We start from the raw sequence: 72,089 nt of genomic DNA, 5'->3' as shown, positions 1-72,089 counted from the left end.
AATGGTGGTAAGAGTAACAAAGGATGTGATTTTGAGTTAGGCAAACAAACAAATAGGTGGACGACTTCATCTGTGTATATTGTAATCTACACCTTTTGTTTTCCTTGAACATCTCTCTTTAAGTTATTTGATGTTGATGTAAAAGGATGAGGATCTACATAACATAATGCAGAAAACCCATTCTTAACCATGTAACAACACCCACACCCACAGACATGAAACTAAATATTTACAAATGAAATAAGAAACAGAACCTTTAACCTCCAATTAGAGAGTGAAGCACAAAGCATAGAAGCAAATGCATTGGCACTGGGAGGTAAACATTCTGGATTAATTACAACCCCATCATAGTCGTCATCGTAGGCATCAAGCATATCAAATTTCATGCTTGGTGATGAAACGTCTGAGGAGACAACTTGAACTGCTTGTTTCTTGAACACATTCCTGCCAACTTGTAATAGTGAATTTCTACTACCATCAGTAGAGGAGTTGAATTTAAGATTTGGGATTTCTGAATGATGTGCCTTGCATGGAAAACCTGGATAAAGATACAAATTCAGTATTACTTTTGGTGGGACTGCCTGAAGAGGACAATTTGTTTCTTAATCAATAACATATGCATCATAGAAGAAGGGGTAAGGTGGGGTGGGGGCAAACATTTTTTAAAAGTAATAGCAGCAAATAAGTACAATAAGATAGTAAATACCCATTAGATAGGTTCATATATATAATTTGAAGTCTCACTTCTGGGATGAAAATCATAAAAGGGTTGACAACAAGAAGTTACATATGTCCAGGTATAAACCACTAATGAATAGCTACCCTTTGTGGCTTTTAAGAACAGGTTACCTAAATTAAACAAGGTTTTGATAGATGAGTTATTAGCAGGCTTTCTTCCCAACGGGCTGAAGCTGCTTGGGCCTGAAATGAAACCATTTTTGGCTTGTGAGAGAGCTTCCAGTCATAAATATAGACCCAGCCCTTTGGTCCTAACCCTCCAATCAATAGCATCATACAGAAAGGAATCAGTAATGGCTCTAAGTCAATGCAGCCAAGATGCAAAGTAGCCCAATGAAAAGCCTTCAAGAGGGTGGGCCTTGGTGCAATGGTAAAGATTGCTCCATTGTGACCAAGTGGTCATGGGTTCGAGTCTGGAAACAGCCTCTTTGTGAAAACAGGGGTAAGGTTGTGTACATTATGATTCTTCCCAGACCCTGCAGTGGTGGGAGCCTCGTGCACTGGGTACACCCTTTTTATTTGAGTACTAAAATCAGCTCCACTAAAGAGCTAGAAATCCAACTTAAGTGAGACTAAACTGAGAATGGTTTTGTTTAGTCAGAGTTATGAATGACAAAATAATACATACCTTCAATAGCCAAAGGATAAAGAGATAAATCTTAGCCATAGAGAACAAACTACCCCAGCACCCCTTGTTTCTTTCTTTTTTGGTGGGTAAGATGGGATTGACTTCTATAAATCCCTTAACACTAACAAATCATTAACACCTAAAAAAATTTCAATGGGTCATATTCTCTGAGCAGCAATAGGACTGTGGAAGCTAAACCAGTCATTGCTATTATAAAAAAAAACCAACAAAAAATTCAAAATTCAATATGATTTTCATAAAACAGACATGAGATAAACAGGGCAATATAGCCATAAGAGTACCAGTAGATACTATAGTCCTCAAACTTACTCCATGCTGACCCATGAGAATTGAAATTTGTTGTCCATGGTAACCTTGGCTCTGTTGATTGATAGTGGCAGTACAACCCTGACAGTCTGCACCCTTGAGCTAGCATCATTTCTGTTACAATTAACAATGAACCCAGATGGCAAGGACTAGAATAGATATACACCCTCCATATAGGGCAGGATCTGCAACTGGTAAAAAGCATAGAATACAGCATCCAGTAGGACAAGTAGGAGCCACAGAGAAGGAGCTTTCAACTTTTTTTTTTTTTTTTTTCTTTCAGCTTATAGGTCATTGTAAGCTATAATTAGTCCCCTTCTTATTTGCATTATCCAAATTAAATGTTAGAACTAAAAAACAGAATCAATTTCTTGTAGATATTGACAAGAGTGGCAACAACAATTACAACTACAATCCATATTCCTAAAAATAGGTGATGGGAATGTTCTCTAGCTCCATTTTCAGAACACAGGTTTAGATTTAAGGGAATATTCCTGAGTTTCAGTCTATTTTGGTGTCTTCTTATCTTGTATTCTATCTTAAAAACATTCACTCAAAACTTTTAAGATTCTAAAAGAAGGTTCATTTTGTGTGCTTTGATCTTAAGCATAGTGATTTATAATCTCATAACACCAATTTTTTTTTATTTTTCTTTAGGAAGCTGAAGGAATCTGACTTCTCTTTCCAACTGATTCCCCCAGCTTGTTCTGTTATTCGTCTACTCTCCAAGCTGATGCTTCTGCAAGGATTTAATGACTTTGTTTTAGTTTGTAAATTGTAATATGAAATATCCAGTTTCTAAGCAGGATTATGGATGGTCTGCTCTGCATAAATACTTTCTTAATTAAAAGAAACAATGGAGAAGCTTCAGGTTGAAGTTTTTGAAGAATAAAAAATCCTTATCTTATTATGTATTGCTCTGTATCATTCCATCAAGGGAAGCATCTCCAAATATGCTTGACTAACAGTGGACCGTATCATTCATTAAATATGTGCAACTTCCTCGGAACTTTTTGCCAGGTATGTATACTTAGCCAAAAATGGTTCTGTTCCTTATGGGGGCAAGAATAATGCAAAACTTAGAATTTGGAAGGAAGAAGAATAGTAGATATGATTTCAGCAATGTGCAAGTGGTGTTGATATGAGAAATGGAAATTGGACTATCAAACTAGGTGCCTCTTATCCATTTCTCTTTCGATCATGGCCGGAGAGCAATTCCAAATTTGAAAAACTTTCGTTTGGTTTAAGAGTTATGGATTCCATGACGTCAAGGTGACACTCTACTACTGAGTTATACCTTTTCTCTGTCCTCGACAATAACGTAAAGAGCCGAGAAACTCAACGTCACTATTCTTGAACAACTTGGAGTGGATACGAAAATAATAGGAAAAATTAGATTTAATTATGACCTATAAGACACAATTAGTGAAATTATTTAATAAATGGTTCAGTTATAGTCTCAAAATTGAGACTGTTTAATTAAACAATTTAACTAAAACTGGACTGTTTAACACCCTTAAAGAGACAGGCCTTGATCTTGTTAAATAGAAAGCACTAGAGAAGCCCATTGGAAGTTCACATTTAGTGGTAGGTAACAGGGCCGGTTAATGGGCTGGAAGGCGGCCCAAGCTTGACCAAAGGTCTATGAAGAGAAGCACAACTTGAGGCCAACCCAGCTTTACCAAGCCCAAGCCCAACCCAATCAATATATTATTGTCCATGTGTATTGCAGGCAGCAATCTAAGCCCAGTCCAAAACAACCTCAGTTCTCTCTATATCCTTTTTAATTCTTATTTTGGCTTTCTTTTCGCTGGGCCTTGGAGTGGCCCTATGGGTCTAACCTGACTTGCCCTATATAGCCTCTAGGCTTGAGAGGGTTTGGTTTCCTGTATCATTCTGAAACCATAAATTGATTTCTGGGAAAGGGGTTTCTCAACTCTCAAGAGATACTGGTGGACTAATCAGTATTGAAAGGATATCTTTGTTTCACTTTTTGGCAACCTATAGGTGCTTAAAGTCTCTCCATTTTCTCTGTTGATTTTAATTGTAAAAAATGTAACAATTATATGAGAGATAGAATTATCTTGATCAAATGACTACCGAATAAATATACTGCAATTTTGTGGTGCTGTATTTTACCAGAAAAAAAAAAATTTGATATGGTGTTGTGCCATTGGTCACTCTCCTTAAGACATTAGATGTCCCTACAGTGTAATCAGGGTAATGTAAATCAATCTCTAAAATGAAACAGTCTTAAAAGGCCCTCCTTAGTAGTTGTTGAACCCATTTATTGGGTCAGTAGAGTGAATGGGAGATGAGAGAAGGGTGTCCATGGGTGTTTGGGTTTGGGTATCAAATCGCAAGAGTTATACTTAGGGGTGAAAGTTTGGCCCTGACAGCTCGAGCCCAGCCTAAGCCCAAACAGGGCCTGGGTTGAGATACCTTGGCCCTGAGGGAGGGTTAGTGTTGGGAATTTCCGGCCCGGAGTTAAGGCTGGGCCGGGACAAGGTTGAGCCCTGGGGTTGAGTCCGGCTCAGCCCAATCTAACCCTGTCTTCTTCTTCTTCTTCTATTTTTATTGTTTATTTATTTACTTTTTTGTTTTTCTTCTTCTTCCCAGCCTGACCAGCCCATGCATCTCCCTTTTTCAGCTTGGCCAGCCCATGCATCTCCCTTCCCCCCCCCCCATAGTCAGGGCCAATCAAAATCAGTCTTGCCCGACCCTAAGGGCGGGTCAGGGTTGGATTTTTCTGGCATTAAGTCAGGGTCAAGTTGAGCCTGGGCCCAGCTAAGGGACTTAGGCTTGGGCTGGGGTTTTAAAAGGCCCGACCCAATCCGACCCTGTTGCAACCCTAGTTTCACTATTTTCTATTCTCTTGATTCATAGTGGAAGTTGGTCTCACTCTATGGATGAACCACGTAAATCTCTTGCCTCTTCTTTGTGTGTGTGTGTGTATTTGTTTTTTTATTTATGTTTTGTTGATCTTACACTTACCATTTTTGTGCGTTGCTCACATCGCAAAGAGAAAATTGAAAAATAATTTTTCCAACCCCAACAAGTGATTTTGTCGATCTTCTATTTTGTTGGAGCAGATTGGGAGTAGAATTCCATTTGGTAACCTGATTCGCTCTTAAGCTTCCGTAGATTAAATCAGGTGTAAAACTGTCCTGGGAGCAAATCATAAATATTGACCCCAAACCCAACATCATGCACTCGACCCTCACATCTTTCCCCCTTTCGCACAGCCTCCATCTCCATTTCCATCTTTCTCCCTCTCTTCTCACCAGGTACCCATCAGACGATCACATGTCAGGCCGGTTTTCTTGCTTTAACATAGGGGTGTCAAATTCCAGCCCAAACCAGTCAGGCCGACCGATAAATGATTGAAATACCAAACTAAATCAAATGCCTAACGGTTCGGCTTCAATTGGTGTGTTTAAAAACCAGTAGAAATTGAAACCGATCATCGAAATTGCAACTTAACCGAATAGAAAAAAAAACCCGAAAAAAAACCGGATAAAAAAGTCTTTTTGTACATTAAACAGAAGTAAGGATTTTCATTTATAAAGTCGAAATTGAACCGGTAGCAATGCGATGACAGAAATAAGAGCCCATTAAACCAATCCAACAAAAAAAAAAAACCAAAATCGAAACAGTGACTGAAACCGAATCTCACCTTAATAGTTTGGCTTCGATTTGAATCAATGTATATAAAAATTCGATTTGGACCGATCAAAACCAGATGAACCGACCGTTTGACATCTCAAGTGGGTAATGAAATGGAGATGGATGGCCACAACAATAACATATAGAGTTTTGGTTGCGGTGACACAGCCAGTGGTGGTGGAGTATGGGAGAAGCAAAATCAGACCTAAAAATTTAATTTTATAAAAGTCAGACCTAGAATTAGATGAACCTAACCTTATCTAATTTTGGGCCAATTAGGCCCACTGCATTTGTGGTCAAGGGGTCTCAAGAAAAAGAAATCCCAAAGTTTTTTAGTGTGACTAACAAATGTGCATGTGATCAGTTGCCATAGAGAAACTCCATGGCCCCATAAATTCATTCTTATTTCTTAGGTTTTCTTTCTCATCACCATGTCTACTGAAATATAACATTTCACTATTTGCCACATGGAGTACATGGGTTATTCTAGAAGGTGGGCCTTGGTGAAACGGTAAATGTTGCTCCGTTGTGATTAAGTGGTCATGGGCTCAAGTCTGGAAACAGTCTCTTTGCGAAAGGAGGGGTAAGGTTGCATACATTATGACCCTCCCAAGACCCGGCAAAGGTAGAAGACTCATGCAATGAGTATGCCCTTTTTAGTACATGGGGTAGCCATGCGATAGAAGATCGTACACGTAATTCATTTTTGTACAATTTCAGCTTAAAATGAGTAAAGGAAGTAGGTAAAATTGCAAAAGATGTTATTTGACATTTTATATTTATCTCCATTTGATGGCATTTTGGTAATTTTAGTAAACCTTTGAATAGAAGTTTGAGCAACTTTCTCTACTTACTTCCGAATGAAATTTGGCCATTGCGATGTATGTGTGGTCTTTTATCACATGAATTAATCTATGTACTGTAAAGTGGCAAATAGTGAAGCATTATACTTCACTAGGCATAGTGACACCTAAAAGGACCTTGTTTATATACATTTTGTTCTTCCCCTGCTCTCAAGTCCTCAATTTAAGTTTATAGATATTGGTATCGGTATTTGTATTGCCCTCAACTAATATTGATATCGATCAAGCCATATCGGATCAGTATCAGATGTATATTAAAAATTGCAATATATTTTTTTTTTTCTGATACAACAAATCTATATCAATATCAATCTCCATCAATACTGATATGTATTAACCGATACACCCATACGTACTGCTACTTAGAACCAGGATCCTCACAAGGTTTTTGTGATCAGCATTAGTATCTGTCTCTACCAATATCGATCTGATACCGATCCAGATTGATACGGATCCAGATTAGTCTGTATCAATCTAGATCGGTTAAACCTTTTTTTTCTTCAAAATTTTAGATTTTTTTTTTTTAACATTTTTACCCTTATCTGTACCGATCCACTGATACGGATATCAATTCCTCAAACCATGGATCCTCATAGGCCAGGGAACAATTCTGATTTTGGAAAAATCCTCTTGAAAGGAAGGCCTTGTTTTGTATACACACTTTCATGGTTTCAGTTATTTTGTTCTTTAAAACATGTTACTTTAGACTGAGACCTTCATTCTTGGACCACCTTGCAATGAAAACCAATGGGCAATCATCAAGAGGCCTTAAAAGTTGATGTAGGTAGGGATTGCCCTGATTCATAGACAGGTTAGGCAAGGCAAGGGACAATCAAGAGATGTAAGAGCGGTCCCTAGCTAGAATTTCTTTTTTATTTTTTAAAATTTTAATTTTTACGGGAGTGTGACCTGTTAGTATGACATTTCTCCTTCTTTGTTTAAAAACAATTAATGTGTTAATGGATTGTCAAAATCTCATTGAGATGATCTTCAATAATATTGTTTAGGCCATTATGGACAAAATTTAATCAATAAATTCATTTTGGATACTTTTGTGAACATGGTTTCATCAAAACTAGAAGGTCCTGTTTGGTTAAAATCCATAAATCAAATGAAATATAGGGATTCTATTTTCAGAATCACTAACCAAGCCAAACAACATATAGATGGGATATTGTTCTAATTTTAAAATCAACAAATTTTTTTTTTTTTATTTTCCTGAACCCCAACGGCTAGATTATTACTCGTTTCCTTGGGAGGTTGACACATCGGAGAAAGAAACAAAACAAAGCAAAGAGAAGGAAGGAAAGAAAAAGAGAAAGGAAGGAAAGAGAAAGGTGGAAAGGATTGGATGGTATTGCGAAAAATCCGATTGAGTCCGATGGTTTGTATCCTCTTCCCTCCCTCCTCACCAGCCTCAAAATGGTGGGCTTTGTCAAAGCTCACCTACCATTTCAATTTCTTTCATTCTTGTGTTGTTTTCAAAAGGAACCTGATCCTATACTCCTCATCTCATGATAGTCTGCCCTTGATGATGATGATGATGATGTAATGTTCTATTTCTTTTTGTTTTTTTAAGGGTGGCATGGTGGGGTTTCCTGTTTATGATCTAATCCACAGGTTTATTAGACTATCCATCAAATTTTGTGGTCCATGTTAAGTAGAGGTATCAAAGCTTTTCTTGTGTTTTTGAGCCATAAAAGTGGTGAAATTGAATGATCTTTTCATGTGCTCCTATGTCTGGGTGGAGGAACACCGCGTGATCGATTATCATTCTTTTTCCTTAGTATTATTTGGGAGAAAGAACCTGCCACATTGCGTTACTGTGCATTGGTGCAGCCCTATGCCATTCTCTCTCCTTCCTCCTATGAAATGACATTTATACCTTCTATTGTCAAAGGAGAGAGATAGATACAGAAGGTGCTAGAATACACTACATAGTCAAATAAGGAACTGAATCCTTATTATGATAATTATAATTAGGGTCCCTTATAATTATAATCTGGACAAGAAATCGTTGTTTGATCATGTAGCGTCTACACTAATGTGGGAGCCAATGAGAATGCATGTAGAGACGTCAAAATAGATGTGATTTTTTATCTCATGGGATGTAATGTTAATAGATAGAAATTTACTAGTGTGGCAATAGATGTGATGCTTGCAGCATTTTCATAAAATTTTGAGTTCTCATTGAAATGTCATGTGGATAAAGGAAGCTTTGTTGTAGAAATTATATATTCGCCAATTTCATGTGGTACATATGGAAAGGTAAAAGTGGGACGTACCATGTGATAGAAGATTTCTAGAGCGCCCCATGTTCATCTCACTGATCAAATTTCAACTTAAATTGAGCATGTGTATAAGTCAAAAGTTGAAAGTTTTAGAAAGTGTAACGAAAATAACTAATCTTTATTAATTAGTTAATATAATTAAATATTGAAAATTATAATATTTTTATAATTTTGAACCATACATTGTGATGCAGATCAGAAGAGGAGAATTCGAAATAAACTCGAAAAAAAAAAAAAAAATTAAGCTAACAAGGGTTAGAGAGAATCCCGCTTAACTCAAGAGTAGAGAATACCACTTGACTTTGGGATTTTTGGAGACTCACTCACCCACTAGAGGACCTCAAACTCATAATGAGACTCATAACACACCCACAAGTTCCTAAAATACAAGTTTTCAAATTTAACTTTTACAAGCCAAAAGATACACCTATATAGGGAGGATGAAAAAAAAAACGTTAAAAACATCTTGGAAATAATAATCTCATCAGTTATATAATATACTCATATTGAGCTGAAACTACTAGGTTTCCACGCGGAAGGTGGAAATAATAATCTCATATCGGATGTGAGTAGTCCGATGTCAAGACTTATAAGGACTTGGACACCCTTTCCTTCATGGCTAACTTTTAAGGAAGAGTTCTACCCAAGTCCCTAACAAATCGTATTAAAACCAAGCTTGCGGTAGGGCTAGGGTATGGTAGGGCCAAGATTGGAACCTGATGGGCCTCCGAGGATGAAGTTGGAGAAGATCTTGGATGCTCTCGCGTGGAGGGTGGGGATAGGAAAAATCTTGGTAGCTCCAGCGTGGATGTAGAGATTTTTGGGATTCCACGCTGAAAGCGAAAGTATTAATCCCACGTTGGATGTGAGTAGCCCTATGTGGAGACTTATATTTACTTGATCACCCTCTTCTCAATGGCTAGTTTTAAATTTAAACCCAAGTCACAACAAGTGGTATTAGAGCTAAGATTGTGGCAAGGCCAAGGCGCAACCATGATAAAGAATCCAAACAAACAATCACGCGCAACACAAGGATTTTACTGTGGTTCAACAAGATTGCCTACATCCACCTGAAAGAACTATAGATTTTCTACTATTTCCTAAAAACTCTCTACATATACACTACTCTCCACCTCACAAAGTGACCTTCCTTTTGCCTGTGACTAAGGTTTTTCACACAGAGAAAATATACAGGGAACCCAAAACCCAAATATGTTCACACAATTATAATTCTACCCCTATAAATGTAATAGACCCAAAACCTATTCCAATTATAAATACAGACTCAATTACAATTATATGAACTGTTACAAATTACAAGATAGACCCAACCCCAACAGAAACTTCACAAAGAAGGTGAAAGGGATATTTATTAATGGCAGTTAAAATGGCTCTATAGTAGCCACATCACTTCCTGTCTAATGCTTTGTTCGCAAAAGAGAAACTTCAAAAAATCCATGGAAGAAGAAGAGTGTAGCAGAGAAACTCTCTCTCTCTCTCTCTCTCTCTCCATGATAGGTATTTGGGCATCATCTCTTTAATGCCTAGTTTTTAAGGATGAGTCATACCCAAGTCCCAACAAGTGGTATCGGAGTTAAGATTGTAGCAGGGCCAGGGCGCAACCATGATGAAGAACCTAAACAAACAATCACACATACCACAAAAAATTTACTGTGGTTCAGCAAGATTGTCTACATTCACCCGAAAGAACTAAAGATTTTCCACTATTTCCTAAAAACTCTTTATATACACTACTCTCCACCTCACAAAATGATCTTCCTTTTGCTTGTGACTAAGGTTTTTAACAAAGAGACAATATATAGGGAATCCAAAACTCTAATATGTTCACTGAATTATACTTCTACTCCCATACATGTAATGGACTCAAAAACCTATTTCAATTATAATTACAGACTCAATTACAATTATATGGATCGTTACAAATTACAAGACATACCCAACTCCAACAAAAACTTAACAAAGAAGGTGAAAGTGTCCACATTAGATGCAAGAGCTGATGAACCTGCAACACACATTGGATGGCTTGCAATGACAACTAAGGTTAGTCGTGATGGTGATAGTTATTAATGGCAGTTAAAATGGCTCTACAGTAGCCACATCATTCCCTGTCTAATGCTTTGCTTGCGAAAAGGAAACTTCAAAAAATCCATGGAAGAAGAGTGTAGCAGAGAAACTCTTTCTCTCTCTCTCTCTCTCTCTGACCGTTACTCTCATCCAACCCAATTACATTTGATTCTCAGGTGTGGGACCAAAAAATGATGGTCCTACATCTCCTATGTACCCTGTTTGATGAAACACAAAGAGACCATACAAATCAACAAAAATCCCAAATGATTAACACTTTTAGCAAATTAAAGAATTTGAGCTTTTCTTCTATAGTGTTTTTCCTGTTAGTTTTGGAAACTGGTGCTTCTAGCTGAAGTTTTGTCAATATTTATCTCTAATTTTAAGTAGAATTAATTAAAGGGAGTGGTGGGGGGTCCATCAAGTGTACTATCTATTTGCCTTGCATATGAAGCAACATCCACTTCACTTCTCTCTCTCTCTCTCTCTCTCTCTCTCTCTCTGCAACTCTCATGGCTAAAGAATCATGATTTCAACACTGTTGCTCAAAACCCGTGTGAGTTTTTATTTCCCTAGTTTCCTCTCTCTCTCTCTCTCTCTTTCTTCCTCCTTGGGTTAAAAAAAACAAAACTTCCTATTCATAATATGTTCTTCACAAGAGGAAAGAATTAAATTTTCTGATTTTGTCTCTCCATTATTTCAGTGATTTGCTAACTTAAAATCATAAAGTGGAATCTATTTTAAGACTTTATATGAGTATTGTTTCCTCTTATATATATATGAACTGTTTTCTACTATCAATAAAAATTGATTATCTTTATTTATTTCACAAAACTATTTAATTAAAAATAGATACACAGATGGGTGTGCTGTGCTTTTGAATGTATCTCTCTCAGAGTAACACCTGGGTTGGCAGTTTCTTGCTTTTGCTTTACTAGTCAAGAGGCTAAAAACAAAGGTGTGTGTGGAAGGATTGAGCTTTACAAAACAGAATAGGTTTTTTCTTTCTTTCTCTCTCTCTCTCTCTCTCTCAACCGCTTTCAAGGCTAGTAAAATTAGCAAAGAATTAAAGGTGGTATATTGAGATACCTTTTCCTTTTTCTCATTTGCTTCAGTTAAAGTAGAGTGAATTCTGGTGTTTTTTCATGGTTAAAGCCAGTTTATAGCTCAATCCCACAGTCACAGTTTTTTCTTCTCTCTCATTTCCTTCTCTTCTCCTTCTCTCTTTGCTTCCTTAGATTACTTGTCCTTAAAAGATTTTTTTTTTTCTTCCCTCTTTGATGTTGTAGGTTATTTTGCCTGGATTCATCTTTGGAGATCAGGAGAAAGGAAAATTTCAGTTTCTTGCATATGGGTTTTTCAGTTTTCTGATTCTGATTCAAATTGGTTTTTTTTTGGTATTTTTGGAAAATTCTGGTTGTAGAGAGGTGAATCAGGAGGACATGAGTGGACTGTCAGATAGAAGGAGAATTTTGTAACAGAATCTCTATTTTAGTTGGAAAGGAGAAGAGAAGAGGAGATAAAGATAAAGAGCCATGAATAAGAGTCAGATAGGTTCTATCACTAGTTCTGATCTTATTGATGCAAAGCTTGAAGAGCATCAGATGTGTGGATCAAAGCAGTGTCCTGGTTGTGGACAGAAACTCGAACGAAAACCGGTATGTACCGCGAATATAATGAACTAATAATATTCTTATTGGCTTCAATTGAAAGATTGTTGTAAAGAATTCAGGCATGATAAGAATTATGCTTAATTGGTGGTAGATTTTTGGCTATTTTTCTTGATTTTGTTTCTTTGAGTTATAATATATATATATATATATACCACCTTTTTTTCTCAACAATAAAATGAGTGAAAAAGAAGAAGAAATGAAAGATTTTTATTTTTTTTTTTTTTCTATTATTATGATTTGCAGGACTGGTTGGGTCTTCCAGCAGGAGTGAAATTTGATCCAACAGACCAAGAACTGATAGAACACCTTGATGCTAAAGTTGAAGGCAAAGATTCTAAATCCCACCCATTGATTGATGAGTTCATCCCAACCATTGATGGAGAAGATGGAATTTGTTATACCCATCCAGAAAAGCTTCCAGGTTAGAACCCTTAGAAGACTCTCTCTCTCTCTCTCTCTCTCTCTCTTATAAAAGACATTCATATTCAATTGGATACTTAATATAAACAATCAATACTATTGGATCGGGGAAGAATTTTAAGGGAGATTCGATTGGAAGCATTGCAAAGTGGGCGTTTTATGCTACAATTTCCAACATTTGGAAAGAGAGAAATTTCCGAATCTTAAGAAATAAAACGAAAACTTTGCTTTTTATTCTAAGTGACATCAAAGGGGACTTTGAAGACAAGTGCAGAGCTGATATTCCTAAGGGGCTGAAATCCCCTAGAAACATCTTGATTCTTTGTTCAAAAATGGAGTGTTCACCTTTTGTGGGTTGAGAGGAACAATGCCATGTTGAGCTGATTCGTGAGGTGGCTTGAATTCTTCTTTGTTAGTGTTAGTGGTTTGTATGCGTTGTTTCTCCTCTCCTTGAGGTTGATGCCTTTGAGGCTTCGGGTTATGTTCCGAAGTCTTACAAGTTAGCCTTAGTTTGTATCTAATTTTTCTTCCCTTTTGCAATAAATTGATTTACCTATCCAAAAAAAAAAAAAAAAAACAAATCAATACTATTAGCTATTAGCATTATTCAAATGGGTTTGTGATTCTAGTCTCCTCCACTGGTTGTAGCTTGCAAGTATCCATTTTGTTATAGTTTGTTATACCTAATTTAAACCTAACTTTGATTTTGGATTTCAGGAGTTACAAGAGATGGATTGAGTCGACATTTCTTCCACAGACCCTCCAAGGCCTACACAACAGGAACAAGAAAAAGAAGAAAAATACAGACTGATTGTGATCTGCAAGGCGGCGAGACTCGGTGGCATAAGACCGGTAAGACGAGGCCGGTGATGGTGAACGGGAAACAGAAGGGGTGTAAGAAGATTCTAGTCCTCTATACCAACTTTGGGAAACATAGGAAACCTGAGAAAACCAATTGGGTCATGCACCAATACCACTTGGGTCAGCTTGAAGAAGAGAAAGAAGGAGAGCTTGTGGTATCAAAGATATTCTATCAAACACAACCTAGACAATGTAATTGGTTGGACCGGGGTGCAACCACCGGCGAAGGGAGCGGCGGCGAGCCTAATAGAAGCAGTGGGAGCTGTTCTTCTAAAGAAATTAGTGCACAGAGAGATGAACTGTCTGGTTCCGGGACTGCAATATCAAGCTACACTGCTATGGATATTCACCAAATGAAATCTGATCACCATTTTAGCTTTGCTCCCCTCAGAAAAAGTTTCGATGAGGTACAAACTAACTAGTATTATTAATTTCATTTTTCCTCCTTATAGTATTAGATTGATTCAAACCTACTTCAAGCAACCTCACCAACTCCAACGAAAAACTTTTGATATTAATTAGCATAGTAGGAATATCAGGTTTTCTGACTCAACTCGTCTTTTAGAAAAATCTGGTGACTCGGTCTTGTCAAACCCGATCAAGACGAATCACATTTATTAATTTTTAATATAATAAATATATATAAATTATTAAAAAATCAGAAAAATATGGATCAGAAAATAAAATCAAGGAATCACAAATCACTGCATTTTGAGTTCATACCATTGAACTAGATCGAGAAGGGAGTCGAGGAGTTGAGGGTTTCTTATTGTTTTAGAATATGGATTTACTATTAAACCCAAATCAATTTATAAGTGAATCGACTTTGTGGTTTTTTAAAAAATAACTTTGTCATGACTCGGGTAAAAATATCGAGTTTTATTTGACTCAGACGATTTATGACCCAATCTCACCATTTTTTTACCTTGACCTAGTTTATACGATTCTTGACTAGATTTTCCAAAATTTTGACTCAATTCGGATGACTCGTCCCAATCAAAACCCAGTTTTCTAACTATTAGAATGAACTGCTCTTCTTAAAAGAAAAAGAATAAAATAATATAACATAACCTACAATCTAAGTGATCAGCTAAGATAACAGATAAAGCTCCTTCATTACATTAAAAATTAACAAAACTAGAGGGTGGGAAGAGAGGGAATTTTTGTACATTATATTTGTGTTTCTTGGCTCCATTTGCTTGCATATACAGCATCCAGCAAGCTCCATCAGAATAGCTCCATTATCACTATCATCTAAATTAAACTACTTGGCTTTTTACTCATTCAGTGACCAAATGAAACCAATTAAAACTAACCAAAGAGAACCAAAGAGAGAAAGGAAAATGAGGTCAGGATATAGACAAAGAAATTGACTTGCTATCAACTAACATAAAATTGTCATTGTTTGTTACAGGTAGGGATGGGAGAAGCTTTAAAGGCAAGAGAAGAATCCACATCTCAGAGGTGCGACGAGCACGAAGAAGCCGATCACCTGAGGTCACATGATCATGTGGCCCATGAACAACAGCAGCAACAACATCATCATCATCATCATCCTGATCATCTTCATCACCACCACCATCATCATCATCATCATCAATTGGCGACGGCGGCCTACCACATCAGCAGGCCTACACATCCAATCTCCACAATCATTACTTCTCCTCCTCTCCATCACACCTCTATGGTTCTTGATGAAGACCCTTACCATGTTTCAAGAATAATTCTCCAAACTGAAAAATTTCAGGTATTCAATCAAAACCCAGTTGCAGAAACAACCATGTCAGTTGTTTATTGTTGTCAAAAATGATATTTTTAGTTCCAAAATTCTTCTTTCTAAAGGAATGATGAATGAATGTAGCAGCAGCAGCAGCAGCAGCAACATCATCAAAAACTGGGAGGAAGGTCTCCTTCTGGTTTGGAGGAACTGTTGATAGGTTGCACTTCAGCTGACATAAAAGAGGTACGTAAGTTGTAGCTTTTTGACCCTGAAATCAATGACCCCTATGTGTCAGCTCAGCTGTCATTATCAACTTAAAAAACCATAAAATAGACATCTTTTAATATTTTAGTTAAAAGAGAGAACTTGGAAAAGCTTTTCTTCTTAGTGTTGGTATATCAAAACCTAAAGCGAACCTGTAAAACTGGTCCGGTCCGTTTGAGTTCGATTCGAATCGAACTGAGGTCTTATCGGTTTGGTTTCGGTTTATGAGTTAGAGCACAATTCGGTTTGGGCTAAACCAATGGGCCACCGATAGGACCAAATTCGAACCGAATACTAAAACCAACCCCCAAACCCTAAAACTCTACTTAATTCCTATCCAAAACCAGCTTATACCCGGGTTTCAAATCGAAGCAAGCCAATATTACAAATCAAACCAAACCAAGTCCAACTCAAACCAAAACCGAAAAGTCCTTATTGGTTCCGATTCGATTTCCCTAAAACCCACACCAAAACAGAAAAAAATCAAACCAAACCAAACCGCCAAATTGAATGACTTAACTAAAACACAACCCTGAAAAAGAAGAGGAAATAAGGAAGCATGTGAAGCAACTGCACAATGTTGACCAAATATTGAGTTACCATGTTTACATGGGAACTCAATATTTGGTTACCAGATATATTAGGACTCAACAGTGCAAGTTTAGATTATTATTTTTTTCTACTTTCCTTGTATTACTCAATTAGGGTTTACAATGTATCTTTATATATTCTCTACCATTGTAGAGCAAAGTAATGAAATCAAATTATTAACACAAAAGAAAATCAAAAGATATGTTTTCATAATAAATTCAAGAATTTTTATGAAAAAATTCTAATATGAAATGGTAAATCAACAATAAGAATAAGTTGCCTACTTTCTTCTTGAAGACAGAGTCAGTCAATTTTGGATGAAGATAGAAACAGAACCTTTCTTTATTTTTATTCTCTCAAAGAACCAAAAAGTGAAAACTGTAGCTTTTAGACTCCCTATTGTTGAGTTTTCTTTTTTTAGACTCAGCAAATCATCAAAGATCAAAACTGAATCAAACTAATTTTTTGAACGAAAAAAAAAGAAAAGAGAAAAGAGAGGAGAGGAAGAAACTTTTCTTATTAACAAAGAATAACCCTAATAAAAGAAAAAAAACCATATAAAATTTTAAAGAAAAGGAAAAATAAAAACTTCTATCAAGTGTGGACTCTGGACTTATAAGTTGTAATAGAAACTAAAGACTAAAAGCAAAAGGGAAGAGGGTAACATGCTTCAAAAAAAAAAAAAAAAAGAAAGAAAGAAAACCCTAACTACAGCTTTATGATATGTGGTAAATGCAATAATATTTGTCCAAATATAAACCCTAACCCTAATCTTTTCATTTTTTTTGAAAATATTGTCCTTGCAGGAGTCATCCATCCCAAACCCTCAAGAGGCAGAATGGCTAAAGTATTCCTTCTGGCCTGACCCCTGACAACCCAGATCAACATGGGTAGGAGGAGCAAGAAATAATCAAGAAAAAACCTAATAGATTGATCTTCATCATCAGTGCTCCAATCCCTACCTAACAGTCATTTCTTTTCAAGAGAAGAAGCCAAGAACACTTCCAGGGTTTACTCTCTTCCTTTCTTTTCAAGGGGTTTGGATAAGTTTCAGATGGTTGATTCATACTAAGTTACTAATTAACTGTACAATAACCCATGTTGGAAAGAAGTAAAGACAAGAAGAAAAGGGAACCTCCTCAGAGAAAGAGACAAAAAAAAAAAAGGGCAAAAAAGGAAGGCTGGTCTTGCTGAAAATAGAAGGAGAACCCAATTCCCAAAGAAAACAAATCATGCATGAAAATCGTCACCATCATGATTACAAGAAGATCTTTAACACCATTCTTATTATTATTATTGTTATTATTTTTTTAATCTTTTATATATTTCTTCTCTTTGTATCCAAACTCAACAATGAAATGGGTCTATAGAAGGTGGAGTTTTTATGGACAATTGGGTTCTTGATTTTATTTCTTGTTTTGGTAAGTGAAACTTGTTTTGAAGTTTTATTCATTTATTATTTATCTTTATTGGGTTAGGCTGTTTTGCAGTTTTTAATCTTCTTGGTTCATCACTTTCTACACATCTTTTCATATTTAAGAATAGAATATATCGAATTCTGAACAGCTTTTGCCACTATTTTGCACATTATAAATGGTGGTTCACTGGTTCTATCTTGGCTTAGATCAACGGTTCAGATTCTTAGCAATGAGCTTTATCAACAGTATTTGACCGACATTATCGATCAAACGACACCTTTATCACTGTTCATGTCTCTCTCTCTCTCTCTCCTTCTCCCCTCTCTTACTTTTATTTTAATCTTGGAAATTATAATAATAGTAGCAGCAACAGAGTTCACATTTTAAGTCACTCTTGCTTTCTGTTAGCACGGAAAGAGAGGCTCTTTGTTGCTTTATTCCTTGATAGATAAGAGCTTTTTAGGCAGTAAGAAGAGGCTAAACCCATTTCATTTCATTTCATTTCCAAGATGAGAGAGAGAGAGAGAGAACGTCCATGTGAACTTTCCTAATAGGGGACGTGCGTGAAAAAAGAAGATCAATATGGGGTGGGAGAGGGAGAGATAAGAGAGGGAGACAACTTCACCGTAGTTTCTTAAAGGAAATAAAGGAGACAAAGAAACAGAGGACAGGAATAACTTTAAGTTTGGAAAGAACCCACTTCTCACACTGTTATGCATGTCTTATACCTTTTTATTTATTTATTTATTTTTTCTTATAGTTAGGTCCCAAGTAGAGTTGAGCTCATCACCTCTTATTTTTGAGGTGTTGGTTGGTAAGCCATTCCAATGATTGACATGTTCTGACATTTTTTGTGGTGATCCGAATGAGATTTTTTCTGAGGTCTATGATGGTGGCTAGCACAGGAATATTTCTATGTTTTATCATCCTTTTTTGTAAGTAACTGAAAGAAGTGAGATTTGGGGGGTTTTTTGAGTTAGGGTTTCTAGGGAGAATTTTTGCGAATCCGTTTAGGTGACCTAAAAAGATTTTCATTGTACTTTTCTTCTAATACATAGACGAAGCACATCATATTAGTGTGTGACCCACGTTAAATCTCTATATCATCTTTGCTGTGTTTTGTTTCTTCATGTTTCTTGGTGTTTGTTTCAACACACACTAAATTGAAATTTATTATATCGTAATTAACACCAGTTATCCATGGTTATGTTGGAATTATGGGAGAAGAATTTCCAATAGATTGCTAGGTCTCTATGTCAACTAACACTCTTCACATTCTGGAGTGAAGAGTGGAAGGGCCTTGGGCAGTGCAGCATCTAAAAAGTGCTATTTGGCGTACAGGATGCCTTAGAGTTATTTTCAACATGTTTGGTGCGAGACAAATCAAATTGTTGACTCGGGTGTGTGTTGTGTATATCCGCCATTCCACGGTTCTAAAAGTCAGTTAACCTTTTGGAATTGATGTTTGGTTTGTGTGATTACACTTTCATCAAAAATAAAATAAAATAAAATTGTTGATTACTTAGTTCCATTGGTCTCAGTATTGTTTGAAACTTTTTTTTTTTTTTTGATAAAGATTGTTTAAAACTTATTTATCCATGGGAGTTTCCTGTTGAACTTTGTAACCTTGTTGAATGATTTTGACCAATGTAATTATTACAGAGTACAAATCTTTATTTTCTTAATAAAAATTTACAATACTTTGTATAAAAATGAGAAGCTAAATTACAAAGAAAAACCATGAAAGGGCATATCCAGTACATAAGGCTCCAACCACTGCTGGGTTTGGGGATGGTCATAATGTACGCAGTTTTATCTCTGCTTTCGCAGAGAGGCTGTTTCCAGATTTGAACCCGTGACCGCTTGATCACGATGGAGCAATCTTTACCGTTGCACCAAGGCCCGCCCTCTTGCTACAAATATTTAGTGAAACCCTACATAGGTACATTTTATGGAAATAAACATATAGCCCAACAAAAAAGTTCCTTCTACAACCTCTTAACTGACCTTTGGAATCAGTCCACTTATGCAAACAACAAAATACAAGATATCATACCAAAACAACTAATTTGTTTTTTAAAAAAAAAAACACCATCTAAGGTCGGCTCTTCAATAAACAAGAATAATAATTGAGGAATATAGATGGTGCTGCTAAAATAGGTTCATTGTTTAAAAGCTGGGGTAGATTCTTGGCTGTTGGCAACCACCCCTTGACAGTTGATTTTGAAATTAAGAGGTAGAAAAGGCCTTACAAAGGCACGGGTAGGTGCTGAACTGCTGTGTCTCTGTCTGTGTGTTACAATCCATGCATAGAATCATTATCAGCTATTTCTCACTTGAGATGATGGAGATTTTGGTCATTTCACAATATGCGGGTATTAGATGCTTTGGATTTTTTATTTGATCATATTCAATAATCAATTTTTTTTTAATGTGTCAACTTAGCTAGAATATAAACTTATACTAAAATGAAGAAACTCAAAAAGGGAATTTTGGGTTTGGTTCAATAGAAATATGGAATGGAATGGAATGGAATGTGAGGGTTGGGAGGGTTAGGGTCTCTTTCAACATCTAATGAGCTAAAAAGAGATCTGTAAGTGTGTTTCTTGTAAACCTAAAAAGTTGATATTAACAACTTTGGCTTTATGGAAGATTTCGAATGAGCCTTTTTAAATTGGATTGTTTTTCTTTTGGATTTGTTGGGAAGAGGAGTTTGCAGAGGCTCTGATTTGGTCTCTTAAAGAAGTTGCAGGAGGGAATGTTTTATTGTATAGTGGAAGTGGGAATATAGCAACATGGGTTTGTGGGCTTCAAATTCCTTTCTTTTTTTTTTCCTTCTTGGATTCGACAACCAACAACCCAAGTGCTACCTAGTTGCTGTTGCTTGCTCCTTCTGATTAGCCTTCCAAAACCCTAAAGTTATTCTGGTGAATCAGAACTCACCCAGTCTAAGAGTGATGACTGGGTACTAATAATAGAAAGGTTGGTACTTGGTCTGTCCCTGTATACTGGATAATACTGTACTGTGACCAGTTTGGAATTTTCTTTATTGCCCCCTCAAATTAGAGGTATCTTCTAGTAACTATACTAGAAAATCCCTCATAAAAGACCTTTGACTATACAGATATTAACATTATATACCAAATTATCATTATGATTTTTATTTATTTATTTATTGCTAAAATTCAGCAAGAGATATATTACTATAGAAAAAAAGGAGAGAAAGAAATTACAAAAAAAAAAAAAAGAGAGACAAAAAATCACTAAGAGAAAACAAAGTCAGATTCTCACCCCACCTTGGGTAAGGCCATCAACAGGGAGGAACTAACCAAGCGAACAAGAAGCTAAAAAAGCTTGACAAAATCCAAATCTTGGGTGATCTTCCAAATCTCATCTGTAGTCTTCAACGATAAAAGGAGGAAGAGACCAACAAGCAAAAGCATGAGAAATAGCTGCTTTCTTTGCCAAAGAATCTGCAATATAGTTCATTTATCGATAGCAGTGAGTGATACTTCAGATCAAAGCATTATCTATATACTTTTATGGGAAAAAGATCTCTAATTGGTGGTATTTCCTATGCTCTCCAATGGGTGAGCATGCCTGGGTATCTACCCACATCTCACGACATGCCTGGGTGTCTACCCAAAGGACAAAGGCGTCATCTCACGGTGCTCAGTGAGAGGGCGTAGGAAACACCACCAAGTAGAGATCTCTTGCCCTACTTTTATATTCAACATGTTATTAGTATAATCATACATCAACCCTTATTTTTTTCTTAATAATTACCATATAATACTTAAAAGTTAGTTTTTTCAGTGAATGAAAATATATTCAACAAAGCCCAAAATTTCTTCCCCCATCCCAAAAACATAAGGGAAAGAATAAGAAAAAAAAAAAGAGAACAATTAATAAATCAATGGCTTTTGTCCTCTGTTTGACAAAAAAAAAAAATGAAAGATGGAAAAGAATAGGAAATTAGAGGTTGAAGAAGATAAATGATTTTTGAGGTCTAGGATAGATCCTATGGGTATGGGCCTAAATCTTTATAGTTTTCCATTATGGGCCCAATTTAAAACACTGTTGAACCTATACTTTATTGACTTAAACTTTGTTTTAAGCTCACACTTTGTTCCTTAGGTAATAAATTTCTACTGTTTGCACCCAAAAAAAGTCATTCTGATAGATTAAGTTATATTGAAATTTTCTACTAGCTTTCAATTCTATATAAAATATTTCTATGATGCAAGCCATTTTTATGTTTTAAATGTTGCTGATTTGGGCTTCTAAATGGGCTCTAAACTGATAAGATGGACCTAACATTGAATAGGTGTTTGATACACGGAGAAGAAGACGAAGAGGGTGGTGAGTCTCTACGCGAAGTTGGGGCTAAAATTATCCATAGATTTAGCTTGATTTGGAAGGATAACTTTAAACTCTATGATTCCTCCTCCATTAAAAAAATTCTCCAAGAACAGGAGACGCTCTAAATGTATGAGCCTCAAGGTCAAGTATCCTCTTGAACCTCAACTTCCATTTCTCCTTCTCTTCTGGTTTATGGTTGTGGCTATTTCCTGCTTTTTAATGCGGATTTATTCGTTTGTTTCGTGGTTCAAAACAGAGATTTTCATCTTAGTTTGATCTAACCTTCAACTCATCTTCCCTTTTTTCAAACCCTAAACGATTTGAAGAAGATGAATTGTAGGTTTTTCTCTTTCTGCAAGGGCATTTTTGTCAGTTCACCCCTTGTTTTTAACGGTGTTAATCCTACACTAATGGAATTAGGGCATGTGTTAACTTTTAAGAACCTCCAGGGACACACAGAATTTTCCAAAACTGAGAAGTATTTTTGTAATTACAGGATACCTCAGGGGAGGTATGGGAAAACTTTCCTATATTATATGAAATGCCACAATCAGTATTTTCCGCATATTGTAGGCATTTGCATATGCCATTGTGACAATATCATTATAAACCATCAAGTGTGTGCTCCTTTGTAGTAGGTGATTATAAATTGGGGATTGGTGCTCCTTTGTGTTGGGTGTCACATAAATTGGGGCCGGGTTGCTACTCCTTACAATGAGTGCCGCTAAACGTTGTATTGTGCATTGTATCAGGGCTGGATTTGGTTGTAACCCAAACAACCATTTGCATCGTAGACATAACCACATTGTCGAACCACATATATTCTTGTTGTGCCTGGTGTTTTGGTTTGCCCTGTGTCTAGTTTTTGTTGTGGTCTATGCTATGGATGTTATGGATGGTTGTGATTGTGTAGGAAAATTTTGTGAGATTCTCTGTAGTCACTGATCCACTCCCCTCTCAGACCGTCTTTGGATCTAGTTAATGCATGTCATAAACGTTGATAAATTCGCTCACATGTTATCTCTAATTTTATTTTATTCTTAAGAAATTTTTATTCAATGAGACCCAATCAAATTTTTTGATCCTCTAGATGGGTGACTCTTATGTTCCCAAGACGTACATTTCCATTAAGATAATGGACACCTTTAGAAACAAACACTGTTGTAATTTTGATGCTTTTTCCCTTTGGCTTTGTTTGTTTCGATATAAAATTTTACAAGATAAATTTTATTCTGTAAATGTAAAATTTTAGATGTTGAAAAGTTTTTCAATGTTTGTTTTCATAAAATAAAAAATAAACATTGAAAAACTTTTATACATGTAAAACTTTATAAGTCAAATTTTTTGAAGTGAAAATTTTTTTAAGTAAAATTTTATGTGAACAAATAGATCGATAAAGTGGAATAGTGAGACTCTTTTGTGAGAGGCAACAGTTTGCTATCTCGTCATGTTTGGCGTGCAACTCTTATGTCTAGACATAGGATGGCACAAAATGACTGACATGTTTTTTAGGTATTTTTTCCTTTCCATGGGGTATAGTGGTCATTTTGCATGACAAGGAACCACACACTGCACGCGACAAGATAGCGCTCATTTCTCCAAAAGTTAAAACTCAATTATTAAAGCTTGGGATAATCATCAGAACTTCAGTCTGATCAAAGCCCATAACTGGCAAAATAGGTCCAAATTGACCTATGATCACTCTCTTATTCCCCGTTTCATTTGCAATAGGGGTAAAGGTTGGTAGTTGGAAATACATGTGCCACATTGATCAACTAATAATAAAGTTAGCACTCCAAGGTCATAGTTTTAGGGAATGGAATCTCAGGCCATTTGCAAAGAGCTTCCATGCATCAATGGCATGGAATCTCAAGCCAAAACTAACAACAATAGGAGTGGAAATAGCCCCCCCCCCCCCCTAGTTTTGTGTTGGGCCTTAGCTTCACATTGGTCGAAATTGATAGTGCCAAACTGCACATCAAGAAATTAGCCACCAAAAAGATAATTAATCATAGTGAATGATCATTAAATTATCATAATTATTTGATGATTGTAGAAACTGAAATCTATAACGATGCAGGAAACGAATGGAAATCGTAAACAATCACACAACGATTTACGTGGTTTGACAAGATTTTCACATGTTTCACGGATTTAACTCCTCTCAGGTTTCCTGCCAGGTCAGGTTCGTATGTTCCTCTAATAGGGGACCGGAAATGATGACCTCACCCCCTGCCCGAACACACTACCCGGGTGGGGTGAGGTCGTCATTTCCGCCCTCCCTATGAGAGGAACCTACGAACCTGATCAGGTAGGGAACCTGAGAGGAGAAAAATTCATGTTTCACTATCAATGGAGAATAGGGTTACAGCCACTCGTCCTCACGTCTCTCTCAAATTATAGAAAATTATACTCACCACAAAATCATAGGAAACATTACCGAAATACCCATATAACCTATTTCCTTCCGGGCCCATAAGACCTCTTAACAGCCCTTCGTCATCAGCTCACAAACGCAAGCGACAGAATACAAGACACCATACCCCCAACAACAATAACAAATGTAAATGGCTTATATGTGGCAGCTGAGTTGGCAGCCCAAAAAGAATTTTCATGCCACCTCTATTGGATCTCATACAAGCACTTAAAATTAGGGATGTAAACGGATCAAATTTGAATCGAATATAACACTATTTGTATTTGTATTTGATTAGCTTCCGAACGAATTCGAATAGTTTTTGAAATTCGATTTTTCTAATATAGATTCTCCAAAACGGATTTGAAGACATATCGAATACATATTTTGACTATTCATTTACATCTCTAATGGAATTGTGGGTCTAAAAAGAGTGGCGTTGTGGTCTCATTGTCTACATTGAACAACAAATAATTGGAGAAGACAAAAGTCCAAGAAGGTGACGAAGGGCTGAATCCACAACCTCACTAGGGTTGATGTTGAAGTGTCATATTTGAAATTATGCAGATGTCCTTGTGAATATTTTTTTTTCATTTAATCTCTTGTAATTTATGATAAGGGATGTTTAGTATTATAAGATATTATTTATAGAACTATTACTTAATCATATTTTTAGACTTAAAAGCCTATTTTTTAAATATGGATTCCTCTAAACCGATACAAACACGAATTGAATACGAATTTTCAACTATTCATTTATTATTTGAAATGAGGGCCGAGGTGTCTGAACTCTTAATTAAATCTCAAGATAAGAAATGTAGGCTTTAGAGACAGGAGAAAAAGGCTTGATTGGAAATCATTGAAGACCAATGATTCGAAATGTAAAATATATTTCAAAGATTAAGAGCTCTCTAGATCTCTTGCAGCAGATGCTTTTTAATTAAGTAATTGATAAAGCATGCATGCATGCATGGTCAATAAGGACACCATTGTTTTTGCTTCCTTCTTTGGTTTCGAACTTACACTACATATACATGCAGTAAAATGATCAGGCGAGGGAGTAGATGTTACTCATGACAATATATTGTTCCATGAGAGGAGATCCTCTACTGTCGAGCTGTCCGGTAGAATCCTACTGCCAAGACACAGCAAGGCGGTAAATGACCACGTTACCCCGACTCGGATAAAGTGCTCGAGCAGGGGTAAGGCGGTCATTTATCGCCTTACTGTGTCTTGGCAGTAAGATCCTGCCGGGCAGCTCGATAGTAGAGGATCCAAATTGGGAGTAAAGGTGGGGAACATCAGGCAGGTGAGTGCGTGCTACTCATGATAATATATTGTTCGACGGGGAGGACTAAAAGTGGGGAACACAATTTATGATTTTTCTCCATGTATCAAATAGCATTGATGATTGATGCCCACCGGCCACCACAATGCAACATGGATGAGTATGCATGGGTCGGTGTTCTTTGTGGGGGTAGTGTGGTCCTTGCTTGTGTGGGGCACAATGCAACATGGATGAGTATGCATGGGTCGGTGTTCTTTGTGGGGGTAGTGTGGTCCTTGCCTATGTGGGGCCCAATAAACGTACTCATTTAAATCATGGGTATAGGATTTTCACCTTTCATGGAGGAAGGAGCGGTCAATTCGATCCCCCTGTGTCTGGGCGTGGACGATACACTTTCGCACAGAAATTTTCTCCTACATAATATGTAAGAAAAAAAATTCCTCACGAATAGGGTGTCAACGGATTCAGTATCAGATTATATGGTACGGTTTCAATTCAGTTCAAGCTAGAGAATGCATAAATCAAAATAGTACCATACTATGAGTAGAAACCTACTATCAAAACCGTATTGGTTCGATACGGTTTGGTTTCGAGTTCTATGTAGTTTCGACCCGTTTATGTTGTTACACGTGAATCAACTGAAGCGTAACAAAGAAAAAATCAATCGGAAGATTGAGGATTATTAAAAACATAAAAAGGTGAGGGATGAAGTGAAAGGAAGGATTTAAAAAGCAAGTGCATTGCAGGTTATTTTATTGGGTTGATGTTCTCTATGCCATAGCGTAAGCTACGTCCAGACACATGGGGTGGATAGGTTTGCCATTTAGGGGGGCAAGGCAGCCATTTCACTGACCCCCCCCCCCCCCCAAATATGTCTGGGCACAACCTGCGCCCTGGCATAGAGAATATTTGGCCTATATTATTATAGAGAAACAGATTTCTATGCGGAAATGTGGTCTACGCCAACACTCCCATGTGCCTATCTCTCTTCTTCTTAAAACAAGGGGTTAGAAGTGTCTTTTCACACGGGGAGGAGAGAGATAGACCCATGGGAGTGTTGGCATAGGCAACACTCCCAGACAGAGATATTTTTCCCATTATTATACATGTACATGTGTATTTACGATTTGGTTTGGTTCAAGAATAAACAATCTGGTATGATTCAATATGTACTAGATACTTTTACCACCAAAAAAAAAAAAAAAAGATATTGATTCTTCTTTGGTTTGGTTCGATACAGTTTTAAATGGACATTTTTTATTTCAATATTCAGTTTTGATTCCAAATCGACACCCCAACCCACGATGTCAATGTGCTATCTTCCTTTCACATGGGATTTTTTTATTATTTTCTCCCTCCTTCATTAGACATATAATGGATCTAGTTCACAAATATTGCTGTTGGTATTGGTCATTGTTGATATTGATACCAACATAGGTCAGATAAATTTATCCCCCAAGATTCTAATTCTGTTTATTTTTTTACTATTTTTTGTTCTCTCTGGTTTTTTCTCTACCAATCTGGTATTGACAAGGTATCGGTATCAACCATGGCCTATCCGATGCCAATTCTTAAATTCATGCAAATGAATGATATTATTCTCCGCATGACCATTGGTGTGGTATGAGAGATTATCCCCCTATACGAGCGTTGTGGAGAACCTTCTCCAAAAATATAATGCAACTCAATACAGCTCAATAGAGAGGGACCACAAGAACCCTAATTCATATGGCTTTGTAATGCATACTTTGTTCCAACATGTACCAAACTCACATTGTTTAAGCTTAAGCTCTTAAAGACAAATCTTGTGGTATTAGGAAAAAGAAAGACACATCTTGGTGGGAGAGAGTTGTTATCAAGGTTTAAGTAATTGAATTGAATTGAAAATGAGATCAATCCCCATCAATCCCGATGAGAATTAGATCGAAATCCGTTGGAACCTTAGAAATTGGAACTAGAAAGAAGAAATAAAGATTTTTTAAAATTTTTATTTAATAAATCTGAGAATCTTAATTCAAAAAAAAGACTGCAGACCAACTCAAGTACTCAACTCAGGATTAGGATCCTCTGGTGTCACCAGCCGTACAGGCTGGTGTGCAGCCTCACACAAACAGGGTTGAAATGATTGTCCTACCCACTGTCCGAGCATCCTATTCGATGGGATGTAACCGTAAGATTCACACCCTGCCGGTATGAGGTTGCACACCGACCCCAGCAGAGGATCCAAATTGACTCAACTCAACTAACACAATGGAGATAGAGATATTGAGAATTGAAGATGGAAAATAGCTGCAACCCAATACAAGCAGGGTCAGAGGTTGCACGCCTCTCTTTACATTCATCATTATAGGAATTGTTTTCACATTGGCTTTCTTTCTTTCTTTCTTTCTTTCTTTCATTCATTCATTCAGGAATACATATATAGGGAGTGACAGACCACCCGTCTTTGTCTGTGAGTGAGTGTGATTAGGTTCCCACATGTCCTAATAGTGACAGGGAGCTAAGGACTGCTTTGACCTCTTTACAAGTAAACTAATCATGTGTATTAATAATATCCTCAAAACTTCAACAATCAAAGATTCACTCAATAGCTCATGGGTTTTCAAAGGAGTCTGGTCCGTCTGGATCAGTTACCCACATGGGATGCCACCCCACATGGTCAGAACCAATCAAATAGAATCTCCACCTCGTCTGACACAGGGTCAGAGGTACAATTGTGTTTGGTTAATTCTCACCATGTGGGGTGGCACCCCAAATGAATAGAGGATTGGAACTCATCCCAAACAGCTACAAAGTGAAAGCCCGCCCTGCCCCATCCTAAGCCCGAACAGAGCCTAGGCTAAGATATCTAACCCTGAGGTTAGGTCAGAGCTGAAAATTTCTAATCCTGAGTTAGGACCGGGTTGGGCCAGCGTCGAGGCCTCGGGTTGAGCCCAATCCAATCCGACCCGACCCTATTTTAAGTTATACAACAAAAAATATATATTGATATACTATATATATATTATAAACTTTAAATGTTACACATATTTTGTTATATTATATACTATATTTGAAGATAATAAGTGATAATATAGTTTAGTATAGTGTTATTTTGTGTAAAATTGATAGTTTTCTATCCAATCCAGCACAACTCAGTCCAATCCATGCATCTCTGCCTTCCCCCACTCCATGATCAGGCCCAATCAGGATCAACCCGGCCCGACCCGACCCTGAGGGTGGGTCAGGATTAGATTTTCAAGGCCTTGAATCAGGGTTAGGCCTGGCCTAGACCCAGCTAAGGGGACTCAGGATTGGACTGAGATTTTAAAAATCCGACCCAACCCGACCCTGTTGCAGCCCTAAGCTTAACATGTCTCAGGCCTATGATAGGCTCAAATGAAACTTTTTTAGAGCAATTTTGAATTTCTTGGTTTCACTTCTCTCTGGTATGATATGATTGGATACTTGGTTTCCTCTTCTACATACTCAATTAAACTTCAAATGCAATGATTTTGATCTTATAGAACCTTCTCATCACATTCGTCAAGGTTGCCCTCAAAGTCGGTACTTGTTTATCATTGCTATAGAGGGGACTAAAATCGAACCAAAGAAAAAGCCTTTCTATCACTTGCCAAACAATTTTTGTTTCTTGACCAAAAATTCTTTCATTGATTGATTTTAATAAATCATCATGAATGTGAAATTGAAATCGAACCCAAGAGAGCCTAAGTTTTCTATGTCGTCCAAAATCATTTCTAGAATTTAGATGCAACTTTCCCAGTGGAAAATTACCATTTTATCACAAGCTGTCTTGTTTCCTTTTTCCATCTAAGGTTTATCATCAGCTTGATTCTATTAATGCTTCTTTCTAGCAAGGGAAACATGTGGCTGATAGAGCTTTCTTTTATCTCTTGTGCAGGGCAGTGTGTAGGCCTAAAGAAAATGAGGGATTGGCTTTTAAAAGTAGTATGGTTCATAAGAGAGCCTTACTTCTAAAACTTTCTTAGAGGCTTCTTACTAATAGGAAAATATGGTGTGTGTTATGGAAGCTCTTGATCCACCCTAATTTCAAATATTTTCTTTAGAAGCTCCTTAATGGTGGAATTAAACTAGGTAGAGGTTGTCTTCTATCTTGCATACTGACCATGGTGTGTGTTATGTAATAAAGGCATCTGTTGCGTCAAGAAATCGTCGAGCGGTCCTGCGAGTGCCGTCACCAGCAAGTGAACCAAGGGGTCAACAGAGAGAACCGGTGTGGTTCTGGCCTAGGGCTCTCCGATGCCAAAGTTAGATCTCCTGAGCAAATAGATGAATAGTGATTATTCAATATGAGTTTTTATGTCCCCTTTGAGGGTGGTGTACCTTTCCTTTTATAGTGGAGTATGATGATATGGAGAGTCCCAGTTTGATGGCGAGTGTGCCGTTGAGTGGATAGAGGCCCTGGGTAGCAGGGCTCTACCCTGATTGGCCATCTCCCCGCGGGAGGGAGTGTCCTGGTGGTATCAAGATCCTTGGCGGATAGATACTCGTGTGTGGTGATAACGTCATTAGTGCTTGAATCCGTCTGGGTGACGTGACTTCTAAGCGGTGGCCCTGAGTCCTGGTGGCGGCATAAGTCTGCAGTGACACGATTGGGTCATAGACGAGCGCCCTCGATGTCCGTGTACATCACGTCTACATCCACGATGCCGCGCCTGGGTGTGAGACCACGCTGGGTGTGAGACCACGCCTGGGTGAGAGGCCGCGCCTGAGTGTGAGACCACGCCTAGGTGAGGTTGCGCTTGGGTGAGGCCGCTCCTAGGTGAGGCCGCACCTGGGTGTAGGCCGCGCCTGGGTGTAAGCCGCGCCTGGGTGTGAGACCACCCCTGGGTGAGAGGCCGCGCCAGGGTGAGGCCACGCCTGGGTGTGAGACCACGCCTGGGTGAGGCTGCGCCTAGGTGCAGGCCGTGCTTGGGTGAGGCCGCACCTGGGTGCAGGTCGTGCCTGGGTGAGTCCGCGCCAGGGTGGAACCCTTGGTTGGTTCTCCTTGGTTCTGGAGCGGGTCACTTTGTGACACGTGGCAGCTGCTGACTGGTTCGGTGAATCTTGGATGTATCATTTGCCCCCCACTCTCTTGAGATAGGATGTCCAAGAGAGTAGATGCCTTTATAAAATGAGAGGTCCGCGCCTGCGGGTGTGGCCTTGCCTATGGGTGTGAGGTCGCGCCCGTTGGTGCGATGGACCCTCATGCTTCTCCACTCTCCTTCTTCATGTCTGTGATGGATCTGTTGTTTATACTTTGCAGGTGGTCTTCATTTCATTTTTCTTGCTAGCTTTTTGCCTTTAAGGGAGATCGCTTTCTCGAGTAAATAGTCTATTCTTCTCTTATCATTCATGTCGTCTCCTAATGACCCTGGCCCTGCTTCGGTCGGGGTTGGATCTTCAGAGGATCGTTTCCCAGGATCGCCTTCTTCTGTGTGTACTCCATCCTTTGTACCTTCCCCCAGTGCTAGTGATGGGGGTGTGGGATCTTCTAGTGTCTCTGGTCCTGGTAGGGATCGTAGGCCTTCTGGGGCGGCGTCCTCAGTCGCCGATCCTGCTGATATGTTGGGTCATGTTGCTAGTACCTTGTCCCCTTCCGACTTGGTCTCCCTTCGTGAGGAGTTTCACATTCCCGCTGAGGTCATGTTACGTATTCCCAAACCTGGTGAGTATGCCTTCTCTCACTGTGCAGACGAGATCTGTCTCTACCATATCTTTTTCCTCCAGGGCCTTCGCCTTCCTACCCCTCGCTTTGTCGAGTTGGTGCTAGAGCGTTGGCACTTCACCCCTGTGCAGGTGTTGTCCAATTCTTGGAGGGTGATCCTGGGTTTCTATATATTTTTCGCCCGCATGGGGCGTGCCGCCACTACTCCCCTGTTCTCCCACTTTTATCTGCTGAAGAAGGAGAATCATGGATGTTACCACTTTGCTCGCCGCGTGCTCAAGGGGTCCTATGCCTCTTTGGATCTTCTCATAGGGATCACTAGCAACGTGAAGTATTGGAGGGATCGTTTCTTTTTTGCCATGGTCCCCTGATGCCCACTACGGACTGTTAGGGAAGTCATTGACCTCAAGAGGGTCAACCAGGGGCTTGAGCTGAGTGATTTTGAGGGTGACTCCCTCAAGCAGTGCCTGGGTCGCGATCCATTCCACGTCCAGGAGTTTGACTCGAAGGCCTTCCTGTCCCTTTGGAAGCTGAGTCCTGGTAAGAGCACTGTCTTTTGTACTTGATTGGCATGCTTGTATTTTAATATGTATGTCCTCTGACTGGTTGGGCGATCTTGGCTTGATATTGTCATGCAATGGATACGCGTCCGGATTTTAGTTTGCTCCGTGGTAATCTACGGAAGAAGGCCGCTTGTGTCCTGGAGGAGACCCCCGGTTATGACTTCTCCATCCTGAGGTTCTCTGAGTTTGCTACGGCGCTTCCTGGTGTTGCGGTGGTGGTGAGCATTCTAGTGCCAGAGGTAGAGACTGCCCTGCCTGAGGGGTGCTGCTGCGTGCCTTCTCGAGATGGACCTGATGTCTCATACCGAGTCGGAGGTGACCCACCCCTCTGTGGTCCCTTGACCCTATGGCCGTATCGAACTTATAGACGTCTTGAACCTTTTCTTTTTGAACTTGAGTTGTAACTATTATGACTTCTCTATGTGATCGTTGTTGCTTTTCTTTGATTGCACTGTCTCTTGGTGGTTAATTGCCATTGGTGCCCTATGAACCTTGACAGTTATGGGACTTTGGTAGTAGCGTTGCGCCCTAGGGATCATCGGACCTTGGTGGCCTTACGCCTGGGTAGTCATCGGACCTTAGTGGCATTGCGCCTTGGTGTTCATCGGACCTTGGTGGCATTGCGTCTTGGTGGTCATCGGACCCTGTTGGCATTGTGACTTGATGGTCATCAGACCTTGGTGGCATTGCACCTTAAGCATGAAGCCTCAGAGGTGGCATAAAGCCTTAGGCATGATGAAGCCTCAAAGGTGGCATAAATCCTTAGGCATGAAGCCTCGGAAGTGGCATAACGCCTTAAACGTGAAGCTTCGGGGGTGGCATAACATCTTAGGCATAGAGCCTCAGTGGTGGCATAAAGCCTTAGGCATAGAGCCTCGGGGATGGCATAACGCCTTAGGCATAGAACCTCAGTGGTGGCATAAAGCCTTAGGCATAGAGCCTCGGGGGTGGCATAACGCCTTAGGCATAAAGCCTCAGTGGTGGCATAAAGCTTTAGGCATGAAGCCTCAGAGGTGGCATAAATTTTTAGGCATAAAGCCTCGGGGGTGACATAACGCCTTAGGCATAGAGCCTCAGTGGTGACATAAAGCCTTAGGCATGAAGCCTCGGGGGTGGCATAACGCCTTAGGCATAGAACCTCAATGGTGGCATAAAGCCTTAGGCATGAAGCCTCAGAGGTGGCATAAAGCCTTAGGCATAGAACCTCAGAGGTGGCATAAAGCCTTAGGCATAGAGCCTCGGTTGAATAGTAGAAGAAGTCGAGTATTCCCAAAAAATTTTCAATTTATCCTTGAAACTGTAATTCCATCTACTGCTACTATTGTTGGTGCTGCTACTCTGCTGTTGTTACTTCTACTGATAGTACTTCTTTAGGTGTAGTGAGTTCCAGGTGCGGTCTACCTTCTTGCCCCCCGGAGTTTTTAAGTGGTATGTCCCTGGACGTATCTGCTTGAAAACTATCTAGGGTCCTTCCCAATTTGCTGATAGCTTCCCTTCTTTTCTTGGTTGTGATGCACTTGCTCTTCTTAGGACTAGATCTCCCTGATGGAATAGCCGTTCACGTACCCTGGCATTGTAGTACTTGACTGTTCGATATTAGTAGGCCACGTTCCTCAGCAGTGCCTTCTCTTGTACCTCATCCAGGAAGTCTAGGTTCGCTCGAAGTCCATCTGTGTAAGTTCTTTTATTGAAGTGTAGTACTCTGTGAGACATTGCGAGGACCTCTACTGGTGCCAGTGCTTCTGTGCCATATGCCAGGCGGAATAGGCTTTCTTCTGTGGGTGTCCTTACTGTGGTACGGTATGCCCATAGAATGCTTACCAATTCTTCGACCCATTTCCCTTTGGCTCCTTCCAATCTTTTCGTTATTCCTTCCAGTAGTGTTCTGTTGGTGACCTCCACCTAACCATTGACCTGTGGGTATGCTACCAATACAGGCCGATAGTCGATGTTGTAGCTTTGATAGAATGCTTGGAATTTGGGGTTATTGAATTATTTGTCATTGTCTGAGACTAGGATCTGTAGTACCCCAAACTTGTAGATGACGTCATCGCGGACGAACTTCTCCATCTCTGGCTCTGTTATCTTAGCCAAGGGTTTAGCTTCGACCCACTTGGTGAAGTAATCAATCGCGACGATCAGGTACTTTCTATTTCCCGGTGTTGCGATGAAGTTTCCTAAGATGTCCATCGCCCACATGGCAAAGGGTATGGGGTTAAGGATTGATGTCAGCTTGGTGGCGGTTAGATGGGGTACTGAGGAGAACAACTGACATTGCTCGCACTTCTTGGCATATTGTATGGTCTCCTCTTGCATTCGTGGCAAGTACAGTCCCTGGCGGAGGATTTTGTAGGCTAGGGCTCGTCATCCCATGTGGCTTCCACATATCCCCTCATGGACTTCTGCTAGGGCATAGTCTGCCCCCTTGGGTTTTAGGCACCAGAGTAGTGGTGATGTTGCCCCCCTTCTTGAATAGTACTCCGTCAAAGACGGTGTATTGTGCAGCTCTCATTCTCATCTTCCTTGCTTCAACCTTGTCTTCTGGTAGGATATCATTCTGTAGGTAGTTGAGTATAGGGTCCACCTAGCTAGGCCCCTCCTCAATCTCATTAACTTGCTTCTCTTGGTATGTTAGCTCATGTAATATTTCCACGTACACTGTATTGGCCACGTTTCTGAGTTCATCATTGGCTAGCCTAGACAATGCATCTGCAATTGCATTCTTATTCCTTGGAACTCGAACCTCAGACCTCGAACCTCGAACTTCGACCTCAAACCTTGCCCTCGAACCTCGACCGTGGTTTGTCGCCTATGGTCCTTGGCTTTAGCATTTTTATTTTTTTAAATTGGTCTTCGGCCACAGGCATGTCTTCGCTCGAACCTCGAACCTCGTCCATGCCCATGGCCTGTCGATCGTGGTCCTTGGCCATGGCCAAAGACCCCCTTTTTATTTTTCTTTCTTCTCTCTTTTCTTCTTTGCTTTTGGGTGGCGGCCCTTGACGGATGGCACCCATTCATGAATTTATTTTTTTTTTCTTTCTTTTCTCTCTCTTGATAGGTGACGTCCATTGATGACGACAATGGCCCTTTGGCTGTGGCCTCTTGGTCGTGGTCTTTTGGCCATGGCCTCTCTCTTTTTTTTTCTAGCTCTGTCTCTGGTAAGGTGCATTCAACGATGAAGTCTGCCAAGGCTTGGCCTTTGATGGCAGTCCTGGGTTGGAACTTGATGCCATGCGCACTCAATTCGACAGCCCAAGTGATCAATCACCTAGAGATGTCTGGTTTGTACAGTACCTTCTTCAATGGGAGGTCGGTGAGGACTATGATGGTATGGGCTTGGAAGTATGGTCGTAGCTTCCTAGCTGCGATCACAATGCATAAGCTACTTTCTCAATCCTGGTGTACCTGGTCTCCGCATCGATCAGAACATGACTGACATAGTAGATGGGCCTCTAGACTTTGTCCTCTTCCTTCAGCAGTATTGCATTGATCGCGACAGGGGTGGCGGCTAAGTAGAGCTGCAATTCTTCGTTAGGTTCTGGTTGCACAAGCAGCGGTGGGCTCTCTAGGTACTCCTTCAATTCTTTGAACGCCTTCTGGCACTCTTCTGTCCATGTGAAGTCTTTAGGGCTTCAGAGGTTCTTCAATGTTTTAAAGAATGGTAGGCACTTGTCACCTGCCCGTGACACGAATCTGGAAAGGGTGGCGACCCTTCCATTCAACCTCTGCACTTCCCTAACCGTTTGAGGAGGTGCCATCTCTTGGATGGCCTTGATCTTGGATGGGCTGGCTTCTATTCCGCGTACTGAGACCATAAACCCCAAAGATTTTCCTGACGTTACACCGAAGGCGCACTTTGCAGGGTTTAGCTTCATCTGGTTCCTCCTCAGTACTGTGAATGCTTCCTCTAGGTCGGTCAGGTGTTGGTTGGCGTAGATGCTTTTCACGAGCATGTCATCCACATATACCTCCATGTTACGCCTGATCTGTTCCTCGAACATCTTGTTGACCATCCTCTGATAGGTGGCCCCTACATTCTTCAACCCGAACGGTATGACGTGGTAGCAGTGGTTCTCCTTGTCTGTCCGAAATGCGGTGTAGGACTCATCACCCTCATGCATGAGGATCTGGTTGTACCCGAAGTAGGCATCCATGAAACTCAGCATCTCATGGCCGATGGTGGCGTCGATCAGTAGGTCGAACCTGGGCAATGGGTACTCATCTTTTGGGCATGCCTGGTTCAGGTCGGTGTAGTCGACACACATCCTCCACTTCCCACTTGGCTTTAGTACCATGACCACGTTGGCGAGCCAGGTTGGGAACTTCTCCTTTCTGATGAACCCTGACTGGCTCCACTTCTAAACCTCTTCCTTGATTGTTGCTTGTCGATCGAGGGCCAAGTTACACCGCTTCTGTTGGATGGGCTTCCTGGTTGGGTCGACATATAGTCGGTGCTCTTCTATGGAACGTGGTATTCCAGGCATGTCAGAGGTTGACTATGCAAAGACATCCATGTTTGCTTAGAGGAGGTGTCCAAGTCCTTCTTTCTGTTCCTTGCTTAGTAGTGAGCCAACCTGTACGAACTTGGAGGGGTCGTCCCTGCTGAGGGGCCATGGGATGAGGTCTTCCACTGGTCTTCCTCTTCTCTTTGTCAGTTCATCTCTTTGGTCACTGACCATGTTCTCTAGGCAGAGTGCCATTCCACGGGTGTTACCATTATTCTTCTTCATGAAGGTGGCATAGCACTCTCTTGCCTTCTTCTGATCTCCTCAGACTTTGCCTACCCCATTCTCGGTGGGGAACTTCATCTTCAGGTGGAGTGGCGATATGACTCCCCTAAGGGCTATCAGAGACGATCGCCCTAGGAGGCCGTTGAAGGACACCACGGACCTGATAACCATGAAGTTCACCATGATAGTCACTTGTCGAGGGTGTACCCCGAAGGTGACAGGTAGTTCTATGGTACCTCTGATGGAGGCGGTGGCACCTGAGAATCCATGGAGGTAAGTGGGCTCTGGTTTGAGCTGATCGTCCCCGAACCTGAACTGTCGATAGGCATCCAAGGAGAGTACGTCTACAGATGCCCCTGTGTCTATCAGTAACCTGTGTACAGGTCGGTTGGCTACCTCCACCTGTACTACCAGGGCATCCTCATGTGGGAAGCTTTGTCCTTCCAGGTCTTCATCCGAGAAGGAGATCACTGTCTCGGTCTTGACTATCTTGCTTGGCTTCTCTGCCACTCCCACGAACCTGGTATGGGCTTTAGCCTTTCTAGTGGACTCTTGCCTCGATCCTCCAAGTATGGTGAGGATAGGAGGTCCCTTGGTGCCACTAGGTTCTGTTGCATCTCTCCGCTCTTCTGGGCAGTCTCTCTCTCGATCTGTTCTTTTTTCTTCCCATCTCGGTTCTACTCTGTCTCCATCACGACCTCTGTCTCCTTGCCTTGAGCGGTTGTCACGTCTCCCCTTCACATACTTGTTCAAGCTTCCTGCTCTTACAAGTTGTTCTATCTCTTTCTTCAATTGATAGCACTCCTCTGTGTCATGCCCATTCTCTTTGTGGAAGAGACAGTACTTGTTAGGGTTTCGCTTCTCTGGTCCTGCTAGCATAGGTCGTGGCCAATGGAGTAGGTTACGATCTTAGATCTGCATGAGTATCTGGGACCTGGTGGTATTCAGTGGTGTGAACTCAGGGCTGCTTGCCCTCTCACTTCTCTCTGGGCAACGATCAGTCCTCCCAGATGGGCGGTCGCCCTTCTCTTATCAACGCTCTATCCTCGACCTCTTACTTTCTTTACGGTCATCAGGTGCTGACCTCTTGTTATCCTGCGGCTTGGCCTCAATTATCTTCATTCTAGCTTGTAGTACATCGGCCATATTTACAAACTCATTGCACCGCTCCAGGAGCTCTTTCATAGTCCTGGTCTCATGACGTGCCAGGTCCTTGATCAGGTCCAGGTCCCTGATACCTCCTGCTAGGGTTGCATGCTGTGTCTGGTCGTCCAAGTCTCGAACCTCTAGGGACTCCTTGGTGAACCTGCTAACATACTCCCTGAGAGATTCCCCATGGTTCTATACCACGTTCAGTAGGTTGACGGTGGTCTTCTTCTGCTTGACACTGCTCTGGAAGCGAGTGACGAACTATTCACATAGCTCCGCGAACTAGCCTATAGATCTCGATCGTAGCCTGGAAAACCATGATGTGGCTACTCCCATGAGGGATGCAGGGAATGCCCGACAGGAGACCACATCTGATCCACCGTATAGCGTCATCATGCCATTAAAGTAGTTGATGTGGTCATTAGGGTCCGTGGTACCACTATAAAGTCCAAAGGTGGGTAGTCAAAACCTGGAAGGTAGCGTGGCTGACATGATCTCTGTCGAGAATGGGTGTTGTCCAGGTATGGAATGTGTCTCGCCTTTTGTCTGCTTCTTCAGCCCTTCCAGCATCTCATCTAGGTCGCGGAGTCTTCGATCGAGCTCCTCATCCCGTGTCTGTCCCTCACACCTGGCAGGACGTTCACTGCGACCTAGTTCACGCTCTCTCCTGGATGTCCCCTCTTGCCTTAAGTGTTGGTAGGATGGTGAATGGTCACGCCGCAATGAACCCTGTCACAAAGGTGAGTGGCTTTCCTCTCTGTAGGTCCGGCTTCGTCGTGGTATGTGACCTTCCTCAAGTCATCTGTCGAACACAGACCTCCGGACCGATCTCTCCGGGCTAGGCACCCTCGCCCTGGGTGTTGGTGTCCTCCCACGCTCTGACCGTGGCAGGAGGTCTCTTGTTCTCCTGGGATGTTGGGAAGGCTCCCCCCGCTACAAAGTGGGGGTTCCCGTCGCGCAAGTCTCTCTGATCCCACGCCCCTGGGAGATGACCTCCTAGGGTTTGGCTCTTGTCGAGGTGCGGGCTCTGCCCTTGCTGACGGCGATGTCCTTCGGCGGTGAGACGATGCACGCTATGTCAAGTAGTCTCAAAAGAGTCGTTGTTCATCGAGGATCTGTCACTGCAGGTCGTTGATCTAACCCACAGTTGCTGGTGCATTGGGGTCAGGTATCACCTCCACCACCACGTCATCTGCCTCATCATTGTTGGGCTCGTCGACCATGAACTGGTCATTAAGGGGGATCTCTTCCTCTAGAGGGACATGGTCCTGGTCATTGGCTCTACGGCGAGAGCACTATGGGGGTGGTGATTCATCCCTCGCCACGTTGTTGGTGGTGGTAGTCTTCCTTCGTGCCATTGAATGAATTTGGAAGCGAGCTAATAGATGTAATGGCTAGCGTCGTTCCCACAGATGGCGTCAATCTATTGCGTCAAGAAATCATCAAGCGGTCCTGCGAGTGCCGTCACCTGCAAGTGGACCAAGGGTCAACAGAGAGAACCGATGTGCTTCCGGCCTAGGGCTCTCCGATGCCAAAGTTAGATCTCCTAAGCAAATAGATGAATAGTGATTATTCAATATGAGTTTTTATGTCCCCTCTGAGGGTGGTGTACCTTTCCTTTTATAGTGGAGTATGATGATATGGAGAGTCCCAGTTTGATGGCGAGTGTGTCGTTCAGTGGATAGAGGCCCTGGGTAGCAGGGATCTATCCTGATTGGCCATCTCCCCGCGGGAGGGAGTGTACTGGTGGTATCAAGATCCTTGGCGGATAGATACTCGCGTGTGGTGATAACGTCATTGGTGCTTGAATCCGTCTAGGTGACGTGACTTCTAAGCGGTGGCCCAGAGTCCTAGTGGTGGCATAAGTCTGCAGTGACACGATTGGGTCATAGACGAGCGGCCTCGGTGTCCGTGTACATCACGTCTGCATCCACGATGTCGCGCCTGGGTGTGAGACCACGCCTGGGTGAGAGGCCGCGCCTGGGTGAAGTCGTGCCTAGGTGAGGTCACGCCTGAGTGTGAGACCACGCCTAGGTGAGGCTGCGCTTGGGTGAGGCCGCGCTTGGGTGTAGGTCGCGCTTGGGTGTGAGACCACGCCTGGGTGAGAGGCCGCGCCTGGGTGTGAGACCACGCCTGGGTGAGGCCGCGCCTGGGTGAGGCTGCGCCCAGGTGGGACCCCTGGTTGGTTCTCCTTGGTTCTGGAGCAGGTCGCTTTGTGACACGTGGCAACTGCTGACTGGTTCGATGAATCTTGGATGTATCAGGCATGAAATCTTATTAACACTTGTTTTTGTCTTAACCTATTTCTAAGCAAATTTGGGCTACAAGACCATTGGGTTTACGGATTGAATGTCTTCAATCTCAATCTTTGATAACCCTTCTTCAGACTATGCTCAATACTCCATCCATATCAAAATCCAAAAAAAAAAAAAAAAAAAATTAATAATTTTTCTATTATTGCAGTAACGTGTTAGTTTTTATGGATGTCTTGCAATCACGGTCCTGCCGGGCAGCTCGACAGTAGAGGATCCAAATTCTATATATTGTGCATAATATTAATTGCAAGGTGGGTGTATGGTTTACATTTGCTCTCTTCGATTGATACTGCTATTCCTTCCCAAGAATATGTTCTTCTATCATATGAGGCTTACATTTATTCATGGTGATTCATCCTATCTTGATTTATCATGATAGTTATGATCCTCTAACTAAGGAGGAATTGCACAATTTTTCATAATATTTAATTAAAAAAAAATTATTGCCTTCTATGGATTTTGGAATTGCACGATGTTCTCAAAAAGAAAAATCAATGGGGTGCAGCAAGGATTGAAATGCAATGGAAATGGGATGCTAGAGGATACAGATGTGGATTGATTGCAAAAATCTAGTGCAGTGGATGGATCAATAGTATCCCTCCCCGAACTCCGCAGTGGCGAGTGCCTCGTGTACTGGGTACGCAAAATTGGACCGTAGATGTAGGTTTATTGTCGAACCACGTATATTTATGTGTTGTGGTTTGTTAGTTGTATATTTTAAAGTGTGTGGTGTGTGCAGAGTGAGTGTGTTACTCCAGATAAACCTAACCAATCTTCGTGGTAAGTGAAAATACACACGAACTATAGTTGGCCAATGGGATACCTCAACCAGTGGTGCTCATATTGATTTGTTTCAACTTTTGGCAGCCTGTGAGTGTATGTTTAACTTTGGTGACCGTTAGTGGAACTGTTTTAGAAAGAAATATTTTAAAACTATTGATCCACCCCTTCTCGGTAGTCAAACCTAGTACAAAACTAATTACTACAAGTTTCTTTGTTGCAATATATGAGTTTGTGATCATTCGTAAAGCGTCTCAACAATACAATAATTCAATTGGTAGTCATTTAGGCAAAGATACGTTCATCTTCCATATTGTCATTGAACTATTTAGACAAATGATTTGAGTAAGTTTGGTAATTACCAAAAACCTTGAACTTGATCAACACATGTGCAAACCTTGTGAGTTCCTAAATTTCAACAAAAGGAAAGGAATAGATGGGGGACGCATATGGATAATAATCTATGGACAATAGTTGGAAAATCAGGCTTTTTTATTCAACTCGTTTTTTTGAAAAACCTAATGACTCGGTCTTATCAAACCCGATAAAGGCGAGTCATTTTTTTTTTTTAATGCAATAAATATGTATAAATTAGTAAAAAAAAATTACATATTACCAAAAATATGGGAAAAACATTTAAAAAAAAAAAAAACAAGGAATCACATCTCAATGCATTTTGAGTTTATACCATTGAACAAGAGAAGAGAGTCGAGGAGTCGAGGGTTTCTTACTGTTTTAGAATACAAATTTGCTATTTTACTCAACTTAGTTTATAAGTGAACCAGTTTTAGAGTTTTTTAAAAAATGACAAAATTCATCGAGTTTGTCATGACTCAAGTAAAAATATCGAGTCTTATTTGACTCGGATGGTTTATGACCCAATCTCGTCATTTTTTATCATGACCATTACTACATGAACCTTGACCAAGTTTTTCAAAATTTTGACTCAACTTAGACGACTCGCCCAAGTCAAAACCCAATTTTCCAACTTGACTATGGATAGGTTTAAGGTTTAAAATTTAAACCCCTTAATTTTGAATTAATTTTTTCCTCCATTCTGTAGATTTAAACTGATTGGTTTCCAAACAGTTATTAATGTAAGAAGGAGAACCCAAGCTGTAACTCTTTCCCCTCAAGAGCAAAAAGCATAACCCACTCCAATATTCCAAGAAATGATGATGATAATGGTGGTTTACAGTTGGTCCACTCCAATGGCCATGGCCTGCTTGGAAACACAAACACAACTCAAACCTCAAGTGTCTATTTGCTGTTCTCTAGTCATATGGGGGTGATTGTCTTTTTTGTCTTTCTCTCCAAATGCTGACCCCCCAATGAACTGAACCAGTGAAGGGTAGAGTAAAGATTCGGGGCTTTCTTATCTTTTTGTGGGCTATGTTAGTTAGCATTGATCTTTGATCCATTGGAACTGGGACAAGTCTGAGCTCCTTTTAGTTGGACTGGACTGTAGTACTACTTCAGCCCAGGCCGGCCAGGCTTCTGGCTTAACCCACCTTAACTTTACTTTAATGCAGCCATGCATGCATTACCTTGAAACCTATCACTTTAATTCTCCTTTTTTCTAGGCTGTCCTTCATGTCGACACTTGGCTAATTAACACACACAAACACATAATTCCAATTGAAATCCAATAATTAATCTCTCTGTTAATTCCTTAATTAATTCTTCTTTCTTACAAAAACACAAAAAGGAACATTCAAGACTGAAAGAACCAACGATACCCACCATTTTACCATTTTCTCACTTCAATGCTTTGGAGAACAGTTGAACTCATTTATGATTTATGTTCGTAGGTTGTACATCTTTTACAAGCTAAACATAAAAGTTATCAGTCAAAATAGAAACTTTCTTGTTCTCTTTAAACATGGAAAAGATCTGGTTTCTTGCTCTTCTCCTCCTTCAAATCATTCCTGCAAATGTTGCTTTGAATGTCGGTGTAGGTGTGGCCATTGGTGGTGGTGGTGGCGGTGGGGGAGGAGGAGCTGTGTGGATTGGTGGAGGTGGAGGTGGAGGTGGAGGTGGAGTATACACTAGAACCCCATCTGGGTCTTCAAATGCAAAGCTAAATGCAGCTTACACAGCTCTCCAGGCATGGAAATCTGCAATAACAGATGATCCATTGGGCATCTTAAGCACATGGGTGGGTTCCAATGTCTGTTCTTACAGAGGGGTTTTCTGTTTGAGCACTCAAGATGGAGAAATATCTGGTTCCTCCGGCAACCTTGTTGTGGGAGGAATAGATCTGAACCAGGCCAATCTTCAAGGCTCTCTAGTGAAAGAACTCTCTCTCCTCTCAGACCTCACTCTCATTCACCTCAACAGCAACCGGTTTTCAGGCACTGTTCCTGATACTTTTAAAGATCTCTCAGCTTTAACCGAGCTAGACCTCAGTAACAATCTCCTCTCGGGCCCTTTCCCTTCCGTCACTCTTCTTATCCCAAATCTCGTCTATTTGGATCTCAGGTTCAACAAATTCTCGGGACCCATTCCTGAAGATCTCTTCGGTACGAACCTGGACGCAATTTTCCTCAACAACAACCAATTCGAAGGGCAAATCCCTACCAATTTGGGGAACTCACCAGCTTCTGTGATCAATTTAGCGAATAATAAGTTCAGTGGCGACATTCCATCTAGTTTTGGCTACATGGGTTCTTCGCTGAAAGAGGTTTTGTTCCTTAACAACCAGTTAACTGGCTGTGTTCCTGAAGGTGTTGGGCTGTTGGGGCAGATGCAAGTTCTGGATTTGAGCTTCAATTCACTGATGGGTCATTTGCCGGACACCATATCCTGTTTGGACGAGATTCAAATTCTGAATTTAGGTCACAACAAGCTTTCTGGTGTTCTACCAGACCCGGTTTGTTCACTGAAGAGCCTAGTTAATCTCACAGTTTCTTTTAATTTCTTTTCTGGGTTTAGCCAGGAATGCAGCAAGTTGCCTTTCAGGAACGCTGGATTTGATTTCTCAGGGAACTGTATTCCGGGTTCAGACATGCAGAGGCCACAACCAGAGTGCTCTGTGATTCCAGGAGGTAACTTGAATTGCCTGAGAATTCCTCTAACCAAGCCTCTGGTTTGTGCTTCAATCTCTGTGTATGAAACACTACTATATGCCAATGGTAACCCTTATCCATCTGAAGTGTTAGCTCCATCCATCTCTGCCCCATCGCCATGAACAACACAGATAGAGAGTGAATGAGAGTAGCATGTCTTTTTTGCCAAGAGCATTTATGTTTCAGACCCCACTAAATTTTTACTCTCAAATGATATAGTAAAATACATCTGCAAATCTCTTTCTCTCTCTCTCTCTCTCTCTAGCTGAATAGCCATTAGTGTCTAACTCTGCTGTAAAGTTGAACCATACCTCCAATCCTTCATTGAAGATGTCAGTCTCAGTGCTCCACAGCTACTCCATATTAGCTGTAAGTAACTATTTCCTACTGGGAGAATTGAGAAACAGAAAAATCCTCATTTGGTTAGTTAAATTTCCTTGCAGTAGGTAGATCATTGACAGAAGAAAGAGGGGAAGGGGAAGTGCTGAGAAGGTTTCCAAGGTAAAAAGTTTGGTGATAAGAAGGTTAAGGGCTCATTTGTTTTCATTTATCTGAAATGATTCTGCTGGGTTCTTGAATCTCTGAAGTTATTTCGTTTGTTAGAAATTTGGATCAAAATTCACTCCTAGAGTAATTCTTTGATTTCACTCCCTTGGGATTTTTGAAACCACCTATTTCATGGGATCATCTCTGAATATCAAAAAAGGCTCCCTAAAGGCTAAAAGAATCACTCAGTATACAAATGTACAATTTAATTGGATTCTAGTTCATGGTTTGGATTCTGCATGCAACTTACAGGAGACTGGTTTGGATTTCAACCAAAGATTAAGGTTGTTTGATTCTTTTTTGATATTTTATTCTTTTCTATATCATTAATCTATTCTTCTTTGGGGGAAAAAATCTGTAAATTCTGGTAGTTGTACTATCTAAATATTAATTCTTGTCAGGATGTAAATAGTTGCAGTAATTGTCATTGAATATGGAGCTATAGCTAATCACAATATTTATGAAACCAAAGAGTACCAACTTGCTATCAGTGCAGTCGAAACAATTCTCAGGTTATGTTTGGAATGGTAGAAAAAAAGACCATTACTTTCATCCTTACATTTATCTTTGGACAAAGTTTTCCTCGCCTTCTAGGTTTTCGTATGTTCCAAAATATCCTTCCGATACCCATTCCCTTCCTTTTCCGCCCCTCGGTAGGTGGGTGGAGGGAAATTCGGTCTTTTTTCTTTTCTTTTCTATTTATCTCTTGGGTTCCAAACATAGTATCATTTTTCTCATTTTTTTTGGGTGATACTCTGCTCTAAATGAAACTACATGCAACTACAAAACAAAGATTGGAAAATTGATTTATCTACCAATTTTATGTTGAAGGTTGATGTCTTATATTCGATGGACTGTGTTGTGGACTGTCTTTGAAAGGCAGTTAAAATCCCATAGGGTTTGACGGTTATATGGGTTATAGAAATCTGTAGTTCTTTGTTTCACTTTAAATTGTTACGGTGGGGGATTTTCAGGATTACAGGGAATTCTTTGTAAACACATAGAGGTATGAGGAAAAGAGAGTCTGTAACCTTTTTATCCATTACTAGTGAAACTGCTCATATCACTCCGTAGACGTGGACACCTTGTCGAACCACGTATATTTTTGCATTATGTGATTAATTGATTATTTTTTTATGTTCAATCTCTGTATCGTGTGTAGGATTTTGTTTCTCCAGTTTACACCTCAAGAGAATGATAATAACTTTTTTGTTTGAGTATCTTGCCTCACTAAGGCAGCGTTTGGTATGCATTCTTGGAATGCATTTTAAGTCAATTTTGCATTCTTAGATGATAAAAATAGTTGTTTTTATCGTCCAAGAATAAGAAATTGACTTGGAATACACTTCAAGAATGCATACCAAACACAGCCTAATGAAATTCCTGGCCTCAACTGTCTCAAAGGGGTCTAGTTGCTGGTTTAAAAAAACGGAATTAGGCCAAAATATGTCATAACCATAGAACTCAATTGGGGATTACCGATCCAGATCGGCCTCAGCCGATTGATCCTGATTCTTAACTTTGAGATTTCCATCTACTTCTCTTTCAGAATTGTAAACAACTGTAAGTTTGCCAACATCTGAAGGCCTTTGTTTCTTTGCCACCCAAGATTTTCACTGATGTCACCGTTAAGACTTATTAGGGAAGAACAAGCTATCTGTGTCGAGGCCAGCCTTGAGCTCCTAGGAGCTGATGACCTCAAGTGGTTGTGAGCGAAGGGACATGGCTCCGGGAGAGGGTTTGGGATGAGTGTTGAGGAACGAAATGTTGATGAGGGCAGAGGTGAGGGGCTCAAAAGGGTATTTTAAGAATTTTAAAGTATCATGGGAGAGAGAGGTAGAAGATTGTTTTCGGAGGGAATTAGAAAATAATTTCTGAGTATGGGAGTTCTAGTTCTGTTTTCGGCAAGCCATTGGAAGCAAGTGGGTGTTCAAGTGATCAAGCAGTATCAAGTCGGTATCGATACAAATCAATTGTAATCAAGCCTAATCAGGTTGATATTGTTAAGAAAACAACGCCCAGAATGGCGATATGCAGAAGAAAATGAAAAACAGAGAAGACTCACAACATACAACACTAGAGATTTACATGGTTCACCCCCAAGATGGGAAGCTACATCCACGGCCGAGCAATAGAATAGATTTCACTATCTTTTGGAAAAATTATAAAACCTCTCATACAGCCCTCCCAGAGATGAGAACATTATATAGAGAAGCCTTAATCCAAGAAAGTACAAAAATGCCCCCAGACCCAAAAATGCCAAATCGGACAGGGTCGAATCTAAAATATATCCCAAAAATTAGTATACTGTTTCAAAGATCTCGACGAGCCCAAACGGCCATAACATATCATTTTTTGGCAATCTGAGGTCGTTTCAAGGCCGAAACGGCCCTCCGAAGATCCCAATTGCACTTTCTGGACTGAAATCAGGCTTCACCAATAACAGATATCGAGTAACATTTTAAAACTATCATTTTTTGTCTAAATCATCGAATCCACATCAGTATTAGTCTTCAACTACATTGATACATATTAGTTAATACATTGATACAATATTAATACCAAAAGGGAAGTAATTAAATATTGACAAAACTCTTGGCGAATCGACTCAAAGGATACATTTCATCTTTCATTTCACTATTTCAAGTTGCCTTTAAACTTGGACAACTGATAACATTCGTACTGCTCATGAGATATTCTATTATCTCAATCATACAAAAAGGGAAGAGTGGATTTGTTGCCATTAAACTAGATACAACCAAGGCGTACGATCATTTGGACTGTGTACTATACTAATACGATATAAATTCAAAAAAATTCCATTGAATCGTGTGATTAAGAGATACAATTTGCACCCCGAATCGACAAATTCTTATGTTAGAAATTAAGAAAAAGAAATTGGATTACTTTACTTGTTGATCCAATCCCAGATTTACAAGTTCTAATAATACTATATATTATTCTTTTTTTGAATCAATAAAAAAAAAAAAACCAGGAAGAAAATAGAATCTTTACCTGGATATCTTCTATTAAGGAATTTTTTTTGGAAATTCTCTTTCTAATAATTGTACATCGTAATAAGTGCATTTAACATGAATTTCTCTATTCCACGCTTTAAAATCTGCGTACAACTCAAGGATTTGAAATTAAAAAGAAATATGATTGCTAAGAATCCAATAAGTCCAACATTGATTCCTTCAGACGTATCAATTGGACAAATACGTCCATAATGACTAGGGTGGATATTTTGTATACGAAAACTAGCAGTTTGCCCTATTAATCCTTGAGGACCTAAATAACTCAATTTTCGCCCATGAACTATTTGTGTGAAGGGGTTGGTTCGATCTAAAACTTGAGATAAGTGGGGCTTGATTCGTGTTGTGTTTGATTTTTTTTAGGTTTTGGGGTTGAATGGAGTAACCTAATTAAAATCCTTATATCCTCCCCCCCCCCCCCTTTTTTCCAGTAAGTTGGATGGCAGTCCTTTTGATTAATTTGGAACCTGTAGGGGCATTCGACAAGGGTGTCCTCTTAGCCCATATCTGTTTATTTCTGATATGGAGGCTCTGTCTTGACTGCTGACAACCTATAGAGACTTAGGTCTCTTTCGTGGGATTAAAGTGGCTAGGTATGCCCCCTAGATTTCTCACCTCCTCTTTGCTGATGATCCTTTTATTTTCCGTAAAACTACAACGGATGATTTTCTCACTATTAAGATCGTTTTAGATTTGTTCTCGGAGCTCTCTCTGTTTCTAATGAAAACACAAATACAAACCATGCCCCCAGCCCCAACCCACAAACCCTTCTAAGCAAATTGTCTCCTCCAAGTTACCTATGGAGGGGAATGGGATTGTCGATTCTCATCCTTGTAGAATGGGTTATTTTCAGGATTTTAAAGGGCAAAGTCATTGGAGAAATACCTTTCAACAATTGGAAAGGGTTGGGCCAAGATCAGTTAGGGTTTGCCTCTTGACATCGGTTTTTGTGGGTATGGCCTTTGCCATTCACTTTGTCACAGGGTTTAATAGACTAGGATTAAATAGGAGAAGGGAGGGTGGAATACTATTTTGGGTAGTTTTGCAATACCCAGCTTTGTGTGTTATATGATACATAATTTTTTACCTAATGAGGTTAAGTGTATCATTTCACATGAATATTTGGGAAAAAAAATTTTTACTTACCAACGACCTTAGAGAATTGCTCCCTTTTGTTGAAGTATTTGACTTCACAAGACTCAGATTATTGGGTAGGAAAAACTCTCTCCTATAGTTTTTTTTGGGTGTTTTTTGTTTTGTTCTGCGTGCGCGCGGGGGGTGGGGGGGGGGTGGGATTCGAACACATGACTAGCCTTTAGACTTAAGCCAGAAGCAGATGGATTTTAATCCTCTCCAATTCTTAGAAGTGTGTAGTGTGATAGTTTGGGGTGGAGGTGTCGACATTTGGTAGCTTAAAAATCCAACGGTCCGAGCTCATTAATTTTTTTTTTTATTCTTTCTTCTCAAGCTCGATACCATTGGATTTTCGAGCTGCCAGTTGTCGACATCTCCGCCTTAAACTATCGCACTGCACACTTTTAGGGAATTGGAGAAGAATATTTTCTGACCATTACAATACAATGCAAACCTTTAATTAAACAAAAGATTAAGAGATTAATTTGGTATACTCAAACCTAATATGGAGAAGATTGAGAAATTTTATAAATTTCTTTTCATGTTTTTTTTGTTTTTTGCTTTTATTCCGAGCCTTCGAATTAAAATCTCAGAACTAAGCGAAGGACCTCAAGTGCCAAAACTACTGTTTTACCCCTATCATTATTTTTGTCCGATTGATATGACACCTACCTCTTAGCCTCGAGGAGATAAAGCTGCCCCAGTGTGAAAAGTGAAAACAAGAGAGGAGTTAGACCCACAAAATAGAACCAATAGAACTCTCTATTCATTCAGATTTCAGACCCCCAGGGTGGAGAAAAACAAAACCCTTAAGGCTGTGTTTGGAAATCAAGAAAATAAAAAAGGCTGTTCTTTTCTTAGTTTCCAAATATACCCTAAATGAGGGGGTGGTGGAACGAATAATTATCACCTCCAATTCATGGGCATCCTTAAAATTAGCCTCTCAGATCATGCGTAACGAATCAATTTAAAAACCCTAAAATCAACAGTTCTCAAACATTCGAAATCAAAATCAATCACAATCGATTGGCTCTATCCATGTCTAATTTTTTAAACAAAGCTCTGAGGGAAGTGTGGGTCACACAAACTACAATCCATTTGATGTGTGAGTAGGAGGGGAGCCCAGCTTAAAGAGAAGAGTGAGGAATATTTTTTTGTCTCATTGATTGTGTCATAGGCTTTACATAAGACTATGTTTGGTTGACAAGAAATGGATAAAAAAAAAAGAGAAAAAAATTTGAGGAGAGAGATAGATACATAAATTATTTTTTTGGTACGAAGAAGATAGACACATAAATTAATCATTGGGAGAAAGTTATCTGAGGGGGCAGTGTATGCGTTCAGACAAACAAAGAAGGGGTAAAATGACTATCGTGCTCCCATGAAAAACCGTAATGACAGTCTTGTTGATGCCACCATATGTGCTCTCATTGGCCTCTATGCGCATGGAGGGGCCACACTCCCCCACAGAAAACTCTTGCCCTTAAATTATATATCTTGCCCTTAAATTATATGTGAGAAAGGAATGACATCCAGCTATTGTATATTGGCATTTATGCAGCGCGGCAAAGGCAAGAGAGAAAAAGTGCATTATGATTATGATATCTGTCGATTCATCTGTTTTTTTTTTTTTTTTTTGGGGTTAAGGTGTCAATTGGGCAGTTCGGTCTGGTTTTGGTCTGGTTGAATTGGTTTCGGTTGGTAGCTTAGCCAACCTAAAACCAAACTGTTATGGAAGATTAAGTTTCTATCGGTTTAGATTTCGGTCTAGTTTGGTCCAATTACTTATTGGTTTTTTTCATCGGGCCACTATCGGATTTGGTCCGGTCCGGTTTGATTTTACATGTATACATAAGGAAACCAATCGAAAAAAAATCTTTGGACCTTTTTGGGTTTCTTATAGGATTACTAGGGGTATCAATCATTGGTTTGGACCGGTTTCGGTGTGATATTGACTGAGTCCAAAACATGATCCAATAAGGGTCCATCGGTTTAGTTTTGGTTTTTTATCAGTTTTGTTTCATTTACTAGGGGTCTCAAATGGTCGATTCAACTCGGTTTCAGTTGGGTTGAATCGGTTTTGGTCTGGGAATGATAGACCAAAACCAAACCGTTAAAGAACTTCGGTTTTTTGTCAGTTTTGATTCGCTACGATTTTTGTTTATTTCAATTTTTCATTATCGAGTTAATATTAGTTTAAATTGATTTGTTTTCAGGCTTAAACAACAATGAAATCTTAGAAGAAGATAACTAATATTGAAATCAATGGATAAATAAAATTTATAGTGAAAGCATTTTTACAAATCAAATTATTGTTTGTCATTGTAAAGGGAAAATAACTGATATTGAAATCAATGGATAACTAATAAATAAAAAGACAACTGATATTGAAATCACAAAATAAACCCTATTATCAAATTATTCATGTAACTATTCAACTAATTATGTAATGAACAAGAAGATCAATGGAAATATTGTTACAAATCAATTTCTCGATTCATAACCACATACTCATTAATTTGTAATAATTCCCCTTACAATCATAAATCTTCTCACTAACATCCTTTCAACCCGATTATCTGTTCACCCGTTCATTGATCACATTTTTTCACCCATATCTAAACTGGGAAACTCACAACCAAAAATATAGCATCTTTCCTCACATCCCACCATAGATCTCACCACTTACCGTCAACAGGCTGGTTCTGGAACACAATCTGGAAGTTGAAAATACCTCCTAAGTTTCCCTTCTTCTTATGGAAACTTTTCAATAATGATATACCCACAAAATCCAAACTGTTCTGGAAAGAACAGGACTGTATGTTGTGTCCCTTGTGTCAAACTGCACCTGAAACCCCTTGGCACTTGTTTTTTTCCTGTGAGTTTTCCAAGCGCATTTGGGCTGCCAGTCCGCTTGGTATACGGACTGAAAACCTTATTGGATCCACAATGATAGACAATGATAGAGGCGTGGATTGACCTAGTCAAGCGGGGGGGGGGGGGTTACTTCCAAACCTCATGAAAATTCTATTATGAGCCTTGCAGCTCGAACCTTATACTTCATTTGGATTCTCCGAAACCAAGTCATTTTTCAAGGCCAAAAGGTTAACCCCAACCTTGTCTTACTTAATATTTCTAGATGGATTTCTAACTTACATCTTGTTCAATCGGAGACTTCAGATGCCCTGGTTGAATCGGGGTACTGTTCAAAGGACAATTCAGTCCTATCCTCTACCCCACTTTCCCAGTCTTTTTATATGAGTTTGGTTGATCCTGAGGTGTGTATTATTGTTTCTGACGGCAGTTACTGCTCGGTATCTAAGCAAGGAGGATGGGGGTGTCTTGTTATGAATAACCAACAATTATTGGCTGCTTCTATGAATTATGGTACTGTAGGGTCAGCACAGGAGGCAGAGTTGCGAGAACTCCATGAAGGGCTCCAAAAGGCACTTCCATTGGTAGGAGGGAAAATGATCGTGTGGATTGACTCGCAGGAGATTAGGAATTGGCTCACTTGTCCTGATAATCATCCTTGGCCGTATTAGTTTTTTACATGGTTATATGACATTTCATATCTTATTACAAGTATTGGGTCTGTAATAATTTTGAAACAACCTAGATCCTATATAGAACCTGTGGATAGGCTTGCTAGATTTGCTAGGATTAATTCTACATCTTCGGACTGTTTATATGACAATGTTCCTATTATGTTTAATTAAAGCAGTTGATTTTTCATCCAAAAAAAAAAAAATCTTCTCACTAACATTGAAATCAATGGATATGATTATCAATTTACTCATTCTTAATCTCATACTCAATGATTTTTTATCTGTTTTATTTGGTTCGGTTTTTGGTTTGGATATTAGTCAGTTCGGTGTAATCCAATTTTTAGCTGGTCTCATCACACCCTAGTCCAAAACCAATTCGATAAGGATTGGTCCTGTTCTATCCGGGTTTTTCGATCGATTTTACCGATTCGGGCTAGATTTTGACACCCCAATGGTTTACCATGTAAACATATATAGAAATTTGAAAAATATTGTGCTTTTTTTTTTTTTTTTTTTTATGATTTTCATATTGATATCAATTTTGTATCGGGTTATATCAGATTTGGTCAGATTTTTTAAGTTCTGCTCAATGCCTAGTCTATTTTAGTGTAGTTCGATTTGATTTTGGTGTCACAAAACCCCAGTCTATAACATGATCCAATAAGTTCATATCAATTTTGATACAGTTTCATCTATTTGGACTAGGTTTTGACACCCCTAAGGGTTACTATTAGTCCGGTTTCGATTTTTTACTGGGTTTGATCCCTTTTTTTTGTCCATGCATTTGGTCCATCATAATTGAATTAATCAGTTTCGATCGATTCATATTCAACTTTGACAGTGAAAACCTATATATTATTGATGAGAGAAACGAAAAAATGTAACAATGATTATGAGAATGTGTGTATTGCAAGTAGTGCGATGCTACAATCCATGGATGGTGTGAGATCGACTCTGGTGATTAAATGTCATTGGAGAGAATTTGAATTCTTGTAACATCTCCTTTGATAATTTCCCCAACAGCTCTTTAAGAAATGCTCATTAATGTTTACCCCCACCCGAAAAAATATCTCACTAATCCTATCTTATCCTGACTGATTTCATCATCAATCAAGATATAATAGATCATTATCTGCTACATTTTCTTGTCCGATCCATTTTCCCCAGTTCCTCTAATAGGGGATGAAAATGACTATCCTACCCCCTGCCCAAACATACTACCCGGGTGGGATCCACCCCTCTAATAAAGGGACTTCAGGAAATTGACCGAAAGAAAATGGAATAGATAATTTTTCACAGGGCAATGGTGTTGTTATTTAGGACCCAAATTATGAAAAAAATAAACATTTTTTTTGTTTGAATTTTTATTTTATTTTTTATGAATTTGGTTTTGAGTTTGGTTCGGTTTTTGGTTTGATCAGGCCATTTAGTTTGATTCGGTGATTGATTTGACACCCACCTCATTATTGACTTTACTGAAGTCTCTTCTTACAGAATTTGTTATAGTACTACTCCCTCCTCCCTCGACCAACTACATCTACCAGGTTCTTTCTTTTTGCACTTCGTACTTCGTATCATACTATCATGTGACATGTGTGATAAATAAAGTTTTGTTTGAAAAATTCAAAAAGGAAATACAACGGGATTCTTCCATTTTGTAAGACTTCTCTAGATTTAAAAAAATGAGAAGCTTATTACATGTGATCTTAGGAAGTTTGAAGAAGTAAAACTATGATTTCATAATTTAAGTTGCTTTACTAAAAACAGTAGACAACTTAGATTTCATGATAGTGAAAAAATTCTACAACACTAATAAACCCACCTTGTTAGAAAAAATTAAACTTCTCCCTTTTTCTACAGTGCCTAGAACCGTTTAAAAACCGGTACCATCCCGTCCCGCTAGTAATCGGGACTGGGATCTAGGTTTGGTCCCGTTAACTAAATGGGACGGTACTGGGATTGGCACTTTTGGTACCGATACCGGTACCATCCCGTCGCGTCCCAAATACCAGGAACCTTCCCAATTGACACCCTTACGGTGACCCCAAAAAAATTAAAAAAATAAAAACTAATCAAATCTAGATAAAAATAAAGAATTTTTTAAAGAACTTATCTTCAACCTTAAATGAGGGGATAAACAGTTTGGTTCTATTTGAACCATTTAAGCCGAAGGTTTGCAACTATGTAATATCGTTTGACACTATTCTTGTGTTCAGTCAATTTATGTGATATAATTTATAGGACTAAGTTTTTCTCCACCCATGGAGGACGGTTCACCCACCATCCTAGGGTTTTACTTTTTAGTATATTACAAAATACCCTCTTGTCAATCCAGGGCTTGCCGTAGTGGTTCGTTACTCCCTTGGGAGAACTGCGTCAGGCGCTTGATCGGTGGTTCAAGTCTCCTTAACGACACCTAGTCCACATTTAATTGTTTTCCAAGGAGTGGAGCCCTTTGGAAACCATATTTGACCCCTTGTGGATCCCCTCATTGCCTCCTTGTGGGGTGCTGTTGAGGTTGATGGCCGGTGGGCCCTTAGATTGCAACCAAAAAAAAAAAAAACCCTCTTGATATCATTTCCGGTCCTCTCCTTATAAAACAAGGAAATCAGAATTATTAAATAAAAATTTTTATTTTAAAAAGGAAAAGATATTCATACGCGGGGTATTCTCCCATCAACTCCATCAAATAAAGGGAACAATAATTTTTATGTCATTCTGGATTTGCATTTATGCCAATCTAACTGCTATTAATACAGATCGTATACATATACGGTCATGCGTGAAAAGTTTTACCTTTAAAAATGAAACCATTTAATAAACGATTTCATTTTAATTTCTATTCACATAGAAACCAGCAGATGGGACATAACGTTGCCAACCTTGCCTCGTGATCCCACATATCAAGTAGTTATTTCATAACTACGAAGGAAAGAGACAAGGAGAAGTGGGGCACCCTCGTCTCAACCCCATGTGGTTCTATAAAAAGCCTTGGATTAAGACCCATCGTGACCTGGAAGCATGTTCTCAAAATTCAGAATCCAATTGGTTTCAATCGATCAGTTTTAATTTGAATGAACCGTGAGCTGATTCTATTGATATCAGAATTGACACTAATCGATCCGATTCAATTCGATCCGACCCAGTTATGCTGTTCAAAACCTTACCTGGAATTGTGTTTTTTATATAGTGATATTACACAGACCATGAATTTTTTTTCTGTCAGGTTCCCCACCCCGTCTAATTGTTCGGTTTCTCTCATAGGGGGGTAAAAATGATAACTTAATCACACCCGGGCAGTGTGTTCAGACAGGGAGTTAAATCGTCATTTCCACCTTCCCATGGGAGGAATCAGACAACTGTACCAGACAGAAAACCTGAGAAGATAATGCACACACTAATCCTAAAAGGTTAATCTTAGCCTGAAGTGTTTTTTGGTCACACAAATTACAATTCATTTGATATGTACGTTGGAGAGGAGGCTACCAAAAAAAAAAAAACACTCTCATTGATTGTCATAGGTTCCATGGGTCTATCTTGAATTTACAACGAGGTGTGACAGTCCTTTCTAAATGTTGTGAGACATGTGTTTCTTTCGGCTATGATTATTTGCAATGGAAATTAGAGAAGGAAAATGAAAATTTTCAAACCTAAAAAATAAATTTTTATATCTATTATTACCTTATGTTATTGTATAAACTATTTAAATTTATTATCATATTTAATAATGATACATTTTACTGGTAAATTTTATGGGAAAATGTTCTTTACGGGAGGAGAGGCCATGCTCATACACAGTGGAGAGTGCAATGACCATCCCGCCCCTTGAGATGCCTGTGCATGCGTGGCCCCTACGCTCCCCCACAGAGAATTGCTCTCCAATTTTTATTTTACATTTTAAAGCAAAGGGATTTAGATGCAAAGTTAAATGAAATTTAATAACCAAATATGAAATAATTTTTTTGGTAAAAAAATATGGAATGATTTAGAATTAGTGATATAATCAAATGGAGTAATGATTACAATTTATTTATTTTTTTTATTTCACTACTCTTCCCCTTAGTTTCCCTTGCAACCAAACGACACTTTCATGAAAGTTGCTCCAGTGGGAAGCAACAATTTCAGAATTAGATAAACTTTTACCAATGAGATAAAATATGAGAGAGGGATTGATGCATCAGAAGAGTATATTGGCATTTTATACACCATGCCAATGGGGGAAGAGAGAGTGCATTTTTATGGGTGTCGATTCACCATATAAGATTATCCACATGATTATCAAGAAGAGAAAGGAAAAAAATTTGTTACTAATAATGAGAGAGCGTGTACTGTTTGAACAGTGTGCTCATCCTTTTCCCATAGTAGATTAGCTCATACTAAAAGTAGTCTCTAGTTTGACAAGGAAATTGTGTTCTCCACTTTAAGAATTAGATGTTGGATGTATGTGTCTATCAAACCAATTTGAATGATTTAAATTGTTATTAATTCTCATCATTTTATGTGTGATTGATTTCCCTTGAGGTTAGACATTTAAATTGTTCGTAACAACGGACTGAACTAGGCTTTCATTTCACATGGTTGTTACATTGTAAATTTTCTTGTGAATAAGATTTTGAAAATATAATTGTAAGTACTCATACGTTATGTGTATCGATTTGTATCATTATGGGAGTCTTGCATGGAATATCATCTATTGTTTATTGGCCACAAGACTCTCATCATTAGTGTTCTGGTCTCTAGACCCGAGAGGTCCTCACTATTCCAATTGGGCATTGTGTGTTTTGGGTACAAAAGATTAATTCCAATACTGACTAATTATCAGTGTACTGGATTCACAATGTTCATTTGTGAATGTGAGAGATTCTTAATAAAGAAACCACTTTCTGAAAAAGGAGAATATCAAGTGGGAATCCATGGACTATGATTGAACAAAACTTCGAGCTCGATGACAATTTTGTAAAGTGTTTAAGAATGATTTTAATTATTATTATTATGTTTATTATTATTTAAATAATTATATGGGGAAAGTTTTTATACACGGTTGTGTAAACCGTGTTTGTGAGAGGGTGGGAGTTTCAAAGCATTAATTAATGGGTGGGGATTTATGACTTTTCCAACTCTTTGTGAGAGACCCTCTCTCATACACAGTTTACATGACCGTGTATGAAAACTTTTTCCTAATTATATTTAAAAATATTTTATCAAACTTTTACGTCCAACTGAAATCGAGATTCCCTGATTTAATGTATTTGATAGACTAGGGTTTTGACGGTGGTAGTATTCAATGCTCGTTAATCTATCATGTGATATTGTTAAATGAAGAGGCCAAGAGGTAAATAATTTTGTCCATATGTGAGTTTTAAATTATCGTCTGCTTACGTTAGAGTAATCGGTAAATAGGTTACCTATCACCTAAGTTGTAGTACCTTTTGATAAATAAGATGTAGACTACAACAACCCTAGTCGCATCATCCTATAGGATCCCATCACTTATTTTGTGGGTCCCACTCAGATTAGGGTACCCCCTCTTTATAAGCTTTACATTTCGTTGTGATTGGTTTTGGACCTTCCCTACGCAGTTTAAGTAGAGAGCGAAGGCGGCCTCTTTCCGGGCAACTCGAGTCGTCAATGAGATACCACTCTGGAATCACTACAATTACAACCTTGTGTCAAGACCTACGGGCCAAGGGATAGTCTTGATGGGGCTAATAGTTTTCATTTCCCATCTTAAGGAAAAGGCTTTTCGCTCCCCTTAGCCTTATCCTCCTCTAGGGGTATTTTAATGTTAAATTCTATAGAACTGGATGATCATATTTGATCAAATACCTTGCGACAAACTCTTATGTTTGTTTCATTATGGTATTTACTTGTACGAGACAAAAATTCGATTTTTGAACTCTCTTTTCTTTTCTTTTCCTCTCATATTTAGGGTTTTGAACTATACCCTCTATTTCTAAAAAGGGAAATTCTCACAGCTTAGTGAAGAGACCTACACAAATGCTAAGACTTTCATAGGTGTTGAACTTGTGACACTACGGAAGTAATCTGAAGACAGCTTTTAGTTTTTGGCGAATACCTTAATGCATGCGAAGATGCATTCCCAACGGTCAAATTTTGATTTGGCATCTAAACCCCCCCCCCCCCCTACTCTTCCCCTAACATTGGAATCAGGGAGGTTGTGTTCATCACCTTTACAAGAGTAATTGAGGAGAATAATTTATTGGATAGCTCTTGTAACATCACCCTTGATAACTCCCCAACAGCTCTAAAAGAAATGGGCATTAAACCCATCTTATCCTGGGCTAGTTTCACCATCAGCTGAGAGGATGACTTGTTCAATCTCCTCCATAGTTACTTCTCAAACCATGTCATTAGCTTCTTGAGGGATGAAGATTCTATCTTCATTTATCCGAAAATACTAGACATTGGTGTTGATCTTTAGATTATCGGTCTGATATCGGTTTCAGTCCGCTTCATTTTTGGTGTTCCCTACAGGTATTTAAAAAGCAATAATAAAAATATGGGCTGATGTTTTCTGTGCCACAGTGCAGCCTGTGCCCAGACACATGGATCTGTCATTCAGGGGGCAGGGTGGTCATTTTGCCGCACCCCCATGTGTCTGGACACAGCCTGTGCCCCTGGCACAGAGAACATTTGGCCTAAAAATATTTTTAGTTTTCTTATTGGTGTCATATCGATTTTTTTGTCTGTTTGGTTTCGGGTTCGATCGATTCATTCAGTTGGTTCGGTTTTTTTACTAATCTCCAAACCCATTCTAAAACTACCCACTAAGGATTTGGCTTTAGTTCTGATCAATCCAACCGGTTCAAGTTGGATTTTAACACCCCTGCATGGTTGCATCCATGATTTCACATTCATCAATTACAACCTCATTGAAGCTATTCTGAATATAACCACTCTTGTTAAATAAGATGGATAGTCCACGAAATATCAATAGCTTGGAGATCCAACTCAAAACCTTATGACATTAAGTGAGGATAGTTACTCAAAATATGAATGCACCAAGGTCCTAAACAAACCGAGGTGATACTAGAACTCTATAATTCTTATCATCTCAATAGATTTGATTTATGTTGCTTCTCCTATTCTATCTTTTATTTTTTTTTATGGGAAAAATTCATTCTCGTATGCAGCGAACAGGAGCATGATCCACAAGACTTGGGAGTTGTGCCAGTTCGATCTGCACCGTCCATGTAATAAATTATGGTGCCCTGCCAAAAGATGTCCGACGCACCCCAACGCCGTAGAGGAGCCTGATCATACCCCACGGATCCAGATCCTCTATTGCCGAGCTGCCCGGTAGGACCGTGCTGCCCAGACACGGTGTTACGTGCAATGACCACCTTACCCCCACTCGGACAAGACATTTGGGTAGGGGTATAACAGACATTGCACGTAGCACCGTGTCTGGGCAGCACGGTCCTACCGAGCAGACCGAGCAGCTGGACAGTAGAGGATCCAAATTGATACCCCACACGTACGCCTCACCAGGCTTAGCCGGACAGAAGTACTGACCAACCTAACCTGCAACTTATTTGGAGTAGAGCTGGATTGATGATGCCCCATAGAGTTGTCATCCATAAAAACATACGGTGGTAGGACTGTGTTTGATGAGCTGGACCTCCAAAAGAAAGACATAAAATGGACTTTCTTTGATGAGTAGGTCAGAGCCATTAAAGTTCTAACACTTATGCATCTTTAATGCGTCCCCATTTTACATGTCATAAGGGCAGGATATTCCTTAAGAGTAGTCATCATTCGTCAAGAAGATAAAACTTTTACCTAAATGGTCCACCAATTTTGAGACACATTGAGGGCTCAACTTGGCAAACCCAGCATTGTGTTCCCTTGATCAGCTAGTGTTCAATCAGAAGCCCATCTCAAAGATATATTATGCAAATCCATATAATATATGTTCATTCTTAGTTTGGGCTAAGAATGTACATTTGATTAAAGTAGATTGAAGATATCAGTAAATTAATTTCATATATTGATGTTACATAAAGTAAGATAACCCATGAAAGAGCACTTGGGGATCCAACCCAAAACCTTTAAGGCAATAGGTGTATGTGGAGATAGCCTAGGTCTAGATAATCGATGTGTAACTATGCCTCTATAATTTTCAACATCTCAATACTTCCTTTCGTCTGTATTTTCAAATACCTATCTTTACAAGGTTAACAAACAACTTAAGGATGACAATAAATTAGATTTGAGCTATGATATCATGTTAAATAAAGTAGGATAACACATGAAATACTACTTGGGGATCAAGCCCAATACCTAAAGGTATTAGGTGGCATGGAGAAATACTCAAAATCTCAGATAATAGACGTGGGACTATACCTTTATAGCTCCCAACATATCAATAGTTGAAAAGAAATAATGGTTTTGGAGTGTAACAAGCTCCCATCCATTCACCTTGTCTAGTAACAAAAAACGGGTGCTCCAATTTAGAGAATAAGAAGGAAGAGTGAAAACGATGGGTTTTTTAATAAACTTCTTCCTTTGAATTTTTTTACAAAACTTCTAGAGTTGTTGGCATTTTGCCATGATTATTGTTTTTCAATCACTAATCTAATGTGAGTGTTAAAGCAATTGTAGGAAACCAGTTTTGATTTGAGCGAGTCACCCAAGTAGGATAAAAAAAACATTAAACCTGATCAAAACATGAAGAATCCCCCAAATTTAAGAAATGACTAGATTAGGCACGAGTTATCATTGACGCAGTGTTTTTGCCCCAATCATGTGAAACTCACTGAGTCTTGTATTATTTTTTATTTGGTCATATATATTCATAGATCATAAATTAGTCAACAGCTGAAGAGCAATTTTGTTTGTTGTCTTCAATATTAACCTTTTGTCTTTTCATCAGTGAAGCAATCATTGCCTTAATCCCTGCTCACTCACTGGAAGAAGAGCAAAAAGAAAGAAATAAATAAGATAAAAAAAAAAAAAACCACTACTTACCCAACTCACTAGGTTTTGAGAAGGGCAAGTCAATCGAAAAACCTAATTTTCAGCTATGATTTAAAATAGATTTTTTTTTAGCAAATACTTAAAAATATGTTAGTGTTCATTGATGGGACAAATTACGTAGACAATTTGTTCCCAAGGTCCTTGCTTATATGTCAAATTTAGCCGTACCAAAGTTTGTCACTTGGCTGCCATGAACTTTTAAAATCCAGTATTATTAGGACAAGTCACAATAATGCATGGACTCAAATTAAAGGGTGCAATACCAGAAATTAATGTAGACCATACCCTATCTTTTTAACAATTGAAATTACCATATCATTCTTCCATTTGATACATATGAGACCAGATCATGTCCTTGTATAAGTATCGTCCAAGGCCCAATAGGACCAGTCACATGGAATCCATTACTCTTCCGGTGTATCCCACAATGGATTCCATGTGATTAGCCCTAGAGGGCTTTGATGCCACTTTTATAAGAACAAGATCCACGCTCCAATTATATAAGATACCTAAGAACCCATAACTAGCTAGTAGAGTCATGCAAAGAACCTTTTAAAAGGAAAGGGGGAATGTTCTATGCGTGGGACACGAGAGCCACACCACGTGTGGTAGCCAATGAGAGCTCACGCATTGACATATAAGAGGTGGAATTTTCGTCATTCAAGGGGGCACCGATCATTTCCGCCCCCACCGAATGTGTATGGGCGTGGCCCTTGCGTCCCATGTGTAGAGAACATTTCTCTAAAAAAAAAATAACCTTTTCAAGCCAAAACAACATAGGCTTAGTACCGGTAAGGGGGGATCTTTATCGCCCCCAGTACTAGGGGCGTCCTGTGCACATCGTGCGGCGCAGCACGATCCATGTGTGCACGATGGAGCCCACTGTGCACACATGGATCGTGCTATACCACACGATGCGCATTGGAGTACTGGGGACGATAATTTTCCGTTTCCGAAAAGAACAACCCATATCATAATCCCAATAAAATTAAAGAAATTGTGTAAATGGCCATTGAAGCAAAATACTGAAACGATTGAGAGTCATTAAACACGAATGAATGAATGAATAAATAAATGAACAAATAATTCTCCTATCAAAAAAAAATTTAACTAAGCAAATATATACCAAATAAATCCCTTTGATCTCTGTACAGTTCCATCATGTATGAAACTATAAACTGATTAAAAAAAAAAACCTATACCAAAAGAGTGATCAAACTCACCAATTACCAACCAAAAGTTAGCCTCACAAACCAAACCAAACTAGTAAATCACTCACCAAAAACAGAATTAGAAAGGGGGGGTACTGGCTCTCCCATACTCAAACCTTTTAAATTAGATTCTCATTGTATAAGAGAGCAAATCTCTTAAGAAAGATAATCTTGTTGATCATGATAAAACTCTTTCCCAAGTTTACGAGAGAAAAGTCTACAAGCATCCATACTTAGATCAATAGCAGCAGAAAGAGCTATGAACAGAGCAGCATCAGCCATACAGGTCACATGCTTCACACCCACTTGTACCATAGGCTTACTAATCTTCCCTTCACCTTCCACAGTAGAACCCATCACAAAAGACCCTTTAAGTGCAGGCCATAAACACAAAGCAGCTTCACTACCACCAGCCATGCTTGCATCAATACAAAACTTTCCACCTTTTCGAACACTTATAGTTGCCTCAGCAATTGAAATTCCATTATTGGTTCCATTATCAGTTACAAGCTCAAACTTATAACCCAAACCATCAATGGAACCTCTCTCTCTCCATGCCTCAAGACGTCCCCAAGGCTTCCAACTGCTTACAGAGGAACCATTTGGTCTGAGGATTAGCCATGCACCTGGGTTTGATCGTGACACACGATCAGAACCAGGAGAAGGAACGAAAGGTGTGATCATGGAAGCTGCTGCCACTGGTGACCCTGAGAGATCATGTACTATAACCATCCACCCTTTTCTTTCCCTTCCTTGACGTTCTTTCTCCCCTGGAAAGGAACTTATCCATCTTCTGTTATTGTTGTGGTTGCCGGAATCTAATTGCAGAGATCTGTAGCAATGATGAAAATGTGGAAAAGTCAAACGACAAAGAAAGAGAAAAAAGCATCTGAAAACACAACCACCACTATCAGACAGTTGCATTTCCACATGGTTGTGGGCCTTACAAGACTATGACTCCATAGTACAAGTTAACTTGACATTAAAGTTTCAAACAGTTCAATTTCATTAAATATTGAGGGTGTTTTTGTGAATAAATTTTAATTTCCATGATTTGCATCATTAGTTTATTAAGTAATTAGTTTGATTTAGAGGTTTCTTTAGAAAGCATGTTTAGAAAGTGATGTTTGTTTATGAAAGAAAATTTATTTATTGGAAGGGAGATGAAGAAAAGAAAGAAAGAAAGAAAGGTTCATCATGAATGACTTGTTGGAAGTGGAATCCTAGGATTTCCCTTTTATCTAAGGCGAGATTTTCTTTTTCACAGCAAAGTATATCAGAGTGGATATGGGTTTTGAATTACATTTTTTGATTCACTTTCAAATTTCAAATGTTCTTCGCTTGTCCTTGTTTGCAAGCTTTAATGGAGACAAGAACCAATTAATCAGGAGAAATTTTGTCTTTAATCAATTAATCTTGTATCCAGAGGACGAAAATTTCAAAACCCAATTATAACATCTGAAAGAAATGGTGAAGAATGGAAGAAGATTAAAACTAACCGTGATCTGGAATTCCGATCAGCGCTAAACTTGCAACTAAACACAGGTTGTCTTATATTCCCCTGGATCTGAAACACTACAGGGCTGCATTCGGGTTCGCCGCCGAATTGGAAGACAAATCTTGGATCTGGTTCAGCCCTGACCACCAAGAACAAACGAGCCGATGGCTTGTCCGGCTCTTTGCCTAGCTTTAACCAACCGTTCTGGAACACAGAAGCCCTATACTCAGTCCCTTTCATGTCGATATTAACGCGAACCCGGCCGAGTAACTTACCGGAGCTCATACCGCAGGTGCGACCCATCCGACCTGTGTAAACGGACAAGTGTAGTGCGGTGGGTTTGGCGGCGAGACGGCGGAGGATGATGGGTTCGAGATGGAATTCGGCGGAGGATGTGGCTGAGTCCGATGGTGAGTCGCCGGAGGCGGAGGAGAGTGGGAGGAGAACTGTTTGTGATGGGGAGAAGTTTTTAAGGCGGAGTTTGCAGAAACATGGAGTGGAAGATGGATGCACACCTGAACCGGCCGGTTTGCTCGCTTGTGGAAGCTTTATTGCCAGCGATTCAACGATTAACCGGACGAACGGGCACGGATCCATTCTTTCTTCTTCTTCTTTAGATCGAATCAAAGTTCAATTGCGAAAGACTTGCAGGTGAAGAGACAAAACTGTCACAATGCGTAAGTGAAGAGCTTCAAGAACATCTCTCTCTCTTCATGAACTGATGTCACCTCAGCTGTTCCACTTTACTGGTTTTATATTCTCTTTCTCTCTCTCTCTCTCTCTCTCTCTCTCTCGCGTTCTTGTTTCTCCGTTTTTCGTTAATTTAACGGAAATTTCTTTCCCGCGGGAAACACGAGAGGCAAAATTACTGGATTACAGCCCATATCTTTATACTTAACAGCCGTCAGATTGGTATTTCATAGAGTTGAGATATATACAGAAAATGACAAATACGAATGGGTTGTTATACAGTACATACAAAGTCAAGCATAAGGCAATGCAGACCCACAGTCAAAACCACTATTTTGGAATCTTGCTTGCCAGAGTTTAATTAAACGAAAAAAAGAATAATAGATAACAATGATTTCTTTTTTGACAAATTGCATTATCCGTAAAATTTCCATAAATGGTAATGAAATAGCTGGAATTAGCTGTCAACAAGCTGTCAGAAGATGATAAGTTGCAATATATCCTCATAAAATTCCTTTGGCCGAATTTAATGGGGCCCACACATAGCTGTAACGTGTCGAAATCGCAGATATGAAAGATTTTTCCAGTTTGTCTGACAGCCGTTCCACAGCTGCGCCAACTCTGATACAACACTTCTACCAAAACAAAAAAAACTCTGATACAACACCACATGTGGACCCATTTGCATCAAAGCAACTTTGTTGCGGGTAGGGGGCGCTCGGGTTGCTGTTGGACTAGTGACACCCCATACGAAATCGGGACGGCGGCACCCAAGCAATGGCCCACATTGGCATGGTTCTAAGTATCAATATCGTAACGTTCGTATCGGGCAATATTTACTAATTTTGCTAGTCGTTGATACCAATATCGTATCGATAGCATGGTACGCATAAGAGGTAAAATGGTCAGAAAACTCATTTTTTAAGAAAATTTAAGGATAATTTTGTTCGATGCAATCAATATAGGCCAATACTGTATCGATATCGTATTGGTTTTGCGTATTGTCGATACTTGTTTCAATACCGTGCACTAAAACCATTCACAGTGGCCCACAGAACCCTTAGGTAAACTTAGGCTGTGTTTGGTATGTATTCTTGGAATGCATTCTAGGTCGATTTCTTATTATGGAACAATAAAAACAACTATTTTTATCATTCGAGAATGCGAAATCGACCTCGAATGAGAATGCATTACTAAACACAGCCTTATATAGAGGGAACGTTGCATAATGTTCATGGATGTAAGAAAAGCATCCATTTGATTCGAATTAGTCATGGTTTTTTGTTCGTCTCGTCTCTCTGTAACAAGTAATATTGGATCTCCTAGATTTTTTCGTGTTGATCTCCTTCAATATATCTCCTATTGTGATAACCAGTGAGACATAGAATATTTAGAGTCCTATATATAAATAGTATTGCATTATCCCAACAAAGAATGCAACTGGAATTAGAGCCATGTTCCCTTAATTAGTTGGTTAAATTTGGGTTTCCATAATAAATCTAATTTCTAATAATAGAGATATACTTGTTCAATAAGTTAATTGGTCGTGTAGGATAATATTATAATTAAATAAATAATTCCTACAATCTTCCACTTGAACCATATGACCACAGAATGTTGATCTCAAATGTAACTTAGATTTTAATCACATACTACAGTAGTAACAACTCATCCACTTTGTACCAAACATAATCATAATACTTTGTTTGGATGAAACTATCAAAATGTATCATGGCGGTTATACATTATATATCGACATACAAATTTTCATAAATATGGAATAGACATAAAGTCTGTAATTTAATAGTCTAACATAATATTTTACTCATATCAAACCAAATGTGTACACATAATAATAGAAGGAAGAAATATTTAGAACAACTAAGAAATGTGATCATTAATTAGGTGAAAGTGTCTAATATAATATAACCACTTTATCAAACTTTAAACAAACCCATATCAGTTACAAGATCAGTAAATTGTTTAGGCGCCAATGCCTTATTTATATGATCAGCAATCATAAGACTTGCCTTTATGTGTATAATAAATATTTTATGTTCCTAAACTACTTCTTTAACAAAGTTGTATTTTACTCTAATATGCTTTGCTCTGCTTGAATACTTGTTATTCTCGGAGTAATATACAACGTCAACATTGTCACAAAATAAAAGGCATACCCAATGCACGAGGCTGCCGACCAGGGAGGATCATAATGTACATAGTCTTACCCCTGCTTTTGCAGAGAGGCTGCCACCACTACGGGGTCTAGGGAGCAACCTTAATGTTGCACGAAGGCAACATTATCACAATACATTTTTAATGGCTTTGTAATGGTGTTGACAACCTAAGATAAAATTTTGTATCCAAATTTGTTGTCCAATGGCTATCATTGAGAGGGCGGATGAATTAGTGATAGAATTTCTTTCAAATATTTTCTTCTCATACAAACATTGGCAACCACAATTGGAGTCAAAATTGATAATCACACAGTCGTGCACACACCCCAGCCAAACTCAAAAACTCTACCAGGTGTGTACACCTATTCTACAACCCACACACTTCAAATGCTAATACAGATATAATGCAAAAATTCACACGCACAATACAAGGTATACATGGTTCGACTAGTTGCCTACATCCACAGAACAATGCCACTAAAGGCTTTGTATTTACTCAATACTCAATTTCGTTGTACCTACAGCTGGGAGCACTCACACCAAGCACCCACTAGACACATTTACAATAATATGAATGCTTTGGGTTTATAATCAACAATCATGCATAGACTAATACAGGAATTCCACAATACATCACCTATTACTAGCATACAATATAACAAAGATTAAGCATGGACAATCATATGAAGTAAAATACTTATAGCATTTGTTTTGAGATAACACCAGCAATACGAGATGTCTATGAAATATACTAGAGGCTACTGGAAATGTTAGCTTCTTCTTCTTCTTCTTCTTTCTTGTTTTCTACCAGAAACTCACTTGGCCACCAATAATGTCCTTCAAGAACTTCAACTAACATGTTCTGTCTTCATTGTGTTTTCAAGAGCACTCACACAAGGTAGAAGAAGAAAGTTCAATACTATTCACACAAATTTTCATGCACAATTTCTATTCTTCCCATTTTTTCCCTCCTCTATTCCCATTTTCATTTTTTTCTGTTCAAGTCTTGTGTTGCATAGAGACACTGAGAATTTTGATATGTGGTGGAGCTCAAACCGATACTAGGTGGCTGAGATCAAAGTTGGGGCAATCAAAATTTTCAAATGGAATCTTAGAGAGGGTGTATTGTGCACGTAGAATTTACCATAACTTGTGGATCACATGGGTCACATGGGTGTACGAAGACTTGCCTTTTGCGAACCGGTAGAATTGAATGAGTATGTGTGGCAGCATTAATGGTTTCTAGATGAGTACCTTTCAGTTGGAAGATTAGCGCATAGTACGGAGGATAAAACCAATTAAAGATTTGATATTGGAATCTTTTGGAGTGTTGTAGCGTGCATGCGCAAAATGGGAGCCAAGTTGAATAATCCTCATCCCGTCACAAGCTAGGTGTCATAGATATTTCAGCCTTTTGCTGGTTCGTGTAGCGTGAAATCCGCCCTCCCTCGATCCTATCATCTTAGGCTGGAATAACCCTGGTCATTGGATCTGAACCCAACTTGGCTCCCATGTTGAATTAATTTGAATTTTTTGAATGAACAGAGTAGTTTTATTTTCTTTCATTTTGGAAAAGTAAAAGTGCAAGTTGAGGAGTGTGATCGGATTGTAAATATTCATGAAAAGTGATCTTTAATTTATTTTTTTAATTTATTATTTATGATCAAATTGATATCTCTTTGTAATTTTTATGATTGTAGATAATTAATGACATCTCAAGGATTTGAAGTACATTCGCATGATTTAAAGATATTCGTAGATTCGACATCAATATTGCATAGAAATGATAAAAACATGAGAAATCGGGTTAATTACAGGTCAGATTTGGGTTTAAAAGTTATGGAGAAGAAGATATAAAAAAAATAAATAAGTAAAGAGCAAAAAAGGAATTTAAAAAGAGAATGAGATTTTGAAGAGAAGAGGGGTAGCCATGTGCTGCCCACGGTCTCCCAAGTCATCGCATCTCCTAAACCTCTCTTTTCCCTAAAATCTCTCTCTTCTCTCACATGCTACCCACATCTTATCTCTCCATTCCTCTCTTTGCCCTATGATTCCCTCCACATGCCACCCACGGCTCTCACAACTCTTCCTCAAATCCATCTCTCCGTAGAATCCCTCTCTCCTAAAACCTCTACGTTCCCATCTTTCCTAAAATCTTCCTAAAATCTCTCTCCCCCAAACCCCCACCAATAATATCATTCTCTCTATTTTCTCTCTCTCATGTCTCTAACTCCCAGCTCTCCTCTAATTTTTCTCTCTTCCCTCAAAACCTCTTTCGGTTTTCCCCTCCTTTGTATATTATATATATTTTTGAAACCAATCGAGAGGGGAGAGAGGATCCATCTTGGCAGCCTCACCATAGCAGCTAAGGGTGTCAATTTGGGATCGGAATCGGGAACCATCCCAATACCGTTCCGCTAAAATCCAGTATCGGATCGTCCCATTAGTAAATGGGACGGTATTGGTATCTGATTTTGGTACCGAATGATAAATGGGACGGGACGGTTCTGGGACGGGATTTCCAACGGTACCAGTACCGAAATACCAGTTAGATACCAGATGGTACCGGACCTACTAGTACCGTTTAAAAAAAAGGAATATATAAGATCTTTTTTTTTAGGAGTCTTTTCTCTTATGGAGGTTTCAAGTGATTGATCTTTAGTTCTGTTTTTGTAAACTTGTTTGATGATGACATTAAAACTATATTTGGGTTTGTTTATTTGATTATCATAAACTCTTAATTATAACCTTGAGAAGCTTATTACATGTGATCTTAGGGAGTTTGAAGAAGTAAAACTATGATTTCATAATTTAAGTTGCTTTATAAAAAGCAGTAGACAACTTAGATTTCATGATAGTGAAAAAATTCCAGAGCACTAATAAACCCGCCTTGTTAGGAACAATTAAACTTCTTCTCCCTTTTTCTACAGTGCCTAGAACCGTTTAGGAACCAGTACCGTCCTGTCCCGCTAGTAATCGGGACTGGGATGTAGATTTGGTCCCATTAACTAAATGGGATGGTACTAGGATTGACACTTTTGGTACCGGTACCGTCCCATCCTAAGTACCGAGAACCATTCAAATTGACACCCTTAATAGCAGCTCATTACTGCAACGAGGAAACCGGCAGCTCCATCACCGAACCGACATCATCGTCGATTCAGACGCCACACCCTACATTCACCGTGTTACTTTGTTATGATCATCGCTGTGTCATGTTAATTAGCACCGTGAGTGGCGAAGTTTTCTTTTGTCTTTAGGGTAGATGAAGCATTGTATTTCTTGATTAATTTCTATTCATACACTTGATTGTTTGATGTTTAGACCCCGAATCTTTTATCAGAATTTTAATTGATTAATCTAGTTAGAGGTGTTATTTTTGTGATTCAATATTCTCTATTCAAACGATGGTTTTTCATGTGATTGCAATTAAATCGATGATAGTCTATAACTGATCGAACTAAGCGTGCTAAGTGAGGAGCGAAAGATGACAGTAGTTGACAAGATAGATTATAACTAGGATAAATTGTGATTTTCATTCTGTGGTATCATTAGGCTTGTAGTTGTAATAAGCCGAAGTGTGTGAACTTGAAATTAATTAAAAAATCAATGTGGATTCGAACCCTAAAGACAATTCTTCCCCATGTTTCTTTCATCTCTATTTTATTTTCTATCTTTCTTGCTTTCTTTTATTTTAATCTTTAAAAACTCTAATCTTTCATCGTAGTTTAATTCCTTAGTTCCCTGTGGGATCGACCTCTTCTTACCGCTATTCTAATAGTAGTTCTTAGGGTTTTAATTTGATGTTTATCGACCGATCAATTCATGTAGACTTCTTCATCTAAATTCTCATTTAAGAATGTCATTTCCACATGTATTTGGTGAAGCTCCAAGTCATAATGAGCCACCAAAGCCAAAATAATCCTAAGAGAATCCTTCTTAGACACAGGAGAGAAAATCGCATGGTAATCAATACTTTCCTTCTGAGTGAACCCTTTTGTAACTAATCTGGGTCTCTCAACATTATCCTTTGAGTCGCGTTTGGACTTAAATACCAATTTACAACCAATTTGTTGTTCGATGGCTGTCACTGAGAGGGGGGGTGAATCAGTGATTGAAATTCTTTCAATTTCTTTCCCACTGGCACTGGAAGTTACTACAAGGATCAGAATACAAATCACAAAGTCGTGTACACACTCCAGCCAAGCTCAAAGGCTCTACCAAGTGTGTACATCCATCCTGCAGCCCACACACTTCAAATGCAAGTATAAACAAACACACAAATCCACGCGCACAACACAAGATATACGTGGTTCGGCAAATTGCCTACATCCACAGAGCAATGCCACTATGGGCTTCGTATTTGCTCAATACTCAACTTTTGTTGCACCTACAGCTGGGAGCACATACACCCAATTTTTCTCAACATAGAACTGAGAGGGCAAATAATGCTAGTACAAAATAGTACCCACTACCTGAGAGCACCCACTCCCAATATTTAGCATCCACTAAATACAATACAAAATCAATAGGGTTTTGGGCTTATAGCAATGCCCTACAAGTAAGCACAAATTAGAATAGGTCTATCAACAATTTTCACCTATTTCTAGAACAGGGATGAAGCATGAATAAATAAAGAGTGATAAGAATGCTTACAACCCTCACAAAAGTGGTCTGAGCTTTACTGTGATCAACTGGAATCCACTGGAAGTATCAACTCTATCATTTGTGGAGAGATTTGGGCTTTCAAGTAAGCACTGCCATGAGGGGACCACAATAGCTCCTTTTTTGTCTTCTTCCTCTTCTTGTATCTCCTCAAAAACACAATCAAAACCCTACTTTCTTCATGAACACAGCTTCAATAACAATGCTTAATCTTCAAAAACCCATTGAGAATAAGCTTTAATACATCTGAAACAGTCTTCTATTTTTCAAAAGCAAAGCTTGAGAGAGAGATGAGTTCGTTCCATTTTCCTTTTGGTTGCTCTGATTTTTTTAATGGAAAACCCCTTTTTTTTCTTCTATCGATTCTGTAGTTGTACCCATCTAAAGAAGAAAAACCACTTCTCTTTTTTTTTTTAACAAAAGACTATGTAAAAGGACCAAATAACCCTTTTTAGATAGGCCAATTAATTTTCCACAAAAAGAATCTTCAATCTGTGCATTGATAAATGAACTTCTTGGAGAATTCAAAGAGGATTGCACGGCTTCCAAGATGCTTTTTGGATAGCAAATCAAATGCTCAAAAAAGGAATCTAAGAACTTATAAACCCCTTTTTAATTCAGCCGCTCACGGACTTCACGTAATGAGCCAACGACCCCATCTTTATGATATCTCTCCAACTTCTTGCTAATTATAAAAGACC

At 39.2% G+C, this 72,089-nt stretch overlaps 4 protein-coding genes across 10 annotated transcripts in view; 2 read left to right on the top strand and 2 right to left on the bottom strand.

Moving 5' to 3' along the window:
- The window catches only part of LOC122666864 (nudix hydrolase 8-like), a 4,458-nt gene extending 2,618 nt beyond the window's left edge, over positions 1–1,840 (bottom strand). The window contains exons 1-2 of one of the 2 annotated variants that reach the window (XM_043862958.1): positions 1,697–1,840; positions 255–538 (exon numbers count right to left, since the gene is read on the bottom strand). In XM_043862958.1, coding sequence (XP_043718893.1) covers positions 255–538; positions 1,697–1,805 — 393 coding nt within the window. In that variant the 5' untranslated portion in view covers positions 1,806–1,840. Of the gene's footprint in view, positions 1–254; positions 539–1,668 lie in introns of both variants that reach the window. The other variant, XM_043862959.1, reaches the window with a different exon arrangement.
- Positions 1,841–11,088: 9,248 nt separating this feature from the next.
- LOC122666719 (NAC domain-containing protein 75-like) lies at positions 11,089–17,452 on the top strand. Of its 5 annotated transcripts, XM_043862773.1 has the most exons (8): positions 11,089–11,154; positions 12,022–12,089; positions 12,125–12,256; positions 12,515–12,692; positions 13,409–13,959; positions 14,964–15,299; positions 15,414–15,515; positions 16,934–17,452. In XM_043862773.1, the coding sequence occupies exons 3-8, from the start codon at positions 12,134–12,136 to the stop codon at positions 16,997–16,999; spliced, it is 1,356 nt and encodes a 451-aa protein (XP_043718708.1). In that variant the 5' UTR covers positions 11,089–11,154; positions 12,022–12,089; positions 12,125–12,133; the 3' UTR covers positions 17,000–17,452. The 5 variants fall into 5 exon arrangements, with proteins under 5 accessions (XP_043718708.1, XP_043718709.1, XP_043718711.1 ...); XM_043862774.1 differs by lacking the exon at positions 11,089–11,154 and adding an exon at positions 11,392–11,556 and having other exon boundaries at positions 12,022–12,256; XM_043862776.1 differs by lacking the exon at positions 11,089–11,154 and having other exon boundaries at positions 11,977–12,089; positions 14,967–15,299.
- Positions 17,453–42,533: 25,081 nt separating this feature from the next.
- On the top strand, positions 42,534–44,044 carry LOC122666831 (leucine-rich repeat extensin-like protein 6). 2 transcript variants are annotated; one of them, XM_043862912.1, is made up of 2 exons: positions 42,534–43,692; positions 43,945–44,044. In XM_043862912.1, the coding sequence occupies exons 1-2, from the start codon at positions 42,699–42,701 to the stop codon at positions 44,004–44,006; spliced, it is 1,056 nt and encodes a 351-aa protein (XP_043718847.1). In that variant the 5' UTR covers positions 42,534–42,698; the 3' UTR covers positions 44,007–44,044. The 2 variants fall into 2 exon arrangements, with proteins under 2 accessions (XP_043718847.1, XP_043718846.1); XM_043862911.1 differs by having other exon boundaries at positions 42,538–44,044.
- An 18,390-nt stretch (positions 44,045–62,434) lies between these two features.
- Positions 62,435–64,465, bottom strand: LOC122666940. The gene is made up of 2 exons (XM_043863057.1): positions 63,858–64,465; positions 62,435–63,190 (listed from the first exon to the last, which is right to left on the bottom strand). The coding sequence occupies exons 1-2, from the start codon at positions 64,451–64,453 to the stop codon at positions 62,515–62,517; spliced, it is 1,272 nt and encodes a 423-aa protein (XP_043718992.1). The 5' UTR covers positions 64,454–64,465; the 3' UTR covers positions 62,435–62,514.
- Positions 64,466–72,089: the final 7,624 nt, after the last annotated feature.

This window comes from Telopea speciosissima, chromosome 7, assembly GCF_018873765.1.
Source record: "Telopea speciosissima isolate NSW1024214 ecotype Mountain lineage chromosome 7, Tspe_v1, whole genome shotgun sequence".
Taxonomy (NCBI): Eukaryota; Viridiplantae; Streptophyta; class Magnoliopsida; order Proteales; family Proteaceae; genus Telopea; species Telopea speciosissima.
The sequence above is the reverse complement of the archived record's forward strand: the minus strand, read 5'-3'. Positions and strand labels throughout refer to the sequence as shown.

Bases quoted from the DNA above. Each gene is read 5' to 3' on its own strand.
- LOC122666940 (XM_043863057.1), bottom strand. From the start codon at position 64,453: ATGGATCCGTGCCCGTTCGTCCGGTTAATCGTTGAATCGCTGGCAATA. The intron at 63,191-63,857 runs GTTAGTTTTAAT...TCATTGCTACAG, and splicing joins GATCGGAATTCCAGATCACG to ATCTCTGCAATTAGATTCCG.
- LOC122666719 (XM_043862773.1), top strand. From the start codon at position 12,134: ATGAATAAGAGTCAGATAGGTTCTATCACTAGTTCTGATCTTATTGAT. The intron at 13,960-14,963 runs GTACAAACTAAC...CATTGTTTGTTA, and splicing joins TCAGAAAAAGTTTCGATGAG to CAGGTAGGGATGGGAGAAGC. The intron at 15,300-15,413 runs GTATTCAATCAA...GAATGAATGTAG, and splicing joins TCCAAACTGAAAAATTTCAG to CAGCAGCAGCAGCAGCAGCA.
- LOC122666831 (XM_043862911.1), top strand. From the start codon at position 42,699: ATGGAAAAGATCTGGTTTCTTGCTCTTCTCCTCCTTCAAATCATTCCT.